At 33.7% G+C, this 60,404-nt stretch overlaps 1 protein-coding gene across 1 annotated transcript; it reads right to left on the bottom strand.

Moving 5' to 3' along the window:
* Nucleotides 1-19,136: 19,136 nt before the first annotated feature.
* On the bottom strand, nucleotides 19,137-55,162 carry egh (egghead). Its single transcript, XM_023171037.2, has 2 exons — nucleotides 54,056-55,162; nucleotides 19,137-24,626 (listed from the first exon to the last, which is right to left on the bottom strand). Exons 1-2 carry the CDS (start codon nucleotides 54,869-54,871, stop codon nucleotides 24,054-24,056), a joined length of 1,389 nt encoding a protein of 462 aa, XP_023026805.2. The 5' UTR covers nucleotides 54,872-55,162; the 3' UTR covers nucleotides 19,137-24,053.
* Between the last annotated feature and the right edge of the window lie 5,242 nt (nucleotides 55,163-60,404).

Raw genomic sequence — 60,404 nt, 5'->3', positions numbered from 1 at the left:
TCTATTATTGAAAAAGTATCATCAATTAAATATTTAGGGGTAGTCCTAGACCAACACATACGATGGTCTGATCATATCATGCATGTAAACAAACGCCTTAAGAACACTTATACCCAGTTTTTATTCTCTAAGAGACATCCTCTCCATGATGCTCTACAACTCCCTAGCCGGGTTAATTCTGTCTTACTGCATCACAATATGGGGTGGAGCTTTCAACAACATACTGAACATTATTCAAACAACACAAAACCACTATTGAAAATCACCCTGAAAAAAAATAAACGTTTTTCCACCGATGAGCTATATCAGGAAGCAAAAATATTAAATGTTAAACCAATATACACTCATCAATGTTTGAAGAGAATGTTCATAAATCAAGAGAAATTCAACCAGATAAATATTAAGATAAACAGGTCTACCGCAAACATGAATGTTAATGTTCAATTCTTTAAAAAAACATGAACACAAAGAACTTTCTTTTTTTTCGGTCCCAAATTTTTCAATGCCTTACCAATTGACCTAAAACAGATTTCAAAAATGAAGAAATACAATATTGAAACAAAAAAATATGTTATGAATTATTCTAAGAAATTTTATGATATACTCAATACAAAATCAACCTAAAAAAAAAGGATATACCAAGTGTTCACACCCTCTCCTCTGTGTTGATCACATTCGGAAGTAAGATATTCAATATCAGAAATGTAGTTTATTTTGCTTACTCACCATGTCAAATAATGTACATTTAACTCTAAATTTCTCTGATCGAGCACATGGCAGACAGGCAATTTTGCCTAGGCTCATGCGGTCGATCTCGAAATTTACTCCAAAGAGCTATATGTTAAAACTTCGAACTCTAATTTTAAGGAAATAAAAGTTATTATTATTATTATAAAAATTATTATATGGTAATACAAAGATAGAAAATGAGGAGTTCTTCAAAAACTTCATCAGATTCTTGCAACTCTACAACGAGAAAAGAGCATTGTATGCTACATAAAAAAAATCGAAGAGAAAGATTGGAAGATCATCAGTTCAAAGTATCAATCGGTACAAATGACTTTTGAAACAAATATTCTACCTTTATACACATTGGATATACTCACTTCTAGAATGTTTAGTAGCCAGCTACTTTCTGAACCTTTTGATATAAAGAAATATTGTAACGATTTACAACTCTTACTTTTACAATTTTCATCTGATGTTTCTAACTTTTGCCCAATATGTGGTAAATTCGAAGGTGCAGAAAATATGAATTGAGTAAACTGTGGTCAATTCACTTTCAGTGAGCCTTTAGATACTTCAGGGGTTATATAATATTGTCCTATTTGCACCAGTAATTTCAATGTGAAGTCGTATTTTAAATTAGAGCATCAGGATATCAAATCTAATGATCTCATGAAGAAAATTGACTATTACAGGTCTAATGTCTATTTGGGCAATTATGTTGTTGCGCGGTATAGGTAACTCTTCTTATGATTTAACAATTGAAGATTATTCAACTTTGGACAAATTTTCGTATATTCCCCACACTGTCTTCTTCATAATTGCTGATCGTTTGCAAGCTGACTCCCAAAATCATAATATAAAAATATGGAACATATATAAAACAGAACTAATGTTTTTCAAAGTCAACTCACTAGATACAGAGTTTTTCGGAGATGATATTTTCAAAGACCTTCATGGAAAATTACCTATCTTGCATAACAGACACTTTATTCTTATGGTCGTCCAGTTCACAGATAATACATTCTCATATATCGATCCAAACGGAGCAACGAAAACTTATCAGTACAATATGTTCGAGAAATTCAGAAAATTCATAACCATATTAAATGGTCATGTAATAAATCCTTACAACTTGAATGAATTCAAAATAAAAAACGAAAATCATCCCAAACAATCCGACTCTTACAATTGTGGAATATTTATTCTGCACTTCATCAATTGTATTCTCAATAAAATTGAGTTAGATAAAATCAGAAAAAATGATTCCGTATTGTTTGGTATGTGGTCGGTACGTGGATGAAACAGAAAAATGCTTTGAATGCAAAACGTGTAATAAGATTTTAGAACCGAAATGTTTCCGATTATACTATGAGTTTGATGAATGTTGTCCTTTATGTATGTCTGCAGAAAAAAATTATGAATTGTGAATTGAAGAGGAGTGGAGTGAATTGATTTAACTCAGAAATAAACTATACAATCACTATAATCTGCGCAATCTCTGTTCGATACTGTATCTCAAAATTCCGTTTGCATTCAAATTTGGATTCGGTTGATATAAGAAACAAAAAACGTACTGATGAAACAAAATATAATTACTTTCAGTCATCTGAGCTCAATTATCAGAACTATTGAAAAAACAGCATTTATCAAGTCATAATCACTTCATAAAATTCACTAGGAACAAAAAGTACGCATAAATAGAAATATCGGGCCGGCTCATGTTTCCAATTGAAACTGAACGATGTATGACAGGTAATATTCAATGTAGAAGGGATGTTTTTTTATATGTTCCCGGTATATTGGTGGGGTGAAAATTCAGAGTGCAGTATGTCATCCATTCATTAACATTTTCCATTCAGTCGTATTCGGGAACACCAGCCAGATTAGGAAGGAAAAAATTAAACATCAAATGTGGAAGGTATGTTCCCGGTATTTTGGACGGCTGAAAATTCAGAGTTCACTATATCATCTCTTCAATAACATTTTTCATTTTGTCGTATTTGGGGACACAAGCCAGTCAGGAAAAAGAGTCAGTGAGGAGAAGGAAAAAATTAAACATCTAATGTGGAAGGGTGTTTTTTTGTTGGCTCCCGGTATTTTGGAGGGCTGAAAATTCAGTGTTCAGTGTGTCATCTCTTCATTAACATTTTCATTCAGTCGTATTTGGGGACACGAGCCAGTTTAAGAGGGAACAGATTAAACATCTAATGTGGAAGGGGTGGTTTTTTTTCTATGGTTCAAGTATTTTGGACGGCTGAAAATTCATATTTCAGTATGTCATATCTCCATCAACATTTTCCAGTTAGTCGTATTCGGAGACACGAGCCAATTTAAGAGGGAAAAAATTAAACATCTAATGTGGAAGGGGTGTTTTTTTTGTATGTTTCCGGTATTTTGGACGGCTGAAAATTCAGAGTTCAGTATATAATATCTTCATGCACATTTTCCAGTTAGTCTTATTTGGGGACACAAGTCAGTTTGAGAAGGAAAAAATTTAACATCTAATGTGGAAAGGGTGGTTTTTTTTGTATTTTCCCGATATTTTGGACGGCTGAAAATTCAAAGTTCAGTATATCATCTCTTCATTAACATTTTCCAGTTAATCGTATTCAGGGACACGAGCCAGTTTATGAGGAAAAAATTAAACACCTAATGTGGAAGGGGTGTTTTTTTTATGACCCCACTATTTTGAAGGACTGATAATTCAGTGTTCAGTACGTCATTTCTTCATTAACATTTTCCATTCAGTCGTATTCGGGGACACGAGCCAGTTCAAGAGGGAAAAAATTTAACATCTAATGTGGAAGGGGTGTTTTTTTTATGACCCCACTATTTTGAAGGACTGAAAATTCAGTGTTCTCTGATAACAGTTTTCACTCGGACATAATTGATGACAATTCACAGTTTGGGAAGCGAACTATTCCACTCAAGTGATGGGAGCTCATTTTTCTATGACACCGATAATTTTCTGAAAATTACCTATTCAATGAATCATTCTTCCGATTAATTTTTCACTTGCTCATAAATTCCACCAGTTGTGACCCAAAATTGTTTTATATCTATCACATTCACGTCAATGTCTCCTCGTCATTATAATACAGATTATAAAAGCTTCATCCAGTATAATGATATTTTCAAGTTTGATGTCGATTCTAAAAGGAAATAATCAGCTATAATATCCCAAGGACATTGATAACTAACGAAATAATTTTATCACAGTTTTCGAAAGCACGTTATTTGGTAACATCCTGACGCCGAAGGCGGAGGGATGTTACCTAAAATAACGTGCTTGAGGAAGTTGTGATAAAATTATGAGTTATTTATCAATGTTCGAGGGATATTCGGTGAGAAAATTTTTTGCATTTCGAACAAAATTATTTATTGAACACACAGTTATTAAAAGAACAATTCGTATAATGATATTCCGAACTCCATAAATATTTTCCAAGTGTATTTTTTACTATTGACAGTATTTTTTGGTGTATTTTCTTCAATGATTTTGTCAATTGCCTCATCATTTTGAACACCAAAGCGAGGAAGTGACATTTTCGAAATAAATTGAATTACTGAAATGTCAAACAACTTTATTGTGTTGGTTGCTTAGCAATGTCATGACATAAGTGATAACTACCCGTGAAAACTATCCATGGGTAGTTATCAGTGTAATGATGGTTTCATTGGTTATTTCGACACACATGACTAGAAATAGACAAATTTGATAGGATAATTTTTTTGGCAAAAAATTTTCATATTAAAAATATTGGTTGCCAAATAAGCTATATTTATGAATCAACATTCTACTAGTTATGTGGTGTAAATCGGACTCGGGAGTGGGGGGCGGGCGCTAGATTTGGACGCTGGCGTCCGACGCTAACATCACGCAAGTAGATATGATATGGATAAAGTGTTTCCAAATATTCAAAAACTTGGGAAAGGTCCCAAGTCGTGGAATATTTTGGGAAAACCGGTCTCAATTTGAAAACTTCTTCGAGAAAAATCTGTCGCTACAAATATTTAACCAATATTTTTTTAAAATCTGGGTCGATTGTAGTTTGTATGTTAAGAGTACCAAGAAAAGAAAAAATCTCAAAAGTTGTTGAATATAGTAGCATATTTTAGTCTAGTTCACATGTACTTTTTTTGTAATATTTTTCAGCCCTGCCCAAAAATTACGACCAAGGTGTCATTCGATTCGTATTTTTGCCTAGAAAGTTTAAGGAAAGGTCCGAAAACGCGCCGATAAAAATTACAAAAGTTATAAACAATTAAGTGAAAAAAAATGGGGCTTTAGTTTTTTCTTAATGTCTCGGAAAATTTTGAAAATTTTGGAAATTTAAAAAAAAGATTTGAAAAGATCAATGAATTTGCGTAAAAAAAGTCCCGACTCCCGAAACTGTATCTCGATTATTTATAATTTTTACACAGCCCTGAAAATAGAGCCAAAAGCGGGTAGTCTGGCTTCAGCGCGCCTTTCGTTACTCTGACATAAAAACAAAAAAAATTATTTAAACATATTAAATGTAAATATTAAGGAATGAAAAAATTCATGTAATGTTGGGATACATCAATAAACAATAATCCGCAGTCAAAAAATTTTTATCCCAATTTTAACATTAATTATAAATTTGTTAATTAATAACTTTTTCTGAATTGAAAGTTAATATAAAAATCCCTATAATTATTATAGTCTATTTCAAAAGAGTGTAGAGTAATAAAATCTCATTAAGTATTCAAAAGCGCTACAGGGTGATCCGTCAATAAATTCTGTCACTTCCCTAGTCCGCATTGCAAAATTATGTCGTTTCATAAAGAGCAGGTAGGTATCACCCTGTTTTAAGGGATTTGTCCATTGTTATCGACGGATAAATACTGAGCCAGAGGCGCGCTAGTGGGATAATTGCCAAAAGAATATGCATTCATAAAAATTATATTAAAGGAAATAAAAATTTAATTTAATACAGCAGAACAGTGTTATTAAAAAAATATAAAATGTAACAATAAAATATATACGAACCGAAATCGGGAAATACTCACAAACACACACGAACGAACTTTACGTATTGAAACACTTGTGGGGACTTTAAATCAATTTATTCACAAAAACGACAAGAACTTTACTGGATACGTTATTACAATTTGACACTTGAACAATACTAAAACTGTGAACTTCCCTTAACGTTTAACAACACTCTATTTATACCCTAATTGAATGTTCTAGAGATTACTAGGTACAATTTTCGAGAACCTTCCGAGAAAATAATTATTCAGACTACCCTTAATTCTAAACCCTAACCTAAGCAAAAGTGTCACTGTCACTGATACACTGGTCTCTGTCCAGATTGCTTATCCCGCTACAGTATATTTACAATTCAATTAAATTATTCTACATCAGTATAGTCTTCATCCGAAGAACTGTCATCATCCCCTGGTGTTATAATTATAGGGTCAACCACCTGATCGACCAAGTTGTCCAGTTCCCACATTTTATCTTCCTCTTTTAAAACATGCTGGATTGCTTTTTGCCAGTTTTCTGATGTGATTTCCATAATGGCTTGATCAAACAATACCTTGACATCTTTCATTTTAAATGTGGTATTGTGCCTTGCAACATATCCTTTAACTTGTGCCCATATAAGTTCTATAGGATTTAATTCGCAATGATATGGCGGCAGGCGCAGCACAGTTACTTTATACTTTTCTGCTACATCTTCTACGGCATATTTCATGAAGCGAGATTTATGTTGTTTTACTATGGCTAGTAGTTCCTTCTTTACTGAATTCGTCTCAAACTGAATACCTTTATTTGACAGCCAGTTAATAATTTCTTGCTTTCTCCAAGCTGAAGTTGGTACCTTCTCTAAGCACCTTGAATGGTAGCTTGCATTATCCATAACCACGACCGAATCAGCTGAAAAAAATTTTAACATTTCCCCGAAGTAGTCTTCGAAGACATCCGAATTCATGTCCTCATGATAATCTCCCGTCCGGCACGACTCAAAGCTTAACAAACCTTCTTTTAAAAATCCGTCTTCGCTTCCAATGTGAGCAATTATAAGCCTCTTCCCTTTTCCCGAAGGCACTTTAATACCCGTCGAAAGGCCTTCTATGAAAGCTTGGCGAGAACTTGTTATATTTTTATCTTGCCACATTTTTTTGACTATATAACCTTCGTTTATCCACGTCTCATCAAGATAAAAAATTTTCTTTTGCTCTCTGCGGTACTGCTTTATAGTTGTCAAATATTTTCGTCTCCAGCAAACAATTTCATCACTTTCCAGTAATAGTGCCTTTCGATTGTGCTTTTCCCAGGCAAAATTCATACTTTTTAAAGTTTTCCATAAAAGTTTTCTGGATATCAAAGGAATATCGTTATCTTGGCTTATCTCGATAAATATTTTTTCAAGAGTGGGTATTTCCTTTTTAAAATAAAACGAATGAACTTTTCTTCGAATGTCACTATTTCTATATCACAATATCACTGTACGTTTAATTGGTGTAGTAACAATTACTATTATAACTCGAATGTTTAAGACACCATTACAATATATTTAAACCCTTTTTCTTAATTACCTGGGTTTAATAGGTATTGCATGATTGGTGGGCAGGGTCAAAAAGGGATTATTATAATGACATGGCACCTCGGAACTAAGTGTTAACCTTTTTTGAGAAATCATGCTCAAGTATATGAACCCAAATTGCAAATTAAATAAGTTTACAAGAACCACTAAAATTAATCTTAATCTTTTTTTAAGAAATTTTACTTACCTAAATACATGTAGGTACTTAGTTTTAGACCAAATTACTTCCCAAAAATGGCCTTTTATTATTATCTATGTCTGTAATTTTTAATTTACTTTAATTATTAAGTTTAATAATCCTAAGATTTGCCTACGCCCATGGACGACAACGAAATTCAGGCAAATTTTATGACACTTCATGATTTATTACTCTACACTCTTTTGAAATAGACTATAAACTAAAACAATTTTTTCCTTTGGTGAAGTTATCCTTAATAGGCAAAAAAATAGATTACCGTTGCCAAAATAAAAAAATTGTTATTTTCTATTTTTTTTATTAACAATTGAAAATTATAATTTTATAAAAAATACATTACAATTTTTTTTTATTTCTTATTGTTTCAATGTCTCATGGCTAAAAACTAATTGATTTTTTTTTAAAGCTATTGTTAATAAATTTATTATAAGCAAATACATGGTTTATAAGCAATTCGAATTTTTTTTTAATGATGTTAATTGAAAAAAATCATTATTTTTAGAAAAAAATGGTTTCTTATAAAAATGTCTTTGTTGCTAAAAAATGCGTTTGTTAATTAACAATCGTTTTTTGCAACTAAATATTAAAGTTAAGGAACCGTTTTTTTTAATTATAAATTCTATTGTTCTTTAAGGTTTTGAAAAAACATTTTTTTGATTCTTTTTTTAATTGTTTATTAAAAAAAATTTCTCATAAACACATTTTTTTTCTATAATAAAAGTAACTGTGTTTTTTTTTTATTCTATTTTTTATAAAACTTTTAATATTGTGATACCTTGATACTTGTCTTTTTCATTCGCTCCTTCGCTTTTATAATTATAATAACTTTCAAACAATTGCAGTTATAACAAATATTCTTCAAGTCTTTTTTGTTCATTATGAATTTATTAACAATTTAAGCATTTTACTGAAGTTGTAGTTCTATTATTTATTTAATTATTGATCGTTATTTATTAAAAAAGAAAAATTGTCAAGTCTTTTATTACTTGCACTTTTAGTAGTTGTAGGATCAATAACATTCACTTATTGTCATATTTGTATGGAGTTTAAAAAAATTAAATGAAGCAATCAGTCATTCTGTTAATTTAATTTTAATGAGTTTACTCATTAACCTTCTTTAAATTTCCGATGCTCACAAATTTTCAAATTACTTAAAAATTCCGGTTTATACCTGTATGCGATATTCTTTTGTTACGTGGAAGAAACATCTGCTTACGGTTTTGGAGGGTTTACCTTTATACCTGACCTGAACATCATTTATATATCTCCAGGACTAAGACTACAACTTTAGTAAAAGGCTTAAATTGTTAATAAATTCATAATGAACAAAAAAGACTTGAAGAATATTTGTCATAACTGCAATAGTTTAAAAGTTATTATAATTATAAAAGCGAAGGAGCGAATGAAAAAGACAAGTATCAAGGTATCACAATATTAAAAGTTTTATAAAAAATAGAATAAATTAAAAAAACACATAGTTACTTTTATTATAGAACAAAGTATTGAAAAAAAATATAATTTGTATATAACAAAATGTGTTTTTAATAAACAATTGAAAAGATAATAAAAAAAATGTTTTTTCAAAACCTTAAAGAACAATAGAATTTATTGTCGAAAATAACAATTATATTAAGCAACAATAAACCTGAAATGAAATGATAGTGAAATAACCTACAAGTAATAATATAATAATTGAATAAATAAAAATTAAAGGAATGAAAAAAGAAAATAATAAAAAAAAAATATTATTTTTTTTATGTTGTCCGCATATTGTAGAGTACATTACTCGTATAATAAATTTTTGCCTAATTCAAAATGTTTTTCCTAAGATGTGGGGCAGTGTCCACTTAGTTTAAAGATTGACGATCCATTAGTGTTCTTCCGGCTGTATCTAAAATATGAGTGAAAGCCATAGAAGTACAACTCCTGGAGCACATTTCAGAATTCAACATTTTACCATCGGTTCAGTCTGGGTTTCGAAAGAGTTTCAGTTACACTACAAGCATTGCTGCATGTTGTAGATGACATATATATATATATATATATATATCGTATATATATATATATATATATATATATATATATATATATATATATATATATATATATATATATATATATATCGTATATATATATATATATATACGATATATATATATATATATATATATATATATATATATATATATATATATATACGATATATATATATATATACAGGGTGTCCCTGGACTTCCTCTTTTCCTCTCGGGAATGTATAAATGGGGTCAAAATATCACCAGTACTTCATATAATTTTTTTTCCTAATATCCTTCGTTACCAAGTAACGGACCCTCGAAGTTACAAAATGAAAAATGTTTTTCTTTGATAACTTTTCAAGTGAATATTTAAAATCATCCAAATTTTGGTAATTGACTAAACAAATGAATTCCTTCGATGAGCTTTCATGCAGGAGTCAGTTGTTTTGCTACAAAGTCAGGAACGGACTACCCCCGATGGTCCACACCCCAAAACTTTGAAATGACAGATATTTTTCAATATTTTTCAACAAATTAAGGTTACTTGGACAATTTTATGAATAAAAGTACTCGTGTGGAAAGTCGATCGGAGCAACGAGTCTTGATAAAAATGTAGTTTCACTCGACGACATCAAACCCGCTCGTCCACCATTATTTGAAATGAATAATTATCAAAGCAGAAATAATAATGATAACGTTAATTTCTGAAGTCTTCCAATTTCATTTTGGTTTAGTAAGTACAAGATGGTTCCACAATAAGTAAAATGAGGTAAAATTAAGCTATTATACAAAAGTAAAAGCGACCATTGGTTTAAGTGCTTAGGTTGCCTACTTATGTAATTAATTTTGAATGCTATTGTTTTAATAATATATGAAGCTAATAAAAACCACTAATACTAAAAACCACGATTTATTTTTAGATTACGTTGGTCTGTCAGCTTCAGCTATGATAGAAATCAAAGAGTTACGTTTGATGGAACTTTTTCGTCTCTCTTATCTCTTCAGCGAAGAATGCCACAAGGCTCTATACTTGGGCCGATCCTGTTAGCTCTGTATTCCTCCAATCCTATCAAAAATTTTAATCACTGCAAGGTGCACTTCTATGCGGATGACACCCAAATTTATTCCCTCTAGATGTAAATGATTCTTGTATGATAGTTAATGAAAATTTGCATAATCTCTATAGTTCTGCATCAGAACACTGTTTGCCCTTGAACTCTCAACAATCAAATGTTTTATTATTTGGACCAAAGTCCAAGCTATTTGATATTTCAGAGTCCATAACCATATCAATCAGTGGTGTAAATATCGACTTGGTGGAAGAAGCGTAAAATCTTGGAGTAATCCTCGACCACACTCTCAGATTCGAAAATTACTCGAATGAGTTGATACGACGTGGATATTCTCCTTAAAATTGATATATGGAGTTAAGCTTTACCTTCAACTGAAATTGAAATTAATATTATGTGAAGCACGTGCATGTGTTTTATTTTTATTTATTATGCTAATACTGGACCACATTTGACCACATGGATCACATTTGAGTGAGTTGTATAAATGCGAAATACTGTCTATATACCACATTTGAGTGAGCTGTATAAATGCAAAATACTGTCTATAGACCACATTTGAGTGAGCTGTATAAACGCAAAATACTGTCTATGGACCACATTTGAGTGAACAGTATAAACGCAAATTTTCCGCAGGTGTTTCAGTTATCAAATATGCCATGTGATGAATGACTTCCCTCTCGACTTGCGTAGAGCTGGGTTTCAAAAATTCAAGTGTAATCTATTCAGCAATTTATTCATGACATGTCACTGATATGATTTGAGCTTCACATCGTTTTGCTCCTACTTCTGTAAACTTACTTGTCGTATTGTGGACAAATTTGTATATTTTTATTTTTTACTTTTCCTTGTATCAGTTAGAGAGAATTCAATAGGGATGTGTTTTTAGGGTTAAGTGGAGGAACAGTTAAGTTGTTAAGTCAGGAACTGAACTGAACTAATGGACTGTAGTAGTAGTCCGTCTGCTTCACTTAATTTGTCTATCGATTAGGAAAAGCAGTCATGTTGCATGGCAAAATTTAATTTCTCATGATCGCAGGTGAGAGTACATTTCCATTCGTGAAGAATCACCCTAGTCCTTGATTACCCCATAACCGAAATGATATCCGTATATGACAATTGGTAAAGTGATAGGATAGCATTTCAAACTGACCATGCGAGTCAAAAATTAATTTAACGTCAAAAAACTCTATGGGTCGATGCTTCTAGCATACTTTTGAGTCTGAATGCATGTATTCATGTATTAGTCTGGTCAACAAGTGCCTTTCAGGTCAAACTTTTTCTCCGCTTTCGAAAAATATGAATGAGGTGTCACTCGATTTTAAATAGAGTGTAGACGATTTTTCTGAAAAATCAAGTGTCGCTTGCAAAAATGGCGAAAGTTAGGACCACTAACCTGAAAAAAAATAGTTGTGTGGTTTTTTGCAAATATCTCAAAAATTGTTTGACATTTTTCAAATTTATAAAATGTATCTGAAAGAGAAAATTTCACAAGAAAAGTCATGCCTTTGGGAATTCTAGGACCACTTTGGGCCTTCAATGAAAAATCATTATTCCAACTCATGTCTGAATTGAGAATTGAAAAAATTTAGGCACCTACTGGATGAATGAATGAAAATAATTTGCGGTCAAAGAGTTTTAGTCGTGATTTTCCAGTTAATTATGCACCCACTCATTCACGTGCAACTACCAAAATGTGAGAGGTATGAGAAGCAAAGTTTCAAAATTTCACGCCTGTGTTTCGGAAGAGGAATATGACTGATAGCTCTGAGTGAAACGTGGTTGCAGAATGATATCACCAGCAGTGAATTGTTTCCAAGTGGTTACATAGTTCATAGATCAGACCGTAAGTTACTGGAAACCAATCTTCAAACTGGTGGAGGGTTTCTGCTTGCTTGCAAAGATTTTTTGAACAGTAAAAAATCAACCTAGACTTATTCAATAGAATAGAATAGTGGGATGCAAATGTTCAAACAGGCATGTTTCCTTCTACCTATATTTGTTATATACATTCGCCATCTACTACAATAGATCATTATGATCAGTTTTTTGGAATGTTTGAACAGATTCACGAGATATATAATGAAAATATTGTAGTGTTAGGTGATTTCAATATAACACAATTCATTCACAACTCCAATAATGATACAAAAACATCACTGGCAAATAATTTTTCTGTTTTTTTTTTTTACTTGGAACAGCTCAATAATATACTCAACTCCTCTAACCGTTTACTAGATCTTGTGTTTGCTAATGTAAAATGTGAGATTCTTCATGACAACGCACCACTGCTAACCGAAGACTCTCACCATCCAGCCTTAATGATCAATATTGATATTTCTTCAAAATACAAAACATTCAAAGATGAAAACTCCCAAAAAACATATAACTTCAAGAAAGCAGATTATCCTTCTTTGTATTTGGCTTTGCAAGGATGTAACTGGACGTTCCTGAATAATTACACAGATGTGAACCTTGCAGTAGATAAATTATATGAGACAATATATTCCACAGTGAACACAGTGAACCACAAATACTCGAAATGGTACTCTGCCGATATTATTGCAAATATTCGTCATAAAGCTAACGCCTTGGAAAAATATAGAAAGACCAAATCTATTTAAATCGCTTTAGAATCTTGCGGTCCACCATAAAAACACAAATTAAATAATCCTATGAAATCTACCTAATAAATGTACAATCATCAATTCGCAATCGCAATAATCCAAAATCTTTCTGGAATTTCATTAATTCAAAAAAAACAAAAGTCAAGAATTCCTGGTAAAATGAACTATAACAATCAAGAACTAGAAAGCCCTCAAGATATAGTAAATGCGTTTGCAGAGTTCTTCAGCAGCGTTTACCTATCTTCCTTACAATTCGAATCCAAGAGATCGTTCGGAATCGGTAAATAATAGTCAAAATATCAGCATCACAAACATTTCGGTAAATGAAGTGAGAGAAGCGATAAAAAACCTCAAGAACAAAATGACTTTCGGTTTTGATTCCACACCATCTTTCATAGTGCAAGATGGTATGGAATCAGTCTTAGTTTCTCCTCTCTGTTACCTCTTTAACTTATCGTTAAATACAGCAACGTTTCCCGATGTTTGGAAACTTGCCAAAATTTGCCCAATTTTAAAGAACGGGAATGTTTCAAACATATAAAACTACAGAGCAATTTCAATTATCTCAAACTTCGCGAAGGCGTTTGAAATTATCTTGTATAGGCATATTTACATGTCAACACAACCAAATAAGTGAATTTCAACATGGTTTCATGAACCACTGCAGCACTGAATCAAATCTAGCATTGTTTTCCCACTACGTGTGCTCAACATTGGACGTGGACGTGATATACACAGATTTCTCAAAAGCCTTTGACAAAATTGATCATAGCATCTTACATTCGAAAATGGACCTTATTGGCCTTAGTAATAATCTACTAGGCTTCTTTGAATCGTACCTTTTTAACCGTAACCAAATAGTTTATTACAACGTATAGAAATCAAACACAATAATTGCTAAGTCTGGCGTACCCCAAGGATCGAATTTGGGACCGCTGTTGTTTTTAATATTTATCAATGATTTAAGCACACAAATAAATTCTATGAAACTTTTTTGCTGATGATCTGAAAATACTGAATTCTATCCAAAATGTGAATGATTGCATAACACTTCAGGAAGATATAGATAATGTGCTGGCTTGGTATGAAATTAATAACCTACATCTAAATCTAGGTAAATCTAAAGTCATACTAGAAAACAGACATATTGAACATCCATACAATAATCAAGGTAGTTTGCTAACCCGTTGTGTGGAGTATAAGGATTTAGGTGTATTTTTTGACTCTAAAATGGCATTTGCCAATCATATAAACAAAAAAGTTTCCGAAACCAATGAAATGTTAGGATTTATCACACGAAATTGTCAAAACTTCACAAACATAAACTCCTTCAAGATATTATATTTCTCATATGTCAGATCCAAGCTTGAATACTGCTCAATTATTTGGAGCCCCTACTATTTCTGTCATGAGTACTCAATTGAAAAAGTTCAAAGAAAATTTTTGAAATTCTTGTACTTCAAAAACACTGGAATTTATCCAGCTAGGGGTTCTGACCACTATAGTCTTCTCAATCACTTTCAATTAATTTCTTTAGAAAAAAGGAGAAGATGTTCTTCAATAACCTTTTTGTATAAACTACTGCACAGCCAAGTAGACAGCCATTTGCTCCTGTCAGAACTGAACTTTAGGGTGCCAAGAGCTCAGTCACGACTAAATCTCACATTTTACTGCTCTGCAGCACGAACAAACATAATATCGCATTCTCCAATTGAATATATGTGTGAAAACTATAACTCAGTATGCAGCTTTTACGATATCAATACTTGCTCGGTGAAAATCATATAAAAAAGTTGCAATGGAAATCTTAAAGTGATATCAAAACTGTTTTTTTGTGTTGTGAGAAATTCAGTTATTATAACCACTCTTACCAAGTATCGCAATGAATAGTCATACTATCAGTTTTTTTTGTTTTAGTTTTCTTTCTTTTGTTTTCCATAGATTGTTATGTTATATTTATATAGGTAGCATGTCAAGAATGAACATGATTTGTTAACTTATTTTATCTATTATCAGTAATGATGTACCTATTCAATTATGTCCTGTGAGTGTTACCTGTTTGGCAATAAATGATATTATTATTAGTTAATTAACAGATTTTTCTGCAGGAACATTTAGAGTGCGATAATTGTTGAATAACGATTCTGAAATGTTCCTTCTTCTTCTGGAGCTATTTTAAAGACGTCTCAGAATGGATTCCCGTTGGAAAAATAAAATATTGTCATTTTTCAATTCGTTGTCAACAATTGACCTTGGTTAAAAATTAAAAAGCTCCACTATTCATCGAAAAAAAAAAAATTCAAATATTACCATTGATCCGTTTTTTCATATTCATAAGCAACATGAAAATGATTTTTGAAAATTGGTATCTGCTTTTGTTTGAAAAATTGTTATCCAAAATGCGTTGTTTATTTGATGCATTGCCTGAAAACGGATTTATTAACTAACAAATATTATCTACCATTTGTAATTCATATTGAGGAACTATTATTTTCAAATCAGAATTCATCTTGCTCCTTGATGACTGAAAAATTTTTTTTTATTTAAAGTTTCATTATAAATTTCATTAGTTCGGACTTGTCTACTAAATAAAATGATTTGAAATTCCTGAAACAACTAAAAAAGAAGAATTGAAAATGAATAGCTGAAAATAACAATTATATTAACCAAAATGAACCTGAAATGAAATAATAGTGAAATAAAATACAAGTAAAAATAAAACAATTTGATAAATAAAAATAAAGAAATGAAAAAAGAAAATAAAAATAAAAAGTGGAGAGATTCCAAGTCACGTTAGTTCACGACGTTTCGATTGTTAGTATCTACAATCGTCTTCGGGTGATGACTGGACTGATTCCTCCGAGAGATGACTATTTATAGGTCGTTCGAGTACTTTCACTTATCCCCGCTTTGACCACGAATCCAACTACCATCAATCGACTAAAAGAGGAATCATCAAGACTCTATTAGACCGTGCTTTTGGGCTCTGCAATTCGAAGGAAAGTCTCGAGAAGGAACTAGACATCATCAAAAATGATCTTCAACGGAATGGCTACTCCAAAGCGATGGTAGAAAAGACTTTGGCTAGAAGACAGCAGGAACCTGGCAAGGAAGAGAAGCCGTCACAACCAGTGCTTGCACTTCCCTACATCAGAGGATTATCGGAGAGCATAAGAAAAATTGGTTCCAAGTACAACATCAGAACCTGCTTCAGATCCGGTAACACTATCCGTAGCAGCCTCACGAAAACCAGGCCACCAAACGCGGACTGCGATTCCAAGAATTGAATTTACCAGATACCCTGTGAGTGCGGAAAATCCTATATTGGTGAAACTAAGAGACCATTGAATGTTCGCATAGCCGAGCACAAGAAACACACACAGCGAGGGGAAACCAGCAAATCAGGAATAGCAGACAATGTTTGGACCCATCAACACAATATCGAGTGGTCCCAAGCTGAGATCTTGCACAGAGAGGAACATTGGTTTAGGAGAAAATTCAAGGAAACCGCATACATGTTGTCCAACAACGTATTCAGCCAAGCCAGCGTAGAAATACGCAACATATGGAAACCCATCATCAAGCGAAAAATGGCCAACTCCCGCTAAAACTCTCATCTCCCACGGAACCAATGAAGCTGAAAATGGAAAGCGGGGATAAGTGAAAGTACTCGAACGACCTATAGTCAACTCTCGGAGGAATCAGTCCAGTCATCACCCGAAGACGATTGTAGATACTAACAATCGAAACGTCGTGAACTAACGTGACTTGGAATCTCTCCACTTTTTATTTTTATTTTCTTTTTTCATTTCTATATTTTTATTTATTCAATTGTTCTATTTTTACTTGTATTTTATTTCACTATTATTTCATTTCAGGTTTATTTTGGTTAATATAATTGTTATTATTAGCTATTCATTTTCAATTCTTTTTTTTAGTTGTTTCAGGGATTTCAAATCATTTTATGTAGTAGACAATGGAAGTCCGAACTAGTGAAATTGATCATGAAACATTGTCAATCACCTTCAAACTAAAGTTTCATTGTTTACCTAATAAACATTTTGTAAATGTTTATGTAAATATAAAAAACCCTACTTACCTAACCTGTCAGTTATGAGCAAAATATCTAATACAAAAGTACAGAGCCATCAACAGAAGCTCACTGCACATTTGTGTTTCAGTTAATAGATCTTGTCCCCTGTAATGATCCAGGCAGGAGTCATGAGTTATACAAACGACATTTGACGGGATATATATATATATATATATATATATATATATATATATATATGGTTGTGTTGTGGTTTGACCAATCAACCGACAGAAATTTAGGAAGCTAACCTGAAATGCCATCGGAAAACGAATCCACATGTTTCTAGAAATGATATGAAATCTAGAAAGGTTAATGCAGTCAAGCTGCTGGAAAATAATTCCATGAGAATCAAAAAATAAATAGATAAGTACTTCTTAATCACTCCCATATTGATTTCAATTTAAGAGCCACCGGTAGACAGCTGTTTCAGGAAACAAGGATTACATTACCTTGAATAATAGTGATCAGGATAGTTGCTCATCATTCCACGAATTTTCTTCAGATGATGATGAATAATACAATACTATTAGTAATTTTAAACTTTTTGCGGTGGTAGTGGTTTATATGATCATTTCTCTTTCAGTTATTTGCAGAATTTCACAAAAAATAGTAAACTATTGCTAAAACGACTTTCTTGATTTTTTTGTGAAATGCTGCAAATAATAGCAAAAATCATGATTATTCTAAATGTCAAAATTGTAATTTAGCAACTCCATCCGTAGACACACTGTATATATTTTTTTATAAAACTAATATAATTTAATTCTTTGTGAATATAGTTTTTAAATACTAGCAATACACCTGAAATTGATTTTTCCTCATCTGTTTAGTATAATTTCCGTACGCCACTGAAAAAGACAAATTAAGGTAAAAACATCAGTCATTTCTGAGAATTTAGTGCTTACGAATTTAAAATAGTATAGGTCGGTCGGTAGCCAGGCGGTTCGACATGGGTGCTTTGTCCACTCACTCGAATTGAATGCCGTGTTGGTCGGTGGTTCAAGCCCTAGTCTGAACGATCTATTTTCACTTGCTATCGTCCACCCCGTGTTAGGAATCACACGTTAAAAGGTAAGACCTTGTTAATCCTTAGCTCGCACAGGTTTCGACTTCTGAGGTTTGCCGTTCGTAGGGGTGCGACAGCTGGTTAACGGAAAAACAGATTTTTTTTTTTAAACAGTCAGTTTTCTTTTTTGTGGTATAGTTGGAATACAATGAAACAGCATTATCTATTCGAAATACAGAGGGAATCTGCTGCAATTAATGGAAAAGTTCGTTGTGAGTTTTTGACTCATAACAAAATTGATAGAACCTTTATTTCTGAAAATGTGAGAAAAACGGTTATTTTATTTTTCAAGTCTATACCGATACATACCTATTCATTTTTCTGAATTTTTCATTACTATTTCACTTGTAGGAATCTGGATTTTTTCGTCATAGATTTAATTTGTTCATTACAAACTGAAAATTATGAAACGGTTGCTCTACTAGTAAATGGGCTAATAATGTGTGTATTGCCACATAGGCTCAATACCCGAGGGGATGTTAATAAAATCATCATTAATAAAAGTATTATTTTGATTCCATTAATTAAAAACAAAATACTTAGTCATAATAAGATAAAAGTTTTCAAATATGATAACCATATATTTTCTTGAACTACGATTCTGGTTCACATGATCTTAACCCCCACATATAGTGCAGTCTAGTTAGACATGAAAGATTTTATAGAAGAGATTATGATGCCTTATAGGAAGAATCACAAAATTTGTTTGTATTCTGGGTGCAACTAATAAATGAGATAGGTTCAAATCAAAACACACCATTCTGCTCATCATAATAAGATTTTAATTATACATTACATTTCCATTCTGTACAAAGAAACAAGTAAGAATCCTAACAAAAAAATGTATTTCTATAAATGTGATTGGAGCTACTATAATTTATTAAACGAATGACTAGTTACAAGTTAAGTCTTCTCAATAGCAAAGGAGACCGACCACTGTGATGAAACATCAATAATTTTTCTGTTCTAAGAATCACTTTTTCAAAAGCAAGTCCCCATTTTTTCAAAGTCCAATTTTAGTCACCTAAAATATTTCTGGTGGCAAATTAACAATCATTTCAAATGAAATTCGCTAGGAAGTCTGGAAAGTTCAAATTTATGGTTCCCGCGTCAACAACCCCATAATACAGTATATATAATGTGTTGAAACCAATCTATACATTGAAAACTGCTGGAGGATTATTTATGGCTTTTTTATGCAACCTTCTGAAAAAATTAATTGATACACATAAATACAACATATTACGTTCAATAACTATCAGATACAAAACCCGTATATTTTTAAGCAAAGTAATCTCCTAAAAATATATCCTTCATTAATTGCCACATTTTGTGTTTTGAGGTGAATCATTTTTCCAAAATTTAAAAAAAAATTGTGGTTTTTGGTAACTGTTAACTGCCTTCTTGGTTCGGTCTCCTGTTTCCTACAGATTATAAAAAACGTCCTACCTAAGAGTTAATACCTGAAAAAATCTACCAATTGGAGAGTGAACGATACAGTGTAATAGTACTTCTTCAGGATCGGCTAGTTCCTAAAACATATTTTTTGAAGAAAGTAAACACAAAATTAAAAACTGTCAGTCCCATACCAACACAATCAACAATTTTCTAATCAACACATTTCCAAAATGAAATTTCTTGTCATATTTCATAAGGAAACATGACAGTTTTTTATTTTAATGAAACATGCTCTCTTCCCAAATGATAATTTGAAACTTTTGCAAAATAAACCAAATAGGTTTCTGTTACAACAAGAGAATGTTTCATTTGCAATGTAACTATAAATTTGCTAACAATACATTCTGATCTGAAAGCCACTCTATTGTAATTATCCTGAAAAGAATCAAAAAGCACTTTTTACTATCTGCTTTTTTCATTATAATCATAGCAGAACAAATAATTTAAGGATATCTTCATATCGATTTCATAATTAGATGATTCGGATTTTCAATGAAAATTGCCTTTGAATACTAGGGAACCTTAAGAAAAAATTCATGGAAAAACATCGCTGAGATGTCAATGAATACCCAAATTTTTTTCTTAAATGTCCATATGCTTGTTGAAATGATTGGACCTTTTCTTTATAAGTAATTGACATAAGCATAGAAGAGACTAAACAAGGATGACATCACTTAATTTAATTAGAACAACTAATTAAACTTTTTTTATTTAAATTCAATGTACATTTGGAAACAGTATATAGGACTTCAGAGATTGGGGAAAACATTTGGGTTCATTGGCAAATATTATGAGGAATCACTTTTATCTGATGGAACCTTATGAGAACCCTCAAGATAGTAGGTAGAAATACCTCCGTAGAGTGGATTTAGTTGTAGGTGACACATTGATGTTAAATTTCATTAAAAGGTTTGAGTGGCAGGACACCTTCTAATGAACCTCCATTTTGGTGAAATTGCTTTTTTACATAGTAAAAGTTGCCAATAACATTTGTAATATATTGGTTGAAGGATCTTTCTAGAAATTTCAAGATATTCTCGTTAAGTTGCACTGAGTTTCTCCATGTTAAAACAAGCTGATTCAGGTGAGGAATTGCTATAATTTATTGACAAACGAATTTAAAAATCAACGATTATTCACTGCAGAGTTCAAAAACAATTTCAATTACCAACTGTCTAAACATTTGGGGTTTCTGTAGAATAAGTTTCCTAATTCCTCGGGTACACAGATATATTGACAAATGATGAAATCAAACTGGGAATTTTCAACAAATATTTGCCAATATCAATGTTACACATAATATGAATAGTGCAAATGCTGGATAATATAAATCAATCAAACAATAGAAAATGATATCAGTTTGATTATTTCAAAATGCCATTTTCCACTTTACTCTTCAATTTGATGATGAATGAGTTTAGTTTGTTTTAAAAGATACAAATGAATCACAGATGACTTAACTATAGAATTTGAGAGCAAACTACACATGAAATAATGTAAAATAAAAAATATTGAGAAAGTGTATCTTATTGTTAGCAAATTTCGCCTGACTAATAACATGAAAAATTAAATTTAAATAAGATTCAGGAAGAACACGAGATAAAAACATATCTCTCAATGTGACTGATGAATCACCGGGATCAGTAAATATTTATAAATAAATTGCAACCATGAAGATTACCAGGGTTCAGTGACATTTTGGAACAAGTGATGAGAGTAGAAAAATTATGTCTAAACTTAATGCTTCTGTAGCTGTAGTAGAATAATGAAAGTTATATCATTGGCACAATTGATTTATACCCATAAAGACATCCACTAAAAATGATAAAGAAGAAAATATTTAGGAATTCAACCTTCACTGAAATTCAAAATACAATTGTTTGTATGACTTCCGATATTTATTGAACTGAAATATGCTTTTTATTCGCATCAACAGTACTAACATTGTTTTGAAATTTAGAAGTTTGTTCAAATGGTATAAAATTATCAATTGATATATTTATTTGAAAAGTTGAAAATGGAATTGCAATAAATTAATTATTCTGTAGTTTTGCCACTTTTTCAACTATTCTACTACATATACAAATTTCTCATTGATACTTCTGAATTATATTTAAATTGATAAATAATATAAATAATATTAGTGAGTACCTTAATTGGGCAATGACAAACCTTTAAGCCTATATAAGTAGCTATACTCATTTCAAACCTACTTAGAATATTTTTTAACTTATACATTGATATGCATTTATTTACCCATATCTATTGTAAATGGATATTCAGTCATCTTGCGAATACAAACTCAAAATTATAAATAATTATTGCCAATCGACATTTTCCATTTTCATGGTTTTCTTTAAATTTTGGAGCTAAGTACAATTGACTTCTTGGTACCTGGTTATTATTTTTTAAGATTTCCTTCTGAAAGGTAATGTTGAAAAGGAATATTTGATATTTCAAAATACAAATGCATAATATATTTGAGGAAAATGGAAAATGATTCTGTAACAAAGTTTGTCTACCATAAAAATAACGAAAATTCAACCATGGCAAACGACTTCAATTAGAGTTAGGGTTAACCGAGATCATATTAAATCATTTTAAAGTAGAATGCTACATGCAGGTTTGGACTTTACATAAAACATGAAAGGCAATATTTCAAACATCATTGTAACTATTTTTCGGGTTCGAAGGCTGTGTATTCTTGGAATTTTTCCTGACGTTTTGCTGGCGCGAGTGGCTAGCTTCCTCAGAGGTTTATGCATGCTGGGTTCATATCCGATGACTATATTACAGGTGTCAGGTAGTTTGGAGTGCTAATAATTGTATCTGGATTGGGTACTTTTTCAAGGTATGCAATTATCAGCAGCAGGGGTTTATCGCAATTGTGGAAAGGTATATATATCGGAACCACCAAATGATCCATGGGAACAAGGCTGAAGGAGCATGAAAGAAACTGCAGACTAGGTCAAAGGGACAAGTCGTCTGTCGCAGAACACGCACTTAGTGAAGAAAACTACAGGATTATGTTTGAAATTGCCGACTGGTACGGGAGAAAACAGAGATCCACAAACATACGGATAATTTCAACAGAAAAGAAGAAGCGGAGAAACTAAATCGAATATGGAATCCCATTCTGAGAAGTTCCATGATAGCAAACAGCATGACGCCAGGTAGAAAAGGGTCAATTTATGTTACCGACAAATTGCCTAATTCAGGTATACAGGTCAGGAAACCGTAATATTTAGTCATCGGATATCAACACAGGACATATAAACCTTTGAAGAAGCTAGCCACTCGTTCCAGCGAAACGTCATGAAAAATTCCAAAATTACACAGCCTTCGAACCCGAATAATAGTAACACTAAAAACCTCGGCCACGAAAGCCTTAACAATTTTGTCAATAATAAGTCATTCTTGGCCCCTTTGTAGTAAAATTTCCAATAACATGATTTCAAGTAAATTAGCTCCATTAGTTATAAAATTCAACAGAAAATTTCCAATGGATCGCTTTAACCAATACAAACACACTAACGTTTCAAATGGACCAATAGATGAATCCATCAGTGAATTCATCGGTAAGTTTAAGAACTTGATCATGTTCCATTCTTTGATCCGTTCCAATGGAGCAAATTAACTGAATTGTAATTCAGAAAAAAAAAGGATATTTACTATATTTTTTACAGTGGACAAATCTAAATTGAACTGATCGTATATTTGGTAATAAACTTTCAAAATCCACTTCTACATGTGAAATTGAAATTACTGATAGCTGATATTGAATACGTGTATTTATTCTACAAAAAAATTTTGCTCCTCTTGGTTCAAAAATGTATATTCCCAATGAAATCATTTCATTTATGAAAGAGGACTTTTATATCTAATCTTCAGCGTATCTTATTGGAAAATATTTGAGCGAAACAGCATCTTTGGACTATGACTACAATATTGCAATAATTGTGAGCATTGGAGAATTATTCCACCCTATCCGTGCTCTTAAAATACGTCGAGTACATTCAGAAAGCACCTCAGAGTTTTGTAGCTTTTTACTGATAAATAACAGTAATTGAAATTTCCTGATTACAGTTCAATTATTATTCTGTTCAAGAGCCTGTCACGATTCAGATGAAACATTCAAACCATTTTGGATACCAATTCACACTGATTATCAATCGATCAAAATTATAATTCAGACTGACAATAAATATATTGTTGAACTTAGACAGTAATGGCAGGCCCCACGCTCTTATTGACAACATAAAATTTGTGTTTCTTTCCTAAAATACACCAAATAATAGCTATATTTTCAATTATCAAGTTGAAAGGAATCACTATCACTGCCGCCACAACACACAGTAAAAATCTGCTCAGCCCAAACCTGTACACCGTGAATGATTTAATAACACCAAATATAAACATGTATATATTGACGGCTCCGATAAATGCGACCAAAAAATCAATAGCGGGTGGACAAGGAATGGGAAATTTTGAAGCCAGTAGCACATTGGAAATAGACAAGGGTAAAGTTAGCCAAGAGTAGCAAGAGCAACCTAAGAATATTTTATTTTTAAAAGGTATGGATTTCGAGTGGACCACAAGGAGGATTCCCTGCATCCATCGTTTCCGTTGCTGTACAAAATCCCAAAGGGTGAAAGGTGATTTTTCCCACATCTCGCCTTCAATGAAATTGAAGCTGTATCCTTTGCTGTAAGCTTGCATTGCGAAAAAGCAGTCTTCTGCTACCGAACCGTCCAAGCCATTGTCAAAGGAAACGTCTTTTTCTGCTCCCACCTGAAAACATTCAATTGATTTATATTCAACTCAATTCATCCAATGGTTTTTATATATGCTTATAAACATAACCCCCTTCTCTGGAGCTACTGAAAACTGACCTATCACACTTCATATATAATTAATTTATCTCACATTCATATCCTTATATTGTCTGTTTCATATTTCTGGTTTTTTATATTTCTTATTGTGTACTGCGTATTTTATGATCTTTTTATTCAGTATAAATACTAGTATTTTAAAGTTAACAAACTAAACCAGGGAAAAAATTGAATTTCATAAACTACACCTCACGATTTGATCTCTACAAACTTTATTTGCAAAATAGCACAACATATTTCGCCAACACAGTAGCTTTATCAAGTGATTCAAATCACTAAAACTGGCGAAACATATGATATTTTTCAAATAAAGTTTGTGGGGATCAAATCGTGAGGTGTAGTTTATGAAATTACTATGGATCAAGTAACGGTCCACAAACTTTATTTGAAAAATAGCACAACATGTATCGCCAACAGAGTAGCTTTCTTTATCAAGTGATTCAAATTACTAACACAGTAGCTTTATCAAATCACTAACACAGTAGCACTATCAAGTGATTTGAAGCACTTGATAAAGCTACTCTATTAGCGAAACATGTGATATTTTTCAAATAAAGTTTGTGGGGATCAAATTGTGAGGTGTAGTTTATGAAATTACTATGGATCTTCATTAAGTAACGGTCGAATCAATAAAAAATTGAAGATAAATCCCCTCCTTTTTATGTTTTATAGACCCACAAGGCTTCTTACACCAAAAACTGAGCAACTGTTTTCAGACAGTTTTTCCATTATAAAAAACCAGGACAAAGCCACACAACAAACCAGAAAGGGTAGGTAGGTAGGTTTAAAGTGAGTGGGTCTATTCGACCCTCCACCGCAACCCATAAGGGTTTATTGTGACTCACACTCGGCCAAATAAACCCAGCTTCTTAACGAAGCCGATTAGTTTGTATGGTGAGTGGTCTTTCAGGTCAGATACGGTGAGAGTACGGATCTGCCGAACTCAAAGAACCTGATTCGGTCCCCAGCGGGGCAGGCACAAAGTATATGCTCTGCAGTTTCATCATTTTCCAGACAGAGGCGACACACACTGTCTTCCGACAGTCCAAGTCTCTGCATGTGATGATTCAAATGACAGTGACCTGTAAGAAGGCCTGTTAGACATAGTAGTTCATCCCTACTCTAGTCCAACAACTGTTTGGAATCAAGCTTCGAAGGGTGAATAAACGCCTTGACGTGAGCCAATCCTGGAAGATTCTGCCAGAAGTCCATAACTCTTCTTGCCATCCAGGTTTTGAGTGTTTGTTTGGCAAAGCCCAAAGCGATGCCAATGACAGGTTCTGGTCCAGTGAAGTCGCTTGCAGCACCCTCCTTTGCAAGAGTGTCAGCAGCTTCATTGCCTTCCAGGCCAGTATGGCTAGGAATCCAGACCAGACCAGAAAGGGTAACTCAAGGTGTAAGAAATTCTAATGAAAATGAAATATTTTTCATTCTTTTCAAAAGATAAACAAGAAAAATGCATAAATTGAACTATATTCTTGAATACTTTGAAATATTTCGTTACTGTGCCATCTTGTTTACTACATATTCCGTGAAACGAGTTCATTTAAACATACCTACTATGAACAATACTTTTTTTTAACCATACTTTCATCTTATATTTTTTTTGTTTAGGCCACTCAATGTTATCGGCTTTTCTACATGCATTAGCTGATATTTTTCAAACTTTCATAGAATGATAACTTGCATTACCCATCAAATCACAGAGTGAACTTTTGCTCAATATTTTCTTTTGACTCAAACATAAGTAAACCGCCTTCAACAAAACCATCAACACTTCTATCGTGAGTAATTGTCAGTCGCTTTTTTTTCCAGAAGGCAACTTCAACCCGATTGAACAACCTTCTGAAAATGCTTAACGTGAACTTGTAATTTTTTGTCTTGCCATATATTTTCCAAATGTATATCCTTCGTTAAGCCAAGTTTCGTCCAGATAATAAATCTTTCAGATCTCACGTCGAAACTCTCATCTACCTTAGGTAATATTTCCTCCAGCAAATAATTCCATCATTTTCGATTAAAATCGATTTTTGTTTTGTTTTTCCCAGCTGATATTTACTTCCTTTAAATTTTTTCACAATTTCTTTTGGCCTATCTATCACTGAAAGCATAGAAATAAGCTGTGCAGCTTTGTGATACATTAAAGACTGATTTACATAGAAGGTATTAAAAATTTTAATCGAAATTCGAAAGTAAAAACAATTTTGGGTGTTTAATTAGAAAAAAATCTATTAACTATTGAGGTGAGAGTTCTATATTTTTGTTATTTTTGTTATATTAAATCATACAACATCGAATGTATGAAAAAATACATTTTTTCACTTTTTACCCGCCTCGGTTATGTACGCCTACGTAACAGGTACTCTGCTGTTTAAGGAAGTAGACTGTAACCTGTGGACATATTTAGCGTATGGCTTATTCACATCATAAAAGTTAACAAAAATAATTGTATAAAAGCATAAAAAGACAGAGAAAATTAGGTTTACCAAATGGGGTTTTTACCCCATTTGAAAAGTGAGTCAGCGCATCTCCCGCATTTGGTTTCAATTCTATTCAGAGTTGACCATGCTTTGCGGGGTAAGTCGATTCCATATGGTTTGCTGGATATGCAAGGCACGTTGTGGTAGGCTAGTGGAGCATTGACCTCCCATTCTTCTCGCCAGCGGACAGTTATGTCAAAACCGGCAATTATGCAGACACTTTCCGATTCTGAGAGGGTTATGCCTGGAGCGAAGTCAGTTTCTTACGAGGGCGAGGGTATCGGAATGGATCGGTGGTTGACGATCATTAATGATCTTGAATTCCCTGACAAGAGCGTGCTCTCTACGGAGGTGAGGAGGGGCTATGTGGCTAAGCCACACCGGGGCACAATATTCAGCTGCTGAATACACCAAGCCCAGGGCTGAAGACTTCAGTGTGGAGGCTGATGCTTCCCAAGTGGTGCCGTATAGTTTCTGGAGGATGTTCTTAAGCGTTTTGATCTTAGCTGCGGTTTTTGCCAAGTGTTCTTCAAAACTCAACGTTCTGCCTGGTGTAACCCCTAGGTATATAGGTTGTTTATTGTGTTTAAGTAGCATGCCTTCAAAGTAGTTTTGCAGTTTTCTATTAGCTAATTTGTTGTTCAGGTAGAAACTAGAGACTTCTGTCTTAGCAGCACTTGGTTTTAGTTTCCACTTGCGAAAGTATTGCCCTATAGCTAGAAGGTCGTTTGTTAGGATATCCTCGGTGACTTCAATATCTTTGTGTCTAGCAGCTAGTGTCCAGTCGTCAGCGTATCCGAACTTTCTCGAACTTTTTCAGGCATGTTAGCAATATATAAGCTGAACAGCTGGGAGCAAGTACTGATCCCTGTGGTAAGCCGTCATTGAGCTTCTTCTGAGTACTCATGTTATTACCCAGGAGTAGGTACTTGGAAGTTTCTATTGGATAACATATCATATATCAGGTCTACTTGTCTTTTTGAAAATGATGCCTGCTCTTCATACAGATATGGTACGCAGCCGTCAGATATGTAAAGACGGCTGCTGTCTTTAGCTGATTCTGGAAGCAAGCTTCTATGAATGAGGTTAGTGATAGGACTTGATCTGTGCAGTTTCTGTTAGGGCGGAAACCTGCCTGCTCAACAGGAATTTTATCCAATATCTTCTGACTAATTCTGTTGTACAAGAAGGGCCTTTCTAGAAGCTTGTAGATCTGCTGAGTAGAGCGATCGGGCGGTAACTTTGTGGCATATCGTTTGGCTTGCCTGGTTTCAGTGTGGCTATAATTTTTGATCGTTTAAGGAGATGAGAGATTCTTGCCTGTTTGGTGGATGTAAAGCTAGTTCGCGGTTGTAGTAGAATACTACACGTGCACCCTGAGTAACGCTAGCAAAACTGGCGGCCAAACAATCCGCTGGATCTCCTGGCATATATATTAACAATGAAAAGCTAATTAAGAGATTTATTTCGCTGATTAACATTTTGGGGGCCTTTTTCAATTGGTTTTTCTATTTCCTATTTTTCCTATTTCTTCTAGAAATTAAAAAATGTTTCTGGTATTAATAAAAAAATCAACTATTGATTGCTTGACTTTACCTTTTAATAATTATACAAGTTCATATGTATGTTAGCACATTTTGGCTTCCATCTATAATTGAAATAAATTCATTGGCACTTCAAATGGTACTATTCTGTTCATAATCTTCCAATAAAAATTAATTAGTTACGACAAGGGTAGTAGAACAATAATTGTTTAAAAAGGTTTTTATTCCAATCGAAAAAGAAAAGCATATGACCTAAGTGAACTAATCAATTCAATACATACTTCAGAATAAACAATTTTATTATCAAATAGATACGATATTCGTTTCAATAACTGGTATCACAATCGATATCGTCGTGCTTATTGATTACAAGGTCGAGATCAATTGAAAGTTGACACATGGGTATTCAAGGGAACGAATATAACTCCAACAAATATGCTCGTAGGTGGTGATCAACAGTTTTGGAAAGCTTAAAAGACAATTTTGAAAAAGAATGGCTTTTGTACTTTTCGTCTTCAAGGTTTGTACGTAGAGAGTATAGAGATTGTAAAAAACAGATCTGCCGTTATCGCCTTCGAAGAATGACGAATTACCTACCGTTAGAGAGCTCGCCCTAATGCCAATATCCAGTTTATACATTATGAAATCAAGATGCCTTTGAACGTTCATAGCGAGTCCAAAAAGAGCATCCAAAGAGAAGAAATCAGCAAGTCGCTAATGTAACCGACTAACACATCAAGTGCTGCCAAGCAAACGACATCAACAGATAGGAACGTTGGTTTTGAAAGGAAGTTGAAAAACAAACGCGTATGTAAATCTTCAGTTATGGGGAAAACCGGTAGGTATACCATATTATATCAATTTCCTTGAATTTTTCACAAACTTATCATCCATCAATGGATAAAAACATTGCCCACTACATTAACACACCTAGGCAGATGTCATTCATTCTGATTCAACTCTGATATCAATCCCAACTTTTGAAGTCCTTGAGGTGTCTATAAAGCACGCAGCCTATATTCATTATAAAACTGTTTTTCTATGGCAAAATTGGGTTTGACAAGAAATACCCATTTTAAAAAATTCTTAAACTTTCATTCAGCAAAATTCTTCCAGTTCATGTATAAGTAATACAGTGTCATCCCCAAAGTATGCACCATATGCCAAACTTATAAAAGTTTTCAGCATTGAAAAATGCATCTAGATTTGAACTGATGGTCATCTGAGTGAACCATTTTTTAATATAGAGACTAAGAAAAGCATTTGCTGAAATGATGAATAGACATCAACGATGGCTCATTCGAAAAACCTGTAATCAACCAATTAGACCGGTGTTACACGCTCAGTTTGGCATCAGTTCAGTCCACGACCTTGATCACGAATGAACTGATGACAAACTGATTAACCCGTGAACGTCATTACTCACCCGTCATAATGATGAATGATAGAGTAATGTCGTTCATGGGTCAATCAATTTGTCATCAGTTCATATGATCAAGGTCGTGGACTGAACTGATGCCAAACTGAGCGTGTAAAAACGTCTTACAAAGCTATTGGGTTCACCACGGTCAGTTTTTTTAAAGAATAAAATAATTTTCGAAGTTTTTGGTGCAAAGTTACTTTTATTTTTTGTTGACACCAAAAACTGGTCAACATTCAAAATTATAGTGTATTGTAACATTAACATAAGAAAAGAAGAGAAAGTGTACAAACTAATTTTATTAAACATGTAATGAATGAAATTACATGAGCTTATGTATCAGTTAATTACCAGTTTCTACATTTGAAAAATATTCAGTTAGTTATTCAATTATATTTGGTCATTCATTATTATTTCACTATTATTTATTTCTAAATATTCTAAAAGAATTAGAAAGAGTCAGAAACTTATCTTTTCTAAATAGTCGTGAATAAACTCATGCCCTTCTAGCTAGCTAAAAGATAATTTGCAAATGTGGAATGATTGATCTTTCCAGCATTCAAAAAACTACTTCTATGCTCTTATTGATTGTAAATATGTCTATGGTTAACCGACAGTTTGAAATTTCGATTATAAAATGATAATGCTATGTGGCTGTTTGTCTACAAGTAGGTACTCATTCTTAAATATAAAAAATGAAAGTTCAACAACAATATATTCGAAAATAGTCTCCCAGAACGAGCGGATATTCTTGAATCATAGACCAGGGCTGAAGCCTTCAAAAATGGTAAAAAGTAAAATAAGGAAAGGAAAAATAAATTACGGGCGATCTGAGTTCACATAACCTCAAAATTTATGTGAAAAATTCGAATAACCAAGTTTCTGTTTTTTATTTTTATCTTTTTCAAAAAAAAAATCTGCGAAATTTGGTGAAAACTTAACTTTTTATGTCCCAAATACACTGTAATTTATTTGATTTGAAATATTTATTTTTTTCACCTTATTTTGACTAAATATCAAAAAAGCATCCTAATTTTCAATCGAAAATTCTCGCGTCGAAATATCAACTTTTTTTAAAAAGTCGATGTGCTTTTTGTTCGTTGAAATCTCAAAAAAAATTCGAATTCGATTTTTTTAATAATTATGTGATTTTTTATCATTATGTGACTGCTGCAATTTTATTCAATTACAAAGTTTATTTATTTAATTCTAATTACATTCATGTCATAGAAAATCTAAATATAAATTGTAAAGAATCCTTCGGTAAATCTCGTAAATTAATAATCATCATAATAATATTGTGTCTTTAAGCTTATGCATATCTTGGAGATAAAGATGAGCAGATGAGCAGGTAAATTTGGATGCGAATAGTGTAATAGTCCTTGACAACGCTTTCTATCAGCTCATCAAACTACCGAATAAAAATTCGAGGAAAGATGAAATACAAAGTTTTTTAATAGATAACAATTTGTATTTTAAGGGTTACTATACCAAAAACCAACTATTTGAAGTTTTACAGACAAAAACAGACCATTGCTGAAAAGTATGGACACACCATACTGGGACTTCCCTCCTATTTTTGTGTTTTGACTTGACTCTAAAATCTGTACATCCTTTCGGAAAAAGGGGTATCTCTAGATTTCATTATTTCGAAATATTTATTTTTTGTATGTATGTATCTCTTCTCGATAGTCTTCAGACATGGTTTCAGATCTGTTAGAGTATTGGTACATAGGATGTTTCTTCTCTGCTTGAGGCTTTGTTAATGATGGAGCTGTTACTAGTTAACGAACTTTCTCTTTGACGAAGGAGTCATAGATGCAGTCTAGCCGCATTGAAATTAATCGAGTCCAAGGCACTTTGCTGTTCGGATGGGATCTTTCCTGCACTAATGAAAGGTAAGTAATACCAGTCTGTAGGTGATCTACTCGAATAATCTTAGCACGGTCCTGCTGCTAACCTCTGAGACTAACCTCTGTGAGGTATCTTGCATAAATGTTTGTCGGATATACAGTAGAACCCCGTTTATCCGAGACGCGTTTAATCGAGCTCCGGATTAACCGATATTGTAAGGTATTTCAATTTAAAATCGATGGGGAATCCCCGAATAGTGTAAGGAAACCCCTAAAACTGCCGTTTAGGTTTCTGGAGTTAGTTAGCATGTGAATGTGTGTGGTGGGCTTACAGTTTGTTTTTGTGTTGGAGATTGGAAAAGGACTCGGACTAAAATTAAAGAGTGGTGTATAAAACAAGCCTCTTCGTCCTCGGGAAGAAAGTCAATGAAAACTGTCGAATTTGAAAAAGTTCACGTAGCATTGTTCATTAGGTTTAACAAACAAAGATCAAAAGGTGTGTCTTTGTCAGGTCCAATTTTACAACAGAAGGCAATATTGTTTAGTAGGCAATTCCCAGAAGCAGACCAGTTTACAGCCAGTTCTGCTTGGCTTGATTGCTAGAAAAAACGGTATGGTGAACAACTAACTGTATATGGAGAGAATTTTTCCGCTGATATATCATCAATTGACAAATTTGAGCAAGACTTTAAAAAGCAAATCAAAGAAAGTGGGTACTCATATGATCAAAATTATAACTGCAATGAACGTGGTCTGAATTATAAAATGCTTCCTTCAAAAACCTTGGCGTCTCAACAGGAAAGATCAGCTCCTGGGCATAAGAGGAGTAAGGAAAGATTAACCATAATGGCATGTTCCAATGCATTTGGTAAGCACAAACTGCACCTGGTGGTGATTGGAAATCTCTGCACGTCCTAAGACTTTAAAGGATATTTCACCCAAAGCCTTACCAGTGTACTACAAGAATCAGAAAAGCCCGTGGATGGATGCTAATTTATTTACTACCTGGTTTAACGAAGAGTATGTGGCGTCTGTGATTAGGTTTTGAAAAGAAACCGCTTTTCTATTGCCTCATTTCACCCTAGAGAAAGACTTCGCGTGGGCAAAATTATTGTTATTGTTAAGTTTTTTGCTTCGAATGTAACCAGCATAATGCAACAAATGGATCAGGGCGTCCTTGAAAACACCAAAAAGAAGTATAGGCGTTTGTTCCTTGAACATTTGTTAGCATACACAGAACAAGAAGATAGAAGTATCGATGGATTGAGAAAGATTACACTAAAAATGTTATATATTGGGTGAGTCAAGCTTGGAATTCTGTGCCAGCTTTCAATATTCAAAAATCTTGGTCAAAAGTTATTGACTCTGAGGACTCTAACGACAGTGAAGAATGATTTGGCTTCTGAATTGAAAAGCCGTGAAGGTCCCGGTTCTGTCAATGAGACAGAGAAAATGAAGGAAAAAGAAAAAAGTGTGTTTGAAGTAATGCAAGCATTAGAGGGTTGCGAGAATGTGACAAAATAAGATGTTATTGAATGGATTACAGCAGATAACATAGAAGAAGAACTAAGTATCGAAGGAATAACGGATGCCTTGCAGGAAACCGGAGAGGTCGATGACGATGACGAAGTGGTAGATGAAGAGCCTGCCACTAAGATATCCCATCAAGGTTTTGCTGCTTTAAGAAAGGCTATAATTTATATCGAGCAGCCACCAGAGGCAACACCTGCTGATCTACTCCTTCTTAATATATGGCGGAACATTGCAGCGAGAAAAAGACGAGACAATATGAAACAGAAGAGAATAGAAAGTTATTTTACTGTTTTGTAATGTACTCATCTACATTCCACTTGTTGTTGATAAAATATTTTAGGAACATAAATAATGTTTTGTAAGACGAATAATAAATGAATCTGGATTATCCGAGTTTTCATTTATCCGAGATGGTTCCCCCCATTACCTCGAATAACCGGGGTTCTATATTCAATATCCAGCGTGGTATTAGCCGGAGAAGTAATTATTTCCGGCAGGCATTTACCAGAACCTACGGTGTAGGTAGTTGGGAGAAATGAATATTTCGAGATTTCATTTCAGAATATTAATTTTCTTCATTATTGTGTAGTCACGAAAACCGAAACAGAAATGTTAAAATATACCCGTATCCGTTGCAGTATTTTCAATCAGGTACGTAAAATGATGAAACGACGCCCGTGAAATCCTACAATCTAAAGGTGATAATCTAAGAAAAACTGACTCAGAAATTTCATGATTATTATGAATTAATTATGTTCGGGGTTATGTTTCTGAAAACGAGGGGCGACCATAGTCATGGAATATTTCGAAGTGATGAAATAATAAGTACAACGCAAATGTCGAACAGTCATGATAGATAAGATATACATCGATAACAGGAAAACTAAAGAAATAAACCAATATATTGATTAGTAAATGGGGTATGAGAAATTTCATCTTATTTCGAACGGTAACTAAGGCCAATATATGCTTTGAAAATCTTCGTGGCCTTGGAATAGGTTTCCTGCACATGTAATTATAACACGATATACACCATTGTATAACTACGGTAAACGTATACTAGCAACTAGCAACTAGCAAGAGTTCAATAGGTACTTCAAATGTATTCACATTTTTTCAATTCTGCATCCATCTGATCACACTAAGTGATATGCTCGTCAATAAAAATACCGAGATATTTAGTGACCCTATAGTTTGCCTAATTGTTCTATAATGCATTTTGATAAGTAATCATTTATTCAAATCAAACGGGGTGACTAATATCACTTCGATTCAGTTTTATATGAAACACCAGTACCTACGGATATATTTCTGAACACCTGTTCCAAAGGTTTGTTTAGTTTCCCTTACGTAAAGAAAAATGCGGATGAGAAAAATAGAATCAGCTAAACGCAAAGGATATAATTTGAGCATTATGATAAGTTGATTTCGAAACGTAAATTTACCGAGTTTACCTCAGATAACCTTTAGATAACCCTAAAAAAAACAAGATGATGGAAAGTGGAAATTCTAGGAAATAAGATATGTTCTAATATCTTATTTGTAACAGTTCTGTTACTAAAAGTATATCAAGATACGAAGATTACCCTTGAAGAATGGTCACGTAATAAATGAACATTGCTCAAAATTGTGGAGACCGGTACATTACAGTAGACTCTGGAAATAGCGATATGTGGCATAAGAACTATGAACACCGACAAAAAAAACCTATTTCCAACAGCCCACTGTTTACTCTTTTATGAAGTTGTGTATTTTAAATGACGAAAACATTCACGAGACATTTTTCGCTAATTTGTAGCGGTTAGATAGTTTCTCGTAGATATGAATAGACGAAATTAGAGTTGAGGATTCATAATAGCCAACTTGTTTGGTATTGTTCATTAGTTTATAAGATTTAAGGTCTGCCCACTATACCGTACCAAAGCATGACCGTAAACGTACCGGCACATGCTAAAAAATATTCTTTCATACGATTTATATGAACCAACGCCCACTAGACCGTTCCGTCACCGGTAGCGTAGCATGCGCGTGCCATAACAGTATTCGAATCGAGAATATTTTGCCGGTGCTGATACGCAACGTGCATGGTACGTGACTTTGCTAAACCGTACGTCTCCAGCAGCAGAAACGGTGTATAAACGGGTTGTGAATCATTTTCAATATTATTCGGCAATACATACCATTGAAATGTAGATAATTTCGTAGCCATATTCGTTCTTCGTGGTAAACTCTTCTATACGTTCACCCTACACTGATGAGGTAGCCGGAAGAACATACAATACTTCACATTATCTACAGTTGTCAAACAGGTATCTAACGGTCATCATACCCGTATGATACGGTCATTATGCGTGTTGCTTACAGGCTTAGAACACGGTTGATCCATTACAGTGGGCAAGGTAGACCATTTCGTGTTATTTTCCGTGTCTTATACGGTCCTAGCACGGTCATGATTGGTACGGTGTAGTGTGCAGAGACCTTTGGTGTAGTCAGAACCACTCGATTATCATAATAAAACGTGGAGCAGAGTCAATGTATAATTGATTAGTTACTAAAATGCAAGTTTTAAATTAGTGACTGTATTGAATCTATTGTATTTGTAGCTAATGATGTAGGTATTCTTTTACAATTTATTCATCGACAAATATATCTGACTCGCAACTTCACTTATCCAGATAATAAATCATGTGAATATGATAACCGACAGGGAAATTGGTAATTCCGTAATTTCTGATAAATTAACTCATGCGTTGATGTGAATCATCTTTTAATTTCACATTTTATTGATATTCTCTCGGTTGTTCATTATCATCACTGGATACATTTTTATGATTATATTTTGGTTAATTTTTTTCTACAACCTTTCAAATCATTTGGCTTTTTGTGTGATAATTGGCTATTCACAGAGAGTTTCTTAATAACATTCTAATATTCAAGGATCTAATATTTTGGATCCATTTCACAAATATATCTATGGATATCAATGGATCAGAAGGAACATTCTATTATACGAGGTCTGTTTAAAAAATAAAGTCAATGTTCAAATTTCGAGGGCTGCGTACAGTCGATTAGCGATTTTTTCAATGTTTTACTTTGGTACACTCGTCTCGAACATATATTCACAGTTTTAGCTATTTAGCATGTTCGTTTGTTGGTGTTAGAAGTGTTTTTCGTGTTCAGCGATTTTCTGCTATCGAGGAAAATGGACCAAAGACAAAATTTTGTGTAATATATGGAATTGACTGCTCAAAAACACTTGAAATGTTGACAGTGGCATATGGTGTTTGTACTCTGACTCAGAATTTTTTTTACAAGTGGTACAAGTTTCTCACAGAAGGCCGAGGAGATGTGTAGAAAATTGTTATGGAGAATCGTCGAATCACTATTAGAAAAGTTACTGAGAATGTCGGCATATCGGTTGGCTCATGCCATGCAATTTTTTCATATATTTTGAGCATGAAGCGCGTAGCAGCGATAATCGTTCTAAAATTGCAGAATTTGATAAAAAGAAACCGTCGCAAGAACATCGCTCAGGAATTGTTTAATGGCGTCAACGGCAATCCAGAATTGCTCAAAAAGGTTATACCTGGTGACGAATTATGGATATATGGTTGTGACAACAAAACCAAAGTCCATAATTATCCGAATGGAAGAGCGCAGGAGAGTCAAGGCCAAAAAAAGCACGGCAAGTTCGATCAAATGGCAAGGTTTTGCTCACTGTTTTCTTCGATGACGTAGTGCATCAGGACTATCAGGAGGACTTGCCACATGGTCGTACGGTCAATAAGGAGTATTATGTTGAATTTATGCGCTGCTTGCCAGAAGCAATACGAAGAAAACGTCTGGTATGGTGAAAAAACAATGTATGGCTTTTGCATCACGATATTGCACCTACCCACTCGTCATTGCTTGTTCGTATTTTTTAGCCAAAAACAACTCCAGATTCCATGCCTCAACCACTGTATTCACCAGATTTGCCCCCCCCTGTGATTTTTTCGTTAGTCATTAGATTATGAATAAACCGATAAACTTGTTTTTGGCAAAAAAGATAAGATCAATGGTTTATGTTGGACAGAACTGTATCAACCGTCAACCTTTTGAAATCATTTTCGAAGACAAAATCCAAATATTTCTTGGATGGATTTTTTTCTATGAATATTTTATTGTAGACCTTTATATCGAAATAATTTGTCGGACAGAAAATCAACCCTGAATGCGTAATAATAATAGGTAATTTCAAAGAAAAATCTATAATTCCGTCAAATATTTCAGGGATGTGAATTTTTATTATAATAATGTGTTTATTTTAGCTTACTAAACAAGATCCAGATGTTGAAATATTTTGTTGGGCTGGAAAGGAACCCCCACGTGGTATATAATAATTTTCTAAGAAAAATCCATAATTTCTTGAAATCAGACGAGAATGGCATTTTTTTCTCTAAATGCATTCATTTTGGCATACTGAACAATACGCTTTTGTCGAAGTATTTTGTCGGGCAGAAAATGAACCCCATCCCCGTGTGTAACAACTTTCAAAGAAAAATCGATATACCAATAGAGAAAACAAAGATGCATAGAATCCCGGTGTTTTTAACAATTCGCTTTTGTTTTGTCAAAATCTCTCAACGCGAGAAATGAGATTGTCTCAACTTTGCACACATGTTGATAGATGGAACAAGAATCGTTCCCAAATGTAAACATTGCTGTGCACTTAGCGCCTGTGTGAATGGAATTCCGAAGTAGGTACGTTGGATCTCTTTATTTCACGAAGAATCAAGAGTATCGTAGATCGAGTGTTCTAGTCAGAATATTTTACATAGGTAGCATCCAAGTGTTTACACCATGGTATTTCTATGCATCTTAGAGAAGACCAAATTTTCAATGTGTAAAATTATGATCTAAACAAAATCGTCAGTTCTAACAGCTTAACAGAGTGTGACGGATTCCAAGAGAGTTAGCTGAAGGTGAGGCAGGGAAATTTCATAGGACATAACCCACACAGTAGGAGTTTCAATATTTCTATAAAAAAAATTGCATGGCGTCATGCATTCTGATGGCCAACGTCACTAAAAAAACAAATTCGGTCAACCAAGCCTTAGCCCTCTAAATATGAAAGCAGACGTGTCTAATGCGTAAAAGATGTATACAGTATGGAAACCTATGGAATAAAATCCGTATCTCCATAACAGAAATATAGGGTCTTCCAACAGGGACTTCCGAACTTTGGCAATTGAAAACGCCATCTTGTTGAAGCTAGATCTGTCAAATTAGTTGTTATTTATTCAGTCTGTTTTGTCAAATCACTATGGACGAATATAGCATTCAACAACCCGTGCAAATTATGAAATTGTTTCATCAAAATAGGTGTTCTGTTCTTGCAACGTATAGCACTCTTCGCCCATTTTACGATCAGCATAATCGTCCTACCGAGAGGATAAATTTGACTCCACTGGTTCAGTAAACGATCTACCAACACCCGTAAGTTAACGAAACGCAGGATCTGCCAAAAATATCGCCGCTGTCTATGAGAGTTGGCAGGAGAATCCAAAGCAGTCGATTTCGCGTCTTTCACAAGAACGCGACCTTTCGCAGACCACAACTTGGCAAATTTGATATAAATCCGGGGACCCCACAGGGAGGGGTGCTTGGACCACTATTATTTTTACTTTATGTTAATGAACTACCCGAAAACATAAAAGAGGGTCGGGTTTTCATGTATGCCGATGACACAACAATCATTGTGACGTCCCCAGATCTAAATGAAATTGAAAATAAAACGAAACTAGTAATCAATGAATTCAAATGTTGGTGTAGAAACAATCATTTAATAAATAATAAAGATAGAACAACATTTATCCAGTTTTCAAGTATCCAAATAAATTTAGGTTTCGACACAACAAAATATACAAAATTCCTTAGAACACAATTTGACAATAAATTGTCTTTCAATAATCACATCGAATACTTGTGCACTTCTCTGAAAAAAACGTATTTTGCCTTTTTAACAATGAAATCAAATTTTTTGAGACATAATCTCTTGGATACTATGGTCTAGTGCTAGTGTATTCTAAGCTTAATATAAATATTACCATTTGGGGACACTCATCAGAAATAAATAGAATATTTATAATGCAAAAACGTTTCATTAGACTAATTTTTGATCTCAAATACAGAAAATCTTGTAAGAAGACATTCCAACACAAAAAATTTTCACATTACCATGTACTTATCTTTACAAAATATTAAGCTACGTTCATGTACATTCCCATTTGCTAACAAGAAATGAGGAAATTCACGCTCATCAAACGAGACGGAGAAACGACTTCCATCAGGTGAAAATAAACCGTAATGAGTATAAAGGTTCGCCACTTTATGCCGGGGCAAAATATTTTAACTTATTGCCAGACAGCATCAGAAGTGAAACAAATTTTCTCAAATTTAAAAAAAAGTCAGACTTTTTGGCAACAAGTTGTTTTTATTCCCTGAAAGAGTATGAAAATAATATTTTTGTTATTGATATAAGTGATATTAGATAAAATATCTTTTATAAAATATGACGTGTCATATATACATTCTTGTATCAAAAATGATTTGATTTGATTTTGCATCGTGACTTGGGTTTGCACCCGTACAAAATTCAAGTAACCCAGGAAGTTGTGGAATTGGCCGCGGTGGTAGTGCGCCCGACTCACGATCGGAAGACCGTGGGTTCGATTCCCGCCTCGACCAGATATTTTTCTCGAGAGAATTTATCTGGTTGAAGCTGGAATGATTCTGCAACCGTGTTAGGAATCACACGTTAAAAGGTAAGACCTCGTTAGGCCTTACCTCGCACAAGTTTCTCAACTTCTGAGAGTTGTCGTTCGTATGGGGGCGACAGCTGATTAACGGAAAAACAGATTTTAAACAGATTTTTTTTAAACAGAGATAAACCGAAAGTAAACGACCATAGACAACGACGTGTGTTCACTGAATGGGCTCTGGAGCCTGACCCTAATTTTCATCGGAAAATCATCTTGAGTGATGAGACCCAAAATTGTCGAATTAGAAACGATACTAATCTACATGAGATGCAAAAGCGTCCAACGCATCCCAAAAAGTCACTGTTTTCTGTAGTTTTTGGTCATCGATCTATATTTCTATGAGAACGACGTTGGTCAGGCCATCACTGTCAACGACGAGTACTATAGGCCGATGATTACCATCATATTTTGACCTGAATTCCATGATTTGGACACCAACGACATGTGGTTTCAACAGGACGACGCTACGTGCCACACAGCTCGTGCCACATTGGATATTCTGCACGAGCAAATTGAGGGGATGGTCATCTCACGTGGAGGTGATGAGGAATGACCACCGATATCTCGCGATTTGACCCAGTTAGACTATTGTCTTGCAGGTATATACGAATAAACCACAAACCACAGCGGTCATCAAAGCCACCATAACCCATGCCATCGGTCAAATTCAGCCTGATTTATGCGCCAGAGTCATGGAAAATTAGACGCTTTGGATGCATTCCACCCAGAAAAGCCGTGGCGGACATTAGAACGATGTTATATTTCACACATAATGCCATCAATAGGTCTTTCACACAAACTTTGTTTTATTTGAATTTAAAGATAGGAAGTGCTTGATGAAAGAATATATTTGAAGAAATCGTCAAACAGGTCGATTTTTATTTTTGAAAATATATTTTTGACATAAAATGTATCAATCTATCAAACGTATTTTTAACTTGTCCAGACCCTTATGAACTGATAATTTCCATATTCAATCAAATTATCTCTTAAGATACCATTGAGTATACAGTGCATTCCATTAAAAACGAGCCACCCTGACTAACTTTTGGAACAATGATTTTCAGAAAAAATAAAAAATTACCGCAACAATAGTATACAGGAGGACACATTTTGACATATTCACATTTGATATAACTTTCACCAATTTTTTAATTGATCAATTGTTTTGCATTATCAGATGTTCCTTGATGAACAGATTTCAACAAATTAGAATACAGTATGGTCTGAAGCTCATAGTTTGGAAGCAAAAAAATATTTGAGTTGAAAACGAGCCACCTTGAATGAACTTCTGTACAATCTGTAACCTAGGCTTCATGAAGTACACTTTAAAAAAGTCTTATTTTGCCTAGTTAAGTTTGAATTCGATATTCTCTTCATTTTGTATCATTCTTCATTCATCATTCTCATTCTACAATAACGATTACCTACCAAGTGAAGTTACAACTGGTGTTCCTGTTTTTGTGAATTCTTGAGAAGCAATGGTGTATACGCTTCGAGAACGGATTAAAATAGTGAGTTTGTACTACCGGAATGAAAATAGTGCTAGAGCTGCTGCCCGTATGTTCAATGATATAATCATCCAGGAAGAAATGTACGACACAAATACGTTTCAGAATTATTAATGAACAAATTTATGGAAACTGGATTTGTTAACAATAAAAAGCATAACCGTTCAGGAGTTGATAACTATGAAGCTATTTGTACCGCAGTTTTAGGGCACGTTGAACTAATGGAAAATTCGCAATCTCATACTAAGTTATCTCGAGAATCAGGAATCAGTCGTACAAATGTTTATAAGTTGTTTGTTGTTTATTATAAGTACATATTTCATTCATATAAGATTAAACTAGTTCATGAATTGAACGAAGATGATTTCGATAGACGTATCGAGTTTTGTGAAGGTCTTACTGAACAGATCAACTTGCATCAGAATTTCTTGTATAACATTTGTTTTTCGGATGAATGTACGTTTAGTTTGAATGGAGTGTAGAATCGGCAAAATTGTCGATATTGGAGTGATACGAATCCTCATTTATACCATCAAATTCATACCCAACGACCTCAAAAACTGAATGTTTGGGCAGGAATTTTAGATGACTACATCATAGGACCTTTTTTTATCGATAATAATTTGACTAGTGATAAATATTTGGAAAAAGAGATTTAGGAAAAATACGAAAGTTGCACCATGGTTAACCTCTTCACTGAAAATGATTAACGAAAAAAATTGTTTATTCAAAAATAGTCTCAAATACCCTGACAGCATTCTATAAAAAAATCGTTACAAGAGTTTGAGAAACAGAGTCACCAATTTGACAAACACCACCAAGCAAAATTACTATAAGAACAAAATATAATACAAAAAAAAAAGATAACAACTATGGAATATTGTGAAAGATATCACTGGCACTAAACCTAAATCAACCACAATTAGACCAATAAAAAATTATCAGGAAGTACCCCTAACAAACAACAGAGACATAGTCAATGAATTCAACGATAACTTCGTAGATATTGGAAAGAAATTGTCAAATAAAATAGTCAAAAATAATAACCTCGTTTTTCATCCAAACATTTTACCAAACTCTTTTGTCTTAAGCCTAACTGATAAAAATGAAGTAAACGCTTTGATCTGCGACCTTAAAAACAAAAAGGCGGTAGGAAAAGACGAAATTAAAGCAGAACTGCTGAAATCAATATCACATTATATACTAGATTCTTTAGTTTTTATTATTAATAAATGTATATTACTTGGTGTGTGGCCCGACTCATTCAAAACTGCAGTAGTGACTCCTATCCATAAAAAAGGAGATAAAACAAATCACAAACTATAGACCAATCTCGCTCAACCTCAACCGAAGAGGCGATTCTTGAACTGACACAATTGATACATAAATCCTTGGAGAAAGAAAAACCTTCTTTATGTCTATTTGTAGACCTAACGAAGGCTTTCGATACTGTCGATCATCAACTACTCCTACAAACTTTAGAAAATAATTTTATCAGAGGGAACTGTCGAACGCTTTTCGAAAGCTATCTTCGAAATTGAATGCAAGTTGTGCGAATTGCAGATACAATTAGCAATCAAAAACAAATAGAATGTGGAGTCCCACCAGGTACGGTACTGGATCCTCTGCTTTCCAATTTATATCTAAATGAATTATTCAATTTGGACAGCGTTGGGAAAATAAATGGATACGCAGACGATACTGCGATATTCAACTTGGCTTGATTTGAAAAAGAACGTAGAAACAGATTTCCACTTGCTCAATCCAATGATTGTCCATTTGAAATTCTTGATGTCGGCGAACAAGGAGAAACAATAAAAATAGATTCCTTGAGAGAAATACTTGGGCGTCTACATAGATAAACTTAAGGTGGGACTCTCATATAAAATATACAATAAAAAAACTGCAAACAATGCTTCACAACTTCCGTTCCTTGAAAAATTACTTACCTCACAAATAACTTAATCAATTATATAGTTCCCTAGTAGAGAGTTATTTGAGATATGGTATAACAGCATGGTTATCAGCTCTGCGTGTACACCTCAATCCGTTAGAGGTATTACAAAGGAGATTCATGAAGTTGATCATGTCTAGAAATGCACGTTTCTCGTCAGATCTCCTGTATAAAGAGTGTGAAGTTATGGATATGAGACAATTATATTACTATTGTACAAACGTGAAGTATCATTTCAGCAAAAATAAAGCATCATCACGAAACCACGACTAGAACACACGACATCGCGACCAACTAACGGTTAGTTGGATAGGTTAGTTACTAACCTATCCTACTGGTAAAAAGTCAATTTCACAAAGAGAATATTCTTTCATGGCAACATGGTGAAATAAGTTAGTCTAAGTCAAATTTATTCCAAAGCTGTATCATACTGTATTGTAAGTAGCATAATCTTATCCATATTGCCTAAGATTTTATCTATTTGTACATTAATATTTTATTCTTATAGAAGGTGTAATATTTGTCTAAGGTTTTATCTATTTCTCTCACTTTTTGTTTGTCTAGTATTTAATCGACCTATTTTACTTCAAGCCGAAATATAATTTGCTTAACTATAATACCAAATTCACAAAATTTAATAAAATAATTTGTAGTTTCTACTCCATGAAGGCCATACTTACTTTTATACAAATATTTATGTACTTACATATTCTTTACAACTTCTTGCGAAACAAGAGCTCTGCTCTTATCGCCAAACCACTTTGTTCACATATTTTATTTTAATTGTACTCTAATCTCTATAGGTTGTGAATGAAGTTAGTATTATTATTATTATTATTATAATTATTATTATTATTATTAATCGAATCATACCGTGGATCAATAAGGCAATTGAGGAGGATATAAATTTATTCGAAAACGAAATAGTTTTTCAGCAGAATGGTGCACCTCCTCATGATGCAGCTCTAGTGCGACAATTTTTGGATGATCATTTTTCTGCTCGCTGGATTGGTAGAAGAGGTCCTACAGAATGGCCACCAAGGTCTCCGGATCTCACTCCTGTAGATTTCTTTCTGTGGAGTTATTTGAAGTCTAAAGTGTATGAGATATAATCAAGAAGAAGATTTGAGAGAGAATATTACGAGGCATTGCAGAGAAATAACTCCCGAGATTTTCAACCATGTGAGGGTGGCAATGGAAGCTCGTTTGTACCATTATATGGAAGTTGGTGGAAACGTTTTTGAACATTTACTAGAGAAACTTTTTTTCTTCTCATTGTCCAGTCATCAGATTTTGATTTAAGAATTAATAAAAAATCTTTTTCCGATTTATTGTTTCCATATTAGTCTCTAGAACGAATGTTTCAAAATATGGCGTCCTGTATAATTGTTGACCTGTTTTTTTTATTTTTCCTGCAAATCATTCTTTAAAAAGTTATTCAGGGTGACTCGTTTTCAACTCAGATAATTCCAAGGTCAACGTTGGGTTCAGAGATTTTTCAGTTGTCACCAGTCAATCATTAACTTTTGGTGAAAATTTTGACTCGTATACTTCACATACTACCTTCAAAGAAGAGTTCACGACAATCTCATTATCTTAATAATGCATTCTTTAACACTAATCATTCTCAAATAGTGGTAAAAATATTAGCATTTAAAAATATATATATATATATATATATATATATATATATATATATATATATATATATAAATAAATTACAGTTCTGTTATAGAAAAAAAATTCACTGATGTCTGTGATGACAAATAATACCCCAATGTCAACTTGTCATTCCAGATAGAATCGAACGGTCATAAATTATATTTCGCTTCGATGACTCTATGATCACGAAAACCTATAATGGAATGAATTACGTAATGAAAATATCTCTTAAAAAATCCTTAGAGGTCGACTTCAATCACGCTACAACTGAACTCCTTTTTCATGTTGAATATATGTTTTGATGTATTTGATATCTTCAGATAAATATTTGAAAATTTTGTTTTTTCAATGTACATCTGAAGATAATAAGATCGAACGGTTATCAGTAATAGCCTAAAATAAATATTAACCTATCTTTAGGGAATTGTTGATTTGAAAGATAGTTCATAAAAGGATGACACTCTATGATTCAAATCGTTATAGATTAATCACAAGGGAACAAAATTCAATTGTTTTTTGTTGCGTAGAATTTCATGCCTGTTTACTAATTCGAGGTCGTCGATTTCAAATCTACCCTCCCTTTTTTTCCAACAGCTCTATTTATTTGAGATACAGCTATTGACCATATACGTGTACTAGTTACACTTAACCGAGTGATTCATCTACTAATTCATTTTTGTTACAATGTATACATGATCCCAACTATTTTTGTAACATTTGTAGTTAATATACATTGTAGTGTGTGTCGGAGTTCGTAAGACGCGTGCATTGATTGATTGGGATTTCCTATGTATACCCGTGACAAGTATAGTTCAAGTAAACGATATAGTGCAACCATAGTGCAACCTACCTTCCAACAGCTCCCTTTAATAAGGGAGTTAGGGATATATATATATATATATATATATATATATATATATATATATATATATATATATATTTTACATCTAAAGTTCTCACGGATAGGAATATGCTGAACTGGTTTCCGGGTTTTGATCCGTGTTATGTGCTATTATCTTCAATATCACCGACGTTTCGACAAAGTATCGTTCGTCATCATCTAGATATTTCTGTTAAGTGTTCGGAACGGAAAAATAACAACTAACCCAGCTAATGCCACGAAGAGAGTTGAAGTATCCCACACATGCCTACAAAGTTGTAGGTCTGCATGAGAGGAAAGGGGCAACCCTTTCATAATACATGTAATGCATGTGCATGTCATAATGCACCTCTCCGGAATATTAATCATTATTCCGACTCCCACCCCGGAGTATGCTTGTGGAGTTGTTTCCTGGCTCTGTCTGTAGGTGACGCAGTGGACATCCCACTGAATCATCTGCAGAGCTGGAATTATATTTGTTTGGTCGTGATACTCAGACGGTTCATACGGTTCTGAAGAGACCATTCCCGGTGCTGATGATGGGGCATCAGCACCGGGCATGGACCGAAACCGGTCTATCGGTTGGTAGGATCGACCAAACGAAATTAAGTTCTGCTTTTCATAGTGGAAATACCTTGCGACGAATCTTCCAAGTCGAAGACTTGGGTATCTGCCACACGTACCTACAAAGTGGTAGGTCTGCGTGAGAGGAACGGGGCAACCTTTAGCATGTCATAATGCACCTCTCCGGAATATATATATATATATATATATATATATATGTATATATATATATATATATATATATATATATATATATATATATATATATATATATATCGCTTCAAAAACACTTCACTAACTTTTTTCGAAAGCTTCTGATGATTCCTCTTTCATATTCTCTGTATCACTATCACTGTCGTCATTTAATTCAATAATGAATTTATTTCCACCATTAATATAGAAACGTCCAATCTCCATAATAATAATATTTATTTCACTTGTTGATCAGTATGAAAGCATTACAATAAACAATGACATACAGTAACAAGGAAGACGTCTATGTATAACTTAAAAAAATATATATAAAACAACAAAGCATGACAGATACTAAACTGGACATATGACAGTAGTTAACAATTTTTTTATCGAGAGTAACTATTACGGTGTATCAGTTTCTTTCAATGAGATATTTTTTCAATTGTCTTTTGAATATGCAGATAATCATTGAGTTCTTAATAGAAACATCTAGCATGTTATATAGTTTGGTTCCAAGGTACAGGTGACTCTTCTGATTAAGAGAGGTTCGGTGAGGATTCGCTATCACCAACCCTCTAGCTCTAGTTGCGTATGGGTGGTCTTGTTGGTTTGCGCTAATTTTTTCTCTATTCTCTCTATTCTTATAAACGTAGGCACATCTCATATATATATACAGATCATCAACTGTGAGTATTTTCAGCTTTGAATGAGCTTCTGCATGAGTATTACCATCCTAAACTAGCAATTATTCTGACCCTGCGCTTTCGTAAAATAAATACTCTTTCAGCAGAGGAGCGCATACTCCAATTCAAGATTCCATAGCGCGACAGCCAATAGTTGCATAATACAGATTTAGGAGAACCTCTCTTCCACAATGATTCGACATAAATCTCAGTGCATAACAGTTCTTTCGTAGTTTATCATATAGTGTTTCTGCCAGTCTTCTGTATTACCTTATTATCAAATTTTGGAAAATTATTTTTGAGCGTGATGCTTTGTTTCAATTTTCCCCATATCAATTCAATGGGATTGAAAACACAAAAATAGAGGGGAAGTCTCAGTACGATGTGTCCATATTTTTCAGTAATACTCTCAAGAGCATACACTTTTTCAAATGTTTCTGTCTGTAAAACTTCAAGTAGTTGGTTTTTGGTATAGTAATCTTCAACATACAAATTGTTATCCATTAAAAAACTTTGTATTTCATGTTTCCTCGAATTTTTACTAGGTACTTTGATGAGCTGTCGCGAATGATAGGAAGCATTGTTAAGAACTATTACACTATTCGCATCCAAATTTGGGATCAATGTGTATTCAAACCATCCCCGCATTCCCTGATTTCTATTCGTCACCGTAACATGACTTCAAATTTAATTTTATGACTCTTCAGCCAATCATAAAACTCGGTTAGTAAAAAGTATCCAATACGAACCGCCAATTGTACAGCCCACGTGGACTAGTTCACAGTCAGTTCATTTCTATGTATTAGTTTTTTTGACATTTGAGAGTGCCGCCAACTTTAAATGTGCACAATATCGTTTACTTCCACTATACTGGGTGCCTTATATAGTATGTAAAACATGCGTGAAATCTTTTTATGGGTGAATAAGAAAAGACCCCATTTCATGTATCACACACTCATGATCTGACGGGATCCCTCAAACCATCAGAACGATTGTTATTTTTGGGTGGATATGAATGGGATTGATAAAATAACCCAGTCCAAATTGTTTTACCCTAACGTGTTATTTATTACTCGACCAATCCTGTACTCAGTCGATGCACCAGTGCCACAAGCATCTTCATCTTCACACAACGATCACGATTCAAATGAAAAAATCTCTTCTTCAAGTGATGAAAGTGTAACAACTGATTTTGATCCACATATTTCTCCTGAGCCCTTCAACCATTGAGAAATTAACGCATTGGTCAGGGACCTTGCCCTTTCTAAGAAAGCATCAAAGATTCTAGCTACTCAATTAAAAAAAACTGTCAACTCAAGAAAAAAAAAATTCGTACTATCCGCACATAGAGAGATTTACTCACATTCTTTTCTGAAAATGATGACTTTTTTTATTGTTCAGATATTCCGGGTTTAATAAAAGTAATGGGAATTGACAAATATGACCCTTATTTATTGATTCCTTTAAATGTAACCTAAGATGTGCGTTTATGCATAACGGCAATAAGCTGGGTTCGTTATGGATAACACATTCAACTAAAGTCAAAGAAGCATATGAATATTACTGGAGTTTTTTCCCAACACCAAATCGTTATTTTAACACCTCGACACGTGTTTCGATCACCAAGTGATCATCTTCAAGAAGATTAAAATCAGTTTAATCTTGTTGAAACTTTAATAGTTATATAACTGATATGGAAAAACGCCTGGAATGAATTCTTCTGATTACCAAAATTTTCGACAAAAAGGATGAAAGCTATGCTGATCGCGTTGAAAAGATATTGTCGCACTTCCAGCAGCTTGGTTATAATATGAGTATCAAGGTACACTTCCTACACAGCCATTTGAACTATTTTCTTGAAAATATTGGTGGTCTGAGTGAAGAACAGGGGAAACGGTTCCATCAAGATATTTGAATGATAGAGGAGCGTACAAGGGTCACTGGGATGCCCACAAGATGGCGGACTACTATTGGAAATAGCCCTTGTAAACCAAATCGAGCAAGAAAACCCAATAAAAGATTTTTGTATGAATAATGCTTGTTTTTCTAATGATCGTTATATCTCAAAAACTAAAGCTGGTACAGATCTAAAACCAGCACCCCGAAAATGTATAATATTAGTCATATTTCATTCAAAAAAACTCTTGTTTCCTTGTGTTATATTTGGAAAAATGCGCTTGAGAAATTTATTTCATAGACGCCGTTCATTAAACAAAAAAGGTTCACACTTCCCCACAAATGTAGTGAAAAGCGTACAAAATCTAAAGTATATGTTGCTTCTATTTCAGAGCTTATTCCATAATGTAAGAAATGAATTTGCAAATAAACTTCGTTATTGTCAGGAATTGAATGATAAACATATTAAATATCCAATGGGATAAACTTGAGTGAGAATTGAATACATATTTTCTTGAAATTACTATATTCAACGTTTGTTAGCATTTTCTGCGACAAGTAGCATCACACCATTGTCTTTTTTCTCCAAAAAGTACTAAAAGTGATACGTTTTTATGTAAATTTAGTCCAACCTTGATATCTTTTCCTGGTCAAAAGTTAAGAGGAGTTTTATATGTCAGCTCTGCATACATAAGAAATGTTTCAAAAAAGATCGAATATGATCTTTATACTACATCAAAAGTCAATAAGATGCGTACAACTTATGTATTCGAAATAGAGTATCTCTTTTGCGGAAACGTGATTGTGAAAAGACATATTCCAGTTCAGAATGAGAAATGTCTTGTCTGCATTATTATTTATTTCCCTACCATACACAAACATATTTACAAAATTCCTCAGAAGGGAAGTAACATATATTGGTCGTTTAATAACAAAGTAAAGCCAAATCCCAAAAAAGTTGATTGCATTATGAATTTCCCAAAAAAAAAATCCTTCCTCAGTTCAGCCGGATACAGAAGATTCATCCCAAATTTCGCTTGAATATCAAAACAACTAAAAAATTACTTCTAGAAGACAAACCTTTTATTTTCGGTAACGAATGGAAAAAGTCATTCACAGAACTGAAACAAACACTTGTGAAAAAAAAGAAATTAAACTTTCTATGTTTTTTACCACTTTTATTTGTAACTTAACGTTACTGCAGTTTCGTCCTATACGGATATTTTCAAACTTATACAATAAACTTTTGTTTATTGTTGTAGTAACGGCTACATCCATCAATTTATACAAACACTTGTTTCTACCCCAATATTTACCACGGACGCGAACGCATTTGGCAAATACTTGCCCATTGCCTTCGCATCATGAACTCTCTGTTTAGTGGACCTATGCTTGTCAAAAAAACATATCGCATTTCAGAGAGGAATTTAATAATAATATTAAAATTTTCAATTAATTATTTGATATGATTTTAATTCAGGGTCACAGTATGAACACATTTACTCACGCAAATTTTTAAAACCATACATATCAAATTTCAAGAAATTGCACTCGACTCGGAAAGATTTCGTTGTTTTCTCATTGACGGAATTATATCGAAATTGTAATGCGATTATAAGAAATTTTCAAATTGACAAAAAAAAATATGTTCATTGAAGACATTAAAGTTATAAAACAATCAATAATAGTTTGAGTTCAAACAGTGTTTATTGGTTGAATCAGTCCTTTTAACTTAATATGGTCCTAGGGCATATTGCCCACCTAACAAATAAAATAAAAAATCAAAAAAAAATAACTTTCCATTATTTTGTAGAAAATAAAATGAAGAAAGAGTATGTTTCCATTCATGAGCCCATGATTTGCAACATAGGCATTGAATCCATTGAATGTCGCCCCTGTTATTCATGGAATTAAGATCATCACAGTATAAACACTTGGCATCAGAAAAATTGCTCCTATCTGAACTTTTGTCAGAACTGTCACCGTACAAAGGCTCATTTTCTTCCTCGGAACTAGACAATTCTACCTACTTAGATTTTGATTCCGCCTTTTAACCTTTGCTCTTTCCTTTATTCATAGTCTTTTTGATTTGGTCTTGTGTCTTTTCAAAAGAGTGTTGCAATTCATTTTTGTACGGGTCGACCCAGCAGCCTTCCTGCCTCGGTTATTAGTTTTTCTTTTGGTATCAGGGACAATTCAAATGGCGTTGTAAGGTTCTGATCTCTTGAAGTAGATGACTATGATGGGAACTACAAATTGTCTAAAACATACAGGCGGTGTTTTGTTCTCGTCTCTTGAAGAATTAGTCATGTCAACAGGTACATTTTCTATTGCAGGAGTAGATAACGAATTAGTTGGATCTGGTGTAATACTTTCTTAGTGCTCATTATCAATATTAATAAAATCGTGATTTCTAAATACAATTATGTTAACAGTATATAACCCTGTTGCACGAAAACCACTGCCAGTACACTGACAGTACAGTTTCTGGGTTAGTATAGCATCACGTCGCTCAATTACTACATCTAAGAATGCTATTCACTGGTCCTGTTCAATCTCCATGGTAAACTTGATGCTTGAGTGTTGAGCGTTCAAGTGGTCTAGGAAAAAGTTCAGAGCGTCCCTTTCATGTTTCCAGATGACGAAGGTATCATCCACATAACGTAGCCACAAGGTCGGTTTTAATTGAAAGGTATTAATTGCTTTGTCTTCAAAACGTTCCATGACGTAATTGGCTATCACTGAGCTAAGTGGGCTATGGTGCGTCACTGTTAAAGGATATAGATTTGTCTTCAACCCAATAGTATTTATCAGTTTACTTTCACAGGTATTTTGTATATTTGTCTGTGTTTCAGTTGAGTTTTCCCTGTCTGTTTTTTCTCTACTTCTTTTTGTAGCGAGATGACTTTACATCGAAAATGTTTTGTTCCTCAATAGATTTATTCATGTTTTCTTCCATTTCTAAAACCTCTCTGGTGATGGTCTCTTCAGTAACTTTCAGTAATCTTTCTCTTTTGTGCCATTTCATCTGTGAGGTTGGTGATTATTTCTCCCAATTAAATGTTATCCTGCAGTTTTTCTGGTGCTCCAGAACATGTGATTAAATGATTTTATGTACGTGATTTGCTTATTATTTTTTCTTAGGCAACTTAGCTGATACATGTTAAAGCATTTTATACATATATAATATGTAAACACTTTTGTTTTACAACATTCTATTAGGGTTTTTTAAAGAAATATTCCTTATTGTATTTTTGAAAGATGCTATATCCATTTTATAAGAATATAGGCTTTCACGGCAGACATCAGAAAGTCGGGAAGTGAATGATGATCAATTTTAACATTCACTGGAATTTACTGAAGTTAGTTTAGAGCGAGTTAAGAATACATTTTTATCCTGAAATTATTATATTTATCCTTGAAACTGATTACTCCAGAAAGGCTAATCTGATCTTCAAACATAAAAAAAAATTTTGAATACAGAATTGAAATACCTATCAAACGAGTCATCACAAGACCTCATTTCTATTAAAAAAAAAATTATTTATAACTATTTACTTTCCAAAATTGAGATTGTACATGAGTAAAATAATTTAGGGGCTACTTTTGTTTCGTCATCCCTCTTCAGGGAAATGGCAATTTCCTTAGTGTTTAAAGCAAATCAGGCAATTGAATCTGTTATTTCAATTTTTTCAAAATCCGAGACAAATTCTTGGAAAGCACTAATAAAACTATACAATGCTATTGTTATCAGTTTTTTCTCTGCATGCTCATCTGTTTGGGGGATTAAATACGCCGACATATTGGAAAGAGTACAGGTTAACTTCCATCTATGGCCAGAATGAGTCTATAAAAATGGATAAAATTTCAAGATTTTCTCTTCGAACTCCGCAGACTTTATCCAGCCAATTTGTCAACATGGTTGTTCTGATTATGGGAGCCCTTTGTGGAATGATGCCCTCTCTACGCTCAAATCTCAAAATCATGTTGGCTTGCCGCACTAAGGCAGAAATTTTAGCCGGACAAACGCAGAGGGCTGTCATTCTTGGCTCGCTACGCTTGCCTAGGGCCCATGATTATCGGACCCAATGACTATTTACCCCACAGTGTGAGAATTGGTCATTGGTTAATAATGCTGACGCGCCCTCCCAAATGTTTTGGGGTTTCAGGGGATTGGACCAATCTAGCGAAACCTTGGGGGGAAAAATAATAATGATATAATAACAATTATATCATTTCAAGGATGTATGTAACTCACTTATAAGTAAATGTGAATCAATATTCAATCATATTCATATCAAAACATCAAAGATACAATATAAGTGAAAAAGTAATATTTTTTAAACATACCTGAGTCACAACAAAAGATCCTTTCCAACTGAACAAAGGCTTGTGAAACATCAAGAACTGCAACCTCAGTTTTCCCATATCATCAGTTACCCGAAAAGAGTCGGCTAATGTCGTAAGCCAATTAACCACTTCTTCATTTGCATAAGTTATCAGTCCTTGCCCAAATTGGTGTTTGCCTTCCATAACAAAATTGAGTATACCCTTAACTGAGTTCTCTGTCAGTAGAGTCTCTTCATCCAAATGAACAACCCAATCATTATCACTTAAAATGTTAACTTTATCTTCAAGACAATACTGCAGGGCACGAGCTTTGAATAAAGCACCACTTTTTGTACGGTAACTTGATGGTACAACAACTTCTCGAATGCGTCTGTGTTCATCCAGCCCAATAGGTTTATCAGATACAACTTCAATCAAAAAGTTTTCCATACCCGCATCCAAGCACTTATTCATATTTCTATTTACATTGTTTTTAACAAGCTGTGGAAAATCTCCCCTTGTCACCACTCTAATACATATGAAAGGAGCCAAAAGAGGAGATCCTTTCAAGACTACCTTATCAGGAAAAGCATTATAAAAAGTGAGTCCTACGAAATTAAACAAAACTTGGGGTAATGGTAAAAACGTCATCAATCGCAACAAATACAGCAGCGATGCACCCAATATTCCATACTGAACCCAAGGGTTGATTTCTGTAGCCGGTACAAACGCTCCTCCTTCTAATACTTTTATACCACCGGCAAATATTTCAACAATAACTATTACAGTAAAGAAGAGAAGACAATGGAGGTAGTGCTTTGTTTTACTGGAAAGCATTGTTTTCTGGAAAAGTTTTTCACTAATAAATAAAAACAGACCACCCTTTCACAGTATTTTACACATTAATAATCACTGAAACTTATTGAAATATATACAAAAACCATCTGATGTTTCTATTGGTGAGCCGGCTGCATTTAGTTGTTTATATTTTGAATGTCAAACCAACAGTTTGGCTCGGCATTCACAGCAGCTACACCAACACCACTTCGACTGACAAAACTTCAGCCTAACCTAGAGTCTAAATTCTACTCAGTGAATCAGTGATCATCAGATGCTTTACCAGGATACAGAACTGGATGGTGCCATACGAATTGCCAACTTCGAAATTTAATTAAAAATTACTACCTCTCAAATTTCAATCATTTGACTTGGTTAAGATAGAATAAGGCGTAATATATATGAAAGAATAGTTTTTCCTAATCATTTCACTTCTATTAGTAAATTCTATCAAAAAATGGTTTTATGAATTTTTTCAGTGTTGGCACCATTTGATATCGTAAAAAATGACTATTATGTTACAGGCAGATTTGATTGTATCGGGCAGTAACTTCTATTGTATTTATGATAAAAACTTGAAAGTCATAGTTATATCAAAATGGTTAAGACTTTTGCAGCCGAGGTTTTCAGTGTAACTCTTTTCCGAGTTTGAAAGCCGTGGATTTTTGAACTTCCTTCCTAGCGTATTGCTGGCTAGCTTCCTCAGAGGTTTATATATCTTGAGTTTATATCTCCGATAACTGGATATTACGGCTGCGTAAGGCATATTTATGTTGCCTCCTAAGGTAGTTTGATGTGCTAATAGCTGTGCCTGGGTGGTAAATTACGTAAAGCGTCTTTATGTTGATCCAGGTAGACTAGTGTAATAATATCTGTACCTGGATTTGGTAAATTGTCAATAACGTCCGTGGCAGGTAGAAAAGGGTCGAGACAAGTGTCAAAGGAGGATATTGTTTACCAAAGAATTTTATGGCGTTCTTACACAAGAAGTAATAAAAACATGTTATCGCCAACTGTAACTAGCGATTGAGACAATTCTGCAATTGGTTGAAGAAGACGGCCCAAAGATTCTACTAGCTGTTGATACAGTCAAAAATTCATCATACGTTGATGATATTGTAACCAGTTGCTCTTCCTAAAAACAAACGCAAACGCTCAAAGCGCAGCTTATTTCCTTATTACAGCTCGGTGGATTTGAAACCCATAAGCGGAACAGCAACCGTCTATCTCTTCACACTGACGATTGCTCTTCTTTCAAATGTTTTAATTCTCATTATATTGCCAAAGTTGAAGATTTAGCGTTGCATTGGAGTTCAAAATACATTTTATTTGAGCATTCAGTGTAAAGACCTGCCCTGTACAACGAGAAATATCATTTCAGATGTAGCCCGTATCTTTGATCCTCTAGGATTTTTAACTCCTCTCTCTTTGTTTGAAAAACTCTCATTCAACCTTTTTGGACCATCGGATTCGGTTATAATAATGAAAATTCTCTTTGTTTTATCTACTCAGAACAGAACAGAAATTTCAAATATTGTTCAATCTTCAGGGTTTTCGTAACTTGTTCCACCCTAAAATGACTAACTGCATTCTTCGTGGGTTCTCAGATGCTAGTAAGTGTTGAGAACTATGTCAACGAACATACCCAGGTTGACGAACAACGAACAGATCTAGGTTAAAGACAGACTAGCTAAAGTCGTATGAAGTGTCTTGTTTTATATCAAAGCACAGCATGGCGCAGTCGTTATGGATCGTATGTTCCATAAATTCAAAACATGAGTGGAGATAGTCGAGGAATTTCACCATTGTCCTTGGCGGGCAATGTGGCCGAAAATTGGAGAACATGGCGAGCAAGATTCGAAAATTATTTAATTGCATCCGAAGTCACAAAAAAAGATGAATCAGTCCAGTGTGCACAACTCCTACATTATATCGTTACACTTCGTCCAATGTAACCAAGAATCAGACACATCTGATTTAGGTAACAATTCTAAGACGGATTCCGGCTCTATTACATTAGCTAGTTTGCCTTCTGTAGCAGATTCTGTTTCTTTTTTAGAGATGCAAAACTTCCAATTCATGACAATCTAGCTAAGTCAATGTCTAATTTCTATCACTATCCTAAAACCTCCAACATACAAGATTTATCTTTCCTATTCTTGAATGTTCAATCTCTGAGAAATAAATGCTCCGAACTTTTTATTTTATTAGATAATTTATCATTTCCCGATATAGTGATACTTGTCGAACATTGGCTAAAAATAGATGAAATAGTTTATATTCCAAACTATACTGTTAAAGCCAAATTCTGTAGAACGTCTTCTTCACATGGAGGAACTATTATTTTAGTAAAAGAGTCAATACAGGATCAAATCAAATTAGTTGCAGTAGATAAATTTAATAATTTTCTTGAAGAGAAAGTGAATGAATTTTCGATAACTTACTCTTCTAAAATGAATATTTACATACTGTGTTTTTACAGATCACCTTCTAGTGATCCTTTTCAATTACTTAACGGACTGGAATCTATTCTCTCTGAATTACCTTCAAAAGCAAAAATTATTTTAACTGGAGACTTAAATATTAATTACACAGAACAAAATTCAAAAGCAACACAGTTCTTAATTAATTTATTGCAAACTTATAACTTGGTAATGCATGTGAAATTTCCTACACGTGTGTCTCAATTTACCGAGTCCACCATAGATTATTTCTGTGCTAATTTAGACTCCGAGCTAGTTTCTTGTGATGTTCTTTCTTCTGGATTGTCAGATCACGAAGTAGTTTATTCTAAGGTGTATCTCAATCTTAATGTGAGAAAATCGAAATTTAAATTAGGACGATTGTATAGTTCTGCTAATTATAACAAGTTCTCTAACTTGTGTCTAAGCTCTGAATGGAATCATATAGAATTTTCTGAAGACCCTTTCCTTGAATTTTATAATAAATTACTTTATAAATTTCATAAAAGCTTTCCGGTTCAAAAAATCAATTTTAGACACAAAATCAAAAATTGGTTGACAAGAGGTATTAGGGTTTAGGCAAAAAACATGAGGGTATTACATTATTTGAGAAAATTTACATCTGCTCCATTTTTTCTTAATTACTTCCTCCGCTATGGCACCATTTACAGAAAAGTAGTTAAACTAGCAAAAAGCAAATATTATAAAAGTAGAATGGATAAAGCTTTGAATAAATCAAAAGAAACTTGGTGTATCATTAATGAACTTACTGGCAAGAGACACAAAAAATTTGTAGACATTCCGTTTTCTCCTACGACTGAACTTAATGACTTCTATTGCTCTATTGCGGAGGACTTGACGAAAAATATAAAAGCAGCCCGTGACCCCTTAGACTATGTGAATATCGAAGTTACGAATACCTTTATATTATATGATACAAATATTACCGAACTGCATGATACATTATTTTCCATTAAAAACAAAAACGCCACAGGCTCAGACGAAATCTCTATAAAAATCCTAGAAAATATTCCGATAAGAATACTCGATATATTAGTCAGTCTAATAAATAATTCATTTAGAGAAGGAATCTTTCCAGTTTTTTTGAAGAAGTCGATTGTGTTAGCACTGCCAAAGGGAGAAAACATCAATGGTCCATCAAGTCTTCGTCCAATTTCTCTAATCTCTGCAATGGCTAAATTGATAGAAAAACTAGTTAAAACAAGACTCCTGTGCTTTCTGAATGGAAACAAAATAATAAGTGATTGCCAGTTTGGTTTCCAAAAGCAAAAAAACACTTCCGATGCCATATTTTCATTTCTTTACAATGTTTATTCCAACATAAATGACAAAGAAATAGTAGCTGCCGTCTTCTGTGATATAGCCAAAGCATTTGATTGTGTGAATCATAAAATTCTTTTGCGGAAACTCAGTAGATACGGTATAACTGGAATAAGTCTTAAATGGTTTGAGTCATACTTAGCAGATCGCACCCAGATGATCAAAACCACTTCATTCTCAAATGAAGGTAAAATTACTTGCGGCGTCCCACAAGGTTCGGTACTGGGCCCACTTTTATTTTTAATTTACATTAATGACCTATCGTCTATAAACATCCAAGAAAAATTCACTTTATTTGCTGATGATACTACAATTTTATGGCATGCTCCTAACAACCATACGTTGTATGAAGTTATTGAGAATGACATCACGATAGTGAAGGACTGGTTTGACTCAAATCTCTTGAGCTTGAATTTATCAAAAACAAAAGTAGTGTCCTATCGTTGCCAGATTCCAGCCGTACATCTAAATAATATTCAAATAGATAACGTACCAGCTTCTAAATTCCTTGGCTTGTTCATTGACAATAGTTTAAAATTCAACAATCATGTAGATACTTTGAAATCGAAGCTCTCCTCTGGATGTTATGCCATACGAGTAACTGCATTTGAGCTCGGATCTGCAGAAGCTAGAATGGTTTATCATTCCCTTTTTGAACCACACCTCCGTTATGGTATTTACTTTGGGGTGTGTGTTCTTCCACATGCCTTCAATCAGTATTACTAATACAAAAACGTGCAATACGATGCATATGCAAAGTCAAGCCTAGGGACTCTTGTCGACCTCTTTTTGCCTCTAACAAAATCCTAACTGTGGTCTCCCTATTTATATACGAGACAATCTGCCTTGTCTTCAAAAATAGGGTATTGTTTAACAACTTGGACGCGCCAATGTATCAAACCAGGCAAAGATTCAGCTTTAAATTACCGCTGCCTTCTTCGTCGCTAGTTAAAGATTCCATTATTTACAACGGTCTCAAAATGTTCAATCACCTTCCTCAAGCTATAAGAACCATAAATGATCTTAGAGCTCTTAAGAAAGAGTTGAAAGACTTGCTCTCTGGGAGACCTTATTATAGCTTAGCAGAATTTTATGATGATAATTTTAATTGAGAAGACTAACTGTAATATCTACGGTATTTTATTGATTTCATCTCATTCAATTTAGTTTAAATTGATTTATTTACATTTTGTTGACTATGTTCTTATATCCTGAACGTTTGTTATTATTTACATGTCTCTTTTCAGTTCATGTTATAACCTACTTTTAGTGATTTTACTTTTGTGATTTCATGTATATGTTATTTATATTTCGCACAAGGCTTTGTCAATAAGAATTTATTCTTCAGACAATAAAGTATATTAAAAAAAAAAAAAAAAAGATGGATTCAAAATATACTCCACTTTCAAATTAGAAACAGACGATAGAAATAAATTGAAACAACTCATACAAAAATTTCAAGAACACTTCGAAGGCAAAGAAAATACTAATTACGAAAGGTACATCTGGGGGACGCCCAGTCAACTGAACAGTTCATAAATGATCTACAAAAGCAAGCAGCCAAATGCAAGCTAGATACCCTGCAAGACAGCTTAGTAGTAGCTTGTGGGATCAAGAACAACAATATCAGAGAAAGACTTCTATAGGAGGACAACTTGACCCTTGACAAAGCAATATAACTTTGTAGGATAATTGAAACATCCAAAGTAAGAAGCGAAGTCATGTCAGGA

This window comes from Leptinotarsa decemlineata, unplaced genomic scaffold, assembly GCF_025532065.1.
Source record: "Leptinotarsa decemlineata unplaced genomic scaffold, Ldec_3_MD MMD2_tig00026328_RagTag_RagTag, whole genome shotgun sequence".
NCBI classification, from domain to species: Eukaryota; Metazoa; Arthropoda; class Insecta; order Coleoptera; family Chrysomelidae; genus Leptinotarsa; species Leptinotarsa decemlineata.
The sequence above is the reverse complement of the archived record's forward strand: the minus strand, read 5'-3'. Positions and strand labels throughout refer to the sequence as shown.

Bases quoted from the DNA above. Each gene is read 5' to 3' on its own strand.
- egh (XM_023171037.2), bottom strand. From the start codon at position 54,871: ATGCTTTCCAGTAAAACAAAGCACTACCTCCATTGTCTTCTCTTCTTT. The intron at 24,627-54,055 runs GTATGTTTAAAA...GAATGTTTTCAG, and splicing joins GATCTTTTGTTGTGACTCAG to GTGGGAGCAGAAAAAGACGT.